At 42.7% G+C, this 72089-nt stretch overlaps 1 protein-coding gene and 1 pseudogene across 1 annotated transcript; both read right to left on the bottom strand.

Moving 5' to 3' along the window:
• The window catches only part of LOC124022217, a 2298-nt pseudogene extending 2029 nt beyond the window's left edge, over positions 1 to 269 (bottom strand).
• Positions 270 to 29466: 29197 nt separating this feature from the next.
• Positions 29467 to 69307, bottom strand: LOC124032009 (ephrin type-A receptor 2-like). The gene is made up of 17 exons (XM_046343944.1): positions 69147 to 69307; positions 67784 to 67863; positions 64984 to 65635; positions 40190 to 40345; positions 39449 to 39808; positions 38152 to 38279; positions 37695 to 37863; positions 37413 to 37506; positions 36796 to 36851; positions 36579 to 36704; positions 34701 to 34886; positions 34477 to 34538; positions 34134 to 34343; positions 33793 to 33942; positions 32532 to 32725; positions 31917 to 32072; positions 29467 to 30530 (listed from the first exon to the last, which is right to left on the bottom strand). Exons 1-17 carry the CDS (start codon positions 69226 to 69228, stop codon positions 30422 to 30424), a joined length of 2970 nt encoding a protein of 989 aa, XP_046199900.1. The 5' UTR covers positions 69229 to 69307; the 3' UTR covers positions 29467 to 30421.
• Between the last annotated feature and the right edge of the window lie 2782 nt (positions 69308 to 72089).

Raw genomic sequence — 72089 nt, 5'->3', positions numbered from 1 at the left:
CCTATCCATTTTTTTTTATCTCTGTACGCATCAGTTTTCCTTTTTTGTCATGACATTTGATAATCTTGTGGATCAGTGGTTACTTAACATATATTCTTTAATTTCTTAGGGAACAGCCATAAAACATCTGTTGCCTGGTGTTTACTTACATATTACATGGTAACAATTGTTACATTTGGTATTAGGATACTTATTTAAATCAAATCAAATCAAATGTATTTATATATCCCTTCGTACATCAGCTGATATCTCAAAGTGCTGTACAGAAACCCAGCCTAAAACCCCAAACAGCAAGCAATGCAGGTGTAGAAGCACGGTGGCTAGGAAAAACTCCCAAGAAAGGCCAAAACCTAGGAAGAAACCTAGAGAGGAACCAGGCTATGTGTGGTGGCCAGTCCTCTTCTGGCTGTGCCGGGTGGAGATTATAACAGAACATGGCCAAGATGTTCAAATGTTCATAAATGACTAGCATGGTCCAATAATAATAAGGCAGAACAGTTGAAACTGGAGCAGCAGCACGGCCAGGTGGACTGGGGACAGCAAGGAGAGCAAGGAGTCATCATAATAATAATAATAATAATAATAATAATAATATGCCATTTAGCAGACGCTTTTATCCAAAGCGACTTACAGTCATGTGTGCATACATTCTACGTATGGGTGGTCCCGGGAATCGAACCCACTACCCTGGCGTTACAAGCGCCATGCTCTACCAACTGAGCTACAGAATGTCAGGCATGGTCCTAGGGCTCAGGTCCTCCGAGAGAGAGAAAGAAAGAGAGAAAGAGAGAATTAGAGAGAGAGCACTTAAATTCACACAGGACACCGAATAGCACAGGAGAAGTACTCCAGATATAACAAACTGACCCTAGCCCCGACACAAACTACTGCACCATAAATACTGGAGGCTGAGACAGGAGGAGTCAGGAGACACTGTGGCCCCATCCGAGGACACCCCCGGACAGGGCCAAACAGGAAGGATATAACCCCACCCACTTTGCCAAAGCACAGCCCCCACACCACTAGAGGGATATCTTCATCCACCAACGTACTATCCTGAGACAAGGCTGAGTATAGCCCACAAAGATCTCCGCCACGGCACAACCCAAGTGGGGGCGCCAACCCAGACAGGATGACCACATCAGTGACTCAACCCACTCAGGTGACGCCCCCCCTTGGGTTGTGCCGTGGCGGAGATCTTTGTGGGCTATACTCAGCCTTCTTTCTAAACCAGGCCAGAACTTGTCCGTGTAGACCAATTTGGGTTTCCAATCCCTCCAAAAGAATGTGGTGATCGATGGTATCAAAAGCAGCACTAAGGTCTAGGAGCACGAGGACACGAGGACATTTAAACTAATTACAAAACTGGAGGTAACTAATTTTAACCGATACTGCTTAGAGGCTCATATCTAAATTATGTAACTAGTAACTTAGTATGCAGGCTACACTTTTTATCTACCCATTTCAATATCATATCTTACAATAATGACTTGCTGTTGTCACATTGGATCAATAATCAACAAGGACAATGGGGAACAGAGGGCACATACTAATCAGGGGGAATGGGAACCAGGTGTGCGTAATGAGACAAGACAGTCCGGGGTTGGTGGTAATGATCCAGTTCAGCGATGCCTAGAAGGCCAGTGACATAGACCTCTGGAGCTGGTGATGTTTTCTTTACTTCCAATATGGTGAGAAGAGGGAAGGTGGAAAGAATGCGTCTGGAAACAAAGCCGTCGGCGGAGGGCTGGCGGAGGGCTGACCTTTGCACTGGAGATTAGTTGGCATTTGTTGGGAGGGCAGGGTAGCTATTAATATATAAATGGGATATAGGACATCAATGGGAATGTTCTTGATTTGAGTCTCTTTGAGCCGCTGTTCAATGTTAATGATGCTTTGCCTGATAAATCACATTGTCCTCTGACAGTGTTGCAAACAGTCTGCAATTAATTAACCACTTGACTTGGTGTTCTCAGCTTCAAGGCTCCTTAATTCACAAGGAGAAGCCAAAAATAAATGATGAATCGAGAGTAATAAAAGTGAAGCTCTGTATGGCCTCTTGCTCTGTCCTTTAACGGCACGGAAAAGTGATTCTAATTATCCGATTTACGGCTCACAGTGATACATCATATTCCATCCTATCTGTGTAAATCCTAAAGTCCACTGATAATTGTCTAAATCCGGCCCAAAAATTCACCACCTCCCCACAAGAGAGTGACCGTGGCACCAGTCAGGAGCCATGTCTGTTTGGGATTCTATTCTAGAGAGATGAGAGAGAGAGAGATATGAGGCAGTGAAAGAGAGTTAGAGAGAGGGGAGAGAGAAAGATATGAGAGAGAGACAGGGATGGGGAGAGAGAGAGGAAATCAAATTTTATTTGATATCTGGAGTACTTCTCCTGTCTTATCAAATCAAATCAAATTTTATTTGACAAATACACATGGTTAGCAGATGTTAATGCGAGTGTTGCGAAAATGCTTGTGCTTCTAGTTCTGACAATGCAGTAATAATCAACAAGTAATCTAACCTAACAATTCCACAACTACTACCTTATACACACAAGTGTAAAGGGATAAAGAATATGTACATAAAGATATATGAATGAGTGATGGTACAGAACGGCATAGGCAAGATGCAGTAGATGGTATCGAGTACAGTGTATACATATGAGATGAGTAATGTAGGGTATGTAAACAAAGTGCCATAGTTTAAAGTGGCTAGTGATACATGTATTACATAAAGATGGCAAGATGCAGTAGATGATATAGAGTACCGCATATACATATACATGTGAGATGAGTAATGTAGGGTATGTAAACATTATATTACGTGGCATTGTTTAAAGTGGCAAGTAATAAATCTTTTACATCAATTTCCATTATTGAAGTGGCTGGAGTTGAGTCAGTATGTTGGCAGCAGCCACTCAATGTTAGTGGTGGCTGTTTAACAGTCTGATGGCCTTGAGATATAATATGTTTTTCAGTCTCTCGGTCCTTGCTTTGAGGCACCTGTACTGACCTCGCCTTCTGGATGATAGCGGGGTGAACAGGCAGTGACTCAGGTGGTTGTTGTCCTTGATAATCTTTATGGCCTTCCTGTGACATCGGGTGGTGTAGGTGTCCTGGAGGGCAGGTAGTTTGCCCCCGGTGATGCGTTGTGCAGACCTCGCTACCCTCTGGAGAGACTTACGGTTGTGGGCGGAGCAGTTGCCGTACCAGTGCGGGGTCGAGACCCAGGGTCTCGAGCTTGATGAGGAGTTTGTAGGGTACTATGGGGTTAAATGCTGAGCTGTAGTCAATGAACAGCATTCTCACATAGGTATTCCTCTTGTCCAGATGGGTTAGGGAGGTGTGCAGTGTGGTTGCGATTGCGTCGTCTGTGGACCTATTGGGGCGGTAAGCAAATTGGAGTGGGTCTAGGGTGCCAGATAGGGTGGAGGTGATATGGTCCTTGACTAGTCTCTCAAAGCACTTCATGATGACGGAAGTGAGTGCTACGGGGCGGTAGTCGTTTAGCTCAGTTACCTTAGCTTTCTTGGGAACAGGAACAATGGTGGCATCTCAAAACCATCACACTACCACCACCATGCTTGACTGTTGGGATGAGCTTCTTACTGTGGAAGGCAGTGTTTGGTTTTCGCCAGGCATAATGGGACCCATGTTGTCTAATGCCATGATTAAGAATGTCTCCCACCATTACCAATAACAGGGGAGGTTAGAATTTGTTCGGGGATATGATCTTGGTGTAACCTTCTGTAACCTTCTTACACATCATTATTCACAATTCATTCACGATTATCCATAATCATGGTAGCATCCACATGAGTGGTTTAGTGTTCAGTAACATGTTCTATATATCCTCCAAATAAAGGTGACTCCAAAATGGCACAATACATTGTTTTGCCCAATAGAAACTGAATGGTGAACAATCTAAAACACAAACAAAACAAAGCACAAATGCATCCAATAAGTTTGTAAAGTCACAAGTTCGATGTAGTCATTGCATGCAAGCAATATGGGACCAAATACTACACTTTAAAGACATCATCCAGTGATTTTTCCCCCCTAAATAAGCTCAGGAGTCAAGACTAAATAAGCTCAGGAGTAAAAATGTGTTTATCAAGTCACATATTATGTTCCATGGACTTTCTGTATGCAATAATTGTGTTTAACATTATTTTTGAATGACTACCTCATCTCTGTACTCCACACATACAATTATCTGTAAGGTTCCACAGTCGAGCAGTGAATTTCAAACATAGATTCAACCAGAGACCAGGGAGGTTTTCCAATGCCTCACAAAGAAGGGTAGGCGGGTATTGGTAGGCGGGTAAAAAAAAGATCAGACATTGAATATCTCTTTGAGCATGGTGAAGTTATTAATTACACATTGGATGGTGTATCAATACACTCAGTCACTATAAAGATACAGACGTCCTTCCTAACTCGGTTGCTGGAGAGGAAGGAAACTGCTCAGGGATTTCACCATGCCAATGGTGACTCTTAAAACAGTTGCAGAGTTTAATGGCCGTCATAGAAGAACTGAGGTTGGATCAACAACATTGTAGTTCATCCACAATACTAACCTAAATGATAGAGTGAAAAGAAGGAAACCTGTACAGAATTAAATATTCCAAATCATGCATCCTGTTTGCAATAAGTACTGCAACAATCACTAAAGTAAAACTGGAAAAAAACATAGCAAATAAATAATCTTTATGTCCTCAGTACAAAGCGTTTTGTTTGGGGCAAATACAACACAACACATCACCGAGTACCACTCTTCATATTTTCAAGCACAGTGGTGGCTGCTTCATGTTATGGGTATACTTGTCATTGGCAAGGTCTAGGGAGTTTTTTAGGATAAAAAGAAATGGAATAGAGCTAAGCCCAGGCAAAATCCTAGAAGAAAACCTGATTCAGTCTGCTTTCCAACAGACAGTGGAAGACAAACTTTCAGCAGAACAATAACCTAAAACACAAGGCAAAAAAATACACTGGAGTTGCTTACAAAGACAACATTTAATGTTCCTGAGTGGCGTAGTTACAGTTTTGACTTAAATAGTCTTGAAAGTCTATGGCATGACTTGAACATGGCAATGATCAACAACCAACTGGCAGAGCATGAAAAAAAAATTACGTGCAAAGATTGTACTATCGAGGTGTGCAAAGCTTTTAGAGACTTACCAAGAAAGACTCACAGCTGTGCTTCTACAAACTAATGAGTCAGGGGTGGGAATACTTATGTAAATGAGATCTGAATTTAATTTTCAATAGATTTGCCAGAAAAATCTAAAAACATTTTTTCACTTTGTCATAATGGGATGTTGTGGGTAGATAGGTGAGAAAAATAAATATTGGTTCAATTTTGAATTCAGATTGTAAAAATGTGGAATAAGACAATGGGTATATAGCCTCCTTATAGTTTTAAAAAGCAATTGCCCCTGAAAAGCAGCTTCTCGTTTTGAAAACAACCGATGTGGCATTGATATGAGTCAGAAACTTTTATTCTAGTGTAAAAATGTATTTATTTCAATCCTGCCCACAGCTCGCAGCACCCAATTAATCATCAATTTGGAGCGCAGCTACATATGACCTGATCATAATGCCCATGGTCAATTTGGTTTGACATTTGATATCCCTATCGGGCAATTTAGGGACCATCAGTAAATCAAACAATATTTAAAAATGACAATAGCTCCAAATGTCAATGTCTTAAAAACCTCAAACTAAAATTGAACTAAAAGATTGAATAATATTGTCCCATTTACATTGTGTAAATTATTGACGTTCCCTAAGTAGCCCTAGAGATTGGCTAGCCTATGTCAAACCAATTTTGCCACGGTCGCACACGAGCCGGCTGAAGTTAATAGGCGAAAGTAGTTGGCAAGTTATCTAGAATGGTGAGTGACTAACTGTGTACTGTTTTGGCAGAGTGAATGTACAAATTCTTGCCATGTACAAACACACACACACACACACACACACACACAACACACACACACACACACACACACACACACACACACACACACACACACACACACACACACACACACACACACACACACACACACACACACACACACACACACACACACACACACACACACACATTAAACGCCCCCCCTCGAAGTCAACTCTCATTTGGCTTCAGTCATGGCCGCTGCACATCTTAATGACCAAATCCCCCCCCGCCTTTTAAAGGGTGCTCTTACTGGAAAAGTTCAGAAAGCCTGAACACAGCCACAATTATTAATTTACAGGTGAGAGAGAGAGACTCGAGTGGTGAAGCATTTAGAAACAGGTGGAAAGGTAAAGAGGTGGCCATCAGAGTTTTCTGCACAGTCTGAGATTCCAGTGTAAGTAAGGATTATGCATTATTTTGTCATAATTGAAGGTCTTGAATGTTGTCTAAATCTGTTTCAGTGTTTCCTGACCGTTTGCTTGGGGACTAGCAACTGTTTCACATGTTGTAGCCATACACTATCATTGATCCATTTAGTCAACCAGCCATTGAAATACTGTTGTTTAATCAGGTGAAATGATTAGTGGTCCCCTTTGTATAGGGTTAGGAAACACAGTATTATTATATACAGTTGAAGTCGGAAGTTTACGGACACTTAGGTTGGAGTTATTAAAACTTGTTTTTCAAACACTCCACAAATTTCTTGTTAACAAACTATAGTTTTGGCAAGTTAGTTAGGACATCTACTTTGTGCATGACACAAGACATTTTTCCAACAATTGTTTACAGACAGATTATTTCATTTATAATTCACTGCATCACAATTCCAGTGTGTCAGAAGTTTACATACACTAAGTTGACTGTGCCTTTAAAAGAACATGGAAAATTCCAGAAAATTATATCATAGCTTTAGAAGCTTCTGATAGGCTAATTGACATCATTTGAGTCAATTGGAGGCGTACCTGTGGATGTATTTCAAGGCCTAACTTCAGACTCAGTGCCTCTTTGCTTGACATCATGTGAAAATCAAAAGAAATCAGCCAAGACCTCAGAAAAAAATTGTAGACCTCCACAAGTCTGGTTCATCCTTGGATGCAATTTCCAAAGGTACCACGTTCACCTGTACAAACAATAGTATGTAAGTATAAACACCATGGGACCACGCAGCCATCATACCGCTCAGGAAGGATTCTGTCTCCAAGAGATGAACGTACTTTGGTGCGAAAAGTGCATATCAATGCCAGAACAACAGCAAAGGAGCTTGTGAAGATGCTGGAGGAAACCGGTACAAAAGTGTCTATATCCACAGTAAAATGAGTCCTATATCGACATAACCTGAAAGGCCGCTCAGTAAGGAAGAAGCCACTGCTCCAAAACCTCCATAAAAAAGCCAGACTATGGTTTGCAACTGCACATGGGGACAAAGATCTTACTTTTTGGAGAAATGTCCTCTGGTCTGATGAAATAAAAATGGAACTGTTTGGCCATAATGACCATCGTTATGTTTGGAGGAAAAGGGGGGAGGCTTTCAAGCCGACAAACACCATCCCAACCGTGAAGCACGGGGGCGGCAGCATCATGTTGTGGGGGTGCTTTGCTGCAGGAGGGACTGGTGCACTTCACAAAATAGATGGCATCATGAGGTAGGAAAATTTTGTGGATATATTGAAGCAACATCTCAAGACCTCAGTCAGGAAGTTAAAGCTTGGTTGCAAATGGGTCTTCCAAATGGACAAAGCCCTGACCTAAATCCTATAGAATTTGTGGGCAGAACTGAAAAAGCGTGCGTGAGCAAGGAGGCCTACAAATCCTACTCAGTTACACCAGCTCTGTCAGGGGGAATGGGCCAAAATACACCCAACTTATTGTGGGAAGCTTGTGGAAGGCTACATGAAATGTTTGACCCACGTTAAACAATTTTAAAGGCAATGCTACCAAATACTAATTGAGTGTATGTAAACCTCTGACCCACTGGGAATGTAATGAAAGAAATAAAAGCTGAAATAAATCATTCTCTCTATTATTCGGACATTTCACATTCTTAAAATAAAGTGGTGATGCTGACTTAAAGCAGGGAATTTTTACTAGGATTAAATGTCAGGAATTGTGAACTTAAATTTAAATATATTTGGCTAAGGTGTATGTAAACTTCTGACTTCTACTGTTTTTATTTTGTTCATAGGTTCAATCCAGCTGAACACGCCTTCGCCTTCTTGCTTGGTTTGTATAGATTGGGGATGGATTAATGTAGGCTCACAACTGCATGATTTCTATTGTCATCTCCCTTGTATTCCAGGAATGGACTACATCTAGGTGATGGCACCAGTTCATCAGATGAGGACTTCTTCTCTGCCATGGATACATCTCAAACACAAGAAAGCGCCAAACAGCTGGACGGATACCTAACCTGTTCAGCTGATCATATGGCGTTGCGCAAGTCCTTCCCGCCAGTCTATAAACTGTCTCTGAGGTTAAACACACCTTTACCTGCATCAGCTGCCTGTGAAAGGCTGTTCAACATTGCAGGATTTTGTTTTCAGCCCCAGGAGAGCAAGGCTGGACTCCAGAAACTTTGAAAACCAGCTTTTACTGAAGATGAACCGTAAATTCCTCAACTTCAAGTAATGACAGCTTAATGCGAACAAGCCCAAGGACACGGATGCCTTATGCATTTTGTTAATTTGTTTAAAATTCACAAGTTATAGGTGTCCTTGTTACAATGGCATGACCTGACACACTGATTTCTAATAGAGTTCCATTAGTGATGATGTCGTCATATTCCTGCAGTGAGGTATGTACTTTTGATCTCAAATTATACTTTTTTTATGTATAGGGTTCTATTATAGGATGTTTTTTCTAAAGCAAAGTGATTAAGTGTGTATGTTTACTGGCTATATTCCTTCATTATTAAGGCATAATTATATTTTGTCTGTAAGATGTATTTTGAAATGTTGCCTATTTGAGAATCCACTTTTTTAATCTTCTTGCATCCGTAGGTCTGGCTGTTTTGCTTTTTGGATTTATGGCTCTCACGTTTCTTACTTTTGATACTGAAGTACACCCACCACTGCCTAATATAAGGAATTTAATGTAACTTTTACTCAAGTATGATTGAGTACTTTACACCACTGTACCTAAGTACATTTAAAACCAGATACTTTTACTTAAGTAGTATTTTACTTGGTGACTTTCACTTTAGTAATTTTCTATTAAGGTATCTTTACTTTTCCTCAAGTATGATTGAGTACTTTACACCACTGTGCCTAAGTACATTTAAAACCAGATACTTTTACTTAAGTAGTATTTTACTTGGTGACTTTCACTTTAGTAATTTTCTATTAAGGTATCTTTACTTTTCCTCAAGTATGATTGAGTACTTTACACCACTGTACCTAAGTACATTTAAAACCAGATACTTTTACTTAAGTAGTATTTTACTTGGTGACTTTCACTTTAGTAATTTTCTATTAAGGTATCTTTACTTTTCCTCAAGTATGACAATTGAGTATTTTTTCCACCACTGGCTATCATACACATCCAACCATGACGGTAGCCTTGACTGCCAGATGAGTCTTTAGTTAAATGGTGTCTCTAAACAAGGCTAATCTTGTAGATCCTGACAAGTCTGCCTCTAAATATTGCATAGCTGTAAAATGTAGTGAGCAAAATTAACACAAGACCAACATGACGCACATGCCATACATTATGTATACATTACTTTCTGGGGATAAAATGGCTGGCAACTGTTAACTATGTTAAACACTCTCCTATGAACATGACATAGCAGCCATCTATAAATACATTCATTTTGACACAGTGTAAGCTGCTGAATGGAAATGTAGTGTCATTGGGTTTGCCAACTCGGACTGTCACAACTCAGGTGTGCGCACACACAGCAAGCATTTGTATGTATCGGTCGACATTACTTTTGTCTCTCAACACATCAAAATGACCCCCAACACTAGTAATGTTTTAACTAGAGCTCCATGCTGGAGCTCTCTCCCCTGAAACAGTCGAATCCTCATCATTGGGAAAATCCTGTTCCCATGACAATCCCTTACTCTGTGTTGCTGTGTGCTAATCCGGTAAGGAGGTGAATGTGTGATGACATGTATTTGAAGATGGAGGATTAGATTAGTTGTGATGAATTGAGTAATTACTCAATCTCCTGCAATCCTAGGATCAGCTACCTGAAAAGATCCTGAAAATATATCCTTTAAAGTAGCAGGATTAAAGCAGTGACGCTTTGAAGGAGATTTGGAACACACTAAACAAACAAAACAAATAGCTGTCTATCCAAAATGGAGATGTATGGATAAACCACTTCTCCAATATTTTTGGCCCTATAACAAATAAACATCAAAAACATATGCATGAACAACTACAAATCTTAAACCCACTGGATTCTCCAATTACATTGAATAAACTACAGGACAAAATATAAAAGCCTCCCATCTAAAAAGACCTGTGGTGTTGATAGTATCTTTACATTAAATTATAAAATATTCGGACCACAAATTCCAATTGGCTATACTTTATCATCCTCAGCTCTGGCATCTTCCCCAATATGTGGAACCAATCAACAGAAGTGGAGACACATTTGACCCCAATAACTATTGTGGGATCTGTGTCAATAGCAACCTTTGTAAAAAATCCTCTGTATTATCATAAACAGCACACTTCTACATTTCCTCAGTGAAAACAACATCCTGGGCAAATGTCAAATTGGCTTTTTACCAAATTGCCGTAAGACAGACCACATATTCACTCTGCACACCCTAATTGACAAACAAAACAAAAGCATACAGCATAATATTCATGTACACTGATTTCCTTCCTCAGGGCTATGGGGTGAGACATGGCTGCCGCTTAAGCCCCCACCCTCTTCAACATATACAGTATATCAATGAATTGGCGAGGGCACTAGAACAGTTTTCAGCACCTGGCCTCACCCTGCTAGTATTCTAAGTCAAATGTCAAACCTTCCATAACAAAGCCATCACCTACAGAGAAATGAACCTAGAGAAGAGTACCTTCAGCAAGTTGGTCCTGGAGCTCTTTTCACAAACACAAACAGACCCCACAGAGTCCCAGGACAGCAACACAATTAGACCCTACCAAATCATGAGAAAACAAAAATGAAATTACTTGACACATTGGAAAGAACTAACCAAAAAACAAAGCAAACTGGAATGGTATTTGGCCCTAAACAGAGAGCAGACAGTGGCAGAATTCCTGACCACTGTGACTGGCCTAAAAGTAAGGAATGCTTGGCCTTGTAATTGAGAGTCCACCATAGGCAGACCTGGCTCCTGAGAGAAGACTGCCCACTGACCACAAAATGAGGTGAAAACTGAGCTGCACTTCCTAACGGAGACATATTTCAGTCAGATTAGACAGACCCACAAAGAATTTGAAACCAAATCCAATTAAGATAAACTCCCATATTTATGCCATCACAGGAGCAAGATTTGCGACCTGTTGCCACAAGAAAAGGGCAACCAGTGAAGCAGAAATACAAGCTATACAGTGCCTTGCGAAAGTATTCGGCCCCCTTGAACTTTGCCACCTTTTGCCACATTTCAGGCTTCAAACATAAAGATATAAAACTGTATTTTTTTGTGAAGAATCAACAACAAGTGGGACACAATCATGAAGTGGAACGGCATTTATTGGATATTTCAAACTTTTTTAACAAATCCAAAAACTGAAAAATTGGGCGTGCAAAATTATTCAGCCCCCCTTAAGTTAATAATTTGTAGCGCCACCTTTTGCTGCGATTACAGCTGTAAGTCGCTTGGGGTATGTCTCTATCAGTTTTGCACATCGAGAGACTGAAATGTTTTCCCATTCCTCCTTGCAAAACAGCTTGAGCTCAGTGAGGTTGGATGGAGAGCATTTGTGAACAGCAGTTTTCAGTTCTTTCCACAGATTCTCGATTGGATTCAGGTCTGGACTTTGACTTGGCCATTCTAACACCTGGATATGTTTATTTTTGAACCATTACATTGTAGATTTTGCTTTATGTTTTGGATCATTGTCTTGTTGGAAGACAAATCTCCGTCCCAGTCTCAGGTCTTTTGCAGACTCCATCAGGTTTTCTTCCAGAATGGTCCTGTATTTGGCTCCATCCATCTTCCCATCAATTTTAACCATCTTTCCTGTCCCTGCTGAAGTAGAGCAGGCCCAAACCATGATGCTGCCACCACCATGTTTGACAGTGGGGATGGTGTGTTCAGGGTGATGAGCTGTGTTGCTTTTACGCCAAACATAACGTTTTGCATTGTTGCCAAAAAGTTCAATTTTGGTTTCATCTGACCAGAGCACCTTCTTCCACATGTTTGGTGTGTCTCCCAGGTGGCTTGTGGCAAACTTTAAACAACACTTTTTATTGATATCTTTAAGAAATGGCTTTCTTCTTGCCACTCTTCCATAAGGCCAGATTTGTGCAATATACGACTGAATGTTGTCCTATAGACAGAGTCTCCCACCTCAGTTGTAGATCTCTGCAGTTCATCCAGAGTGATCATGGGCCTCTTGGCTTCATCTCTGATCAGTCTTCTCCTTGTATGAGCTGAATGTTTAGAGGGACAGGCAGGTTTTGGTAGATTTGCAGTGGTCTGATACTCCTTCCATTTCAATATCACCGCTTGCACAGTGCTCCTTGGGATGTTTAAAGCTTGGGGAATCTTTTTGTATCCAAATCCGGCTTTAAACTTCTTCACGACAGTATCTCGGACCTGCCTGGTGTGTTCCTTGTTCTTCATGATGCTCTCTGCGCTTTTAACAGACCTGTGAGACTATCACAGTGCAGGTGCATTTATACGGAGACTTGATTTTTTGTGTGTTTTTTTTTTTTTTTTTACCTTTATTTAACCTGGCAAGTCAGTTAAGAACACATTCTTATTTTCAATGACGGCCTGGGAACAGTGGGTTAACTACCTGTACAGGGGCAGAACGACAGATTTGTACCTTGTCAGCTCGGGGGTTTGAACTCGCAACCTTCCGGTTACTAGTCCAACGCTCTAACCACTAGGATACGCTGCCGCCCCACACAGGTGGATTGTATTTATCATCATTAGTCATTTAGGTCAACATTGGATCATTCAGAGATCCTCACTGAACTTCTGGAGAGAGTTTGCTGCACTGAAAGTAAAGGGGCTGAATAATTTTGCACGCCCAATTTTTCAGTTTTTAGATTTGTTAAAAAAGTTTGAAATATCCAATAAATGTCGTTCCACTTCATGATTGTGTCCCACTTGTTGTTGATTCTTCATTAAAAACTACAGTTTTATATCTTTATGTTTGAAGCCTGAAATGTGGCAAAAGGTTGCAAAGTTCAAGGGGGCCGAATACCTTCACAAGGCACTGTATTTATCAGTCTATTCATTTTCCCTTTTGTACTTCAACGAAACTCAGCAAAAAAGGACATGTCCCTTTTTCCAGACCCTGTCTTTCAAAGATAATTTGTAAAAATCAAAATAACTTCACAGATCTTCTTTGTAAAGGGTTTAAACACTGTGTCCCATGCTTGTTCAATTAAACATAAACAATTAATGAACATGCACCTGTGGAATGGTCGTTAAGACACTAACAGCTTACAGACAGTAGGCAATTAAGGTCACACTTATGAAAAGTTAGGACACAAAAGAGGCCATTCTACTGACTCTGAAAAACACCAAAAGAAAGATGCTCAGGGTCCCTGCTCATCTGCGTGAATGTGCTTTAGGCATGCTGCAAGGAGGCATGAGGACTGCAGATGTGGCCAGGGCAATAAATTGCAATGTCCGTACTGTGAGACACCTAAGACAGCGCTACAGGAAGACAGGACGGACAGCTGATTGTCCTCACAGTGACAGACCACATGTAACAACACCTGCACAGGATCCGTATATCAGAACATCACACCTGCGGGACAGGTACAGGATGGCAACAACAACTGCCCGAGTTACACCAGGAACGCACAATCCATCAGTGCTCAGACTCTCCGCAATAGGCTGAGAGAGGCTGGACTGAGGGCTTGTAGGCCTGTTGTAAGGCAGGTCCTCACAAGACATCACCGGCAACAACTTCGCCTATGGGCACAAACCTACCTTCGCTGGATCAGACATGACTGGCAAAAAGTGCTCTTCACTGACGAGTCATGGTTTTGTCTCACCAGGGGTGATGGTCGGATTTGCATTTATCGTCGAAGGAATGAGCGTTACACCGAGGCCTGTACTCGGGAGCGGGATCGATTTGGAGGTGGAGGGTCCGTCATGGTCTGGGGCAATGTGTCACAGCATCATCAGACTGAGATTGTTGTCGTTGCAGGCAATCTCAATGCAGTGCATTACAGGGAAGACATCCTCCTCCCTCATGCAGGCTCATCCTGACATGACCTTCCAGCATGACAATGCCACCAGCCATACTGCTCAGTCTGTGCGTGATTTCCTGCAAGACAGGAATGTCAGTGTTCTGCCATGGCCAGCAAAGATCCCGGATCTCAATCCCATTGAGCACATCTGGGACCTGTTGGATCGGAGGGTGAGGGCTAGGGCCATTCCCCCCGAAATGTCAGTGAACTTGCAGGTGCCTTGGTGGAAGAGTGGAGTAACATCTCACAGCAAGAACTGGCAAATCTGGTGCAGTCCATGAGGAGGAGATGCACTGCAGTACTTAATGCACCTGGTGGCCACACCAGATACTGACTGTTACTTTGGATTTGGACCACCCTTTCTTCAGGGACACAATATTCTATTTCTTTCTGTTAGTCACATGTCTGTGGAAATTGTTCAGTTTATGTCTCAGTTGTTGAATCTTATGTTCATACAAATATTTACATGATAAGTTTGCTGAAAATAAACGCAGTTGACAGTGAGAGGACGTTTCTTTTTTTCTGAGTTTATTTGGACATTGTTACAAGACAATACATAGCCAATAATAACATTTGAAATGTCTGTTTTGAAACTTGTGAGTGTAATGTTTACAGTTAATTTCTGATTGTTTATTATCTATGTTTCCCATGCCAATAAAGCACTTTGAATTTAATTGATATGGCTAAGTTGAAATCAGAGTATGGGAGCATGTATGATCTGAATGTAAGAGAAAGAAGAGAATGTAGGAGGAGGCTGACCTCTACTGGTGTTCAGTTACAAGTGCAGCATTTCCATAATTAAAATGAAATAACCACACACAATCACATGTACACACGCCCCCAAACTTTATGTCAAGGTTTTTGGATGAAACATACGCTGGGAAAATGTGTCTTCTGGAGTATTCCCAGAAGTGTCCATCATTGCCTTCCCTGGAGTGAACCAGCTTGGCCCTAAACTCGCCTCATGTCCCCTCCCCTCTCTCCCATAACCTGTCTTGACCCCCCTCCTTCTGTAAACCTCTTTCTAGGGAGTGTAGATAAACAGCTATTCTCAAATCCAGGGTCTAAATCAACAACTTTCTATTGTCAGTGTTATTACTGAGGCTTGTATTGACTCTCCACTTTCCTCTCCTCTGTCTCCAGCATGTTGACATGTTTGATGGAAAGAACACAAATTAAATCAGTAATCTAGGAGACTGTCGTTTTAACTCAGGAAAGTCAGATAAACAGACATCTGCAGAGTAGCACCATGTGAAAGATTCAATAGAATGTCTTTGTAGAATACTGATGTTTATAGCAGGCTTTTTGTTTCATTTGGTGTCTGATGTGGAGCTTGTTCCAACACTTCACAATACTATAAAAACTACCACAAAGAGGTGGTTCCACGCCTTCTGATTATACTGTAAACAAGGGACTCATGCTATGAGACCATTATGAGACAGTGTACTGTTTTTAGAGACTTTATTGGCGATAATAACTTCATTAGAGCATAGATTCTGAATGTTTCACAGGTATTGGCAAGGTTTGTAATTGTTTGTGTAAGGGCATTGTTACTTTCCTTGGAGAAAAAATAGATCACGAATGACAATCAATTAAACCTACGAACCTGATTACAAGAGCAATCAGTGGAGAATGACATTGGAATTTGCTTGATCAGACTGGGGACTAATTTGCAGAGTAATAACGACCAACAATTGCATTGATGGATTTGACCCGCTTTCAGATTTGGAAGTGAAAGCTCTGGAGAAAATGGGATTTCTTGTAAATAAGCTATTTATTTCAATTGAGTCAATGTTTGAGTTAAAGATGAACTATTTAGTTGTAATAAAAAGTGCCATAAGTTGTTTCTAAATGATGAAAGTCCATCATTCAAAGCTGTCCATTAAGACCTGAGTTTCTAACATTTGCTAAAATCCCAACTGCGCTCTTTTCAGAGTTCACCTACATAGGCCAAGCACAACAATATGACTACTGGGAAACATTTGTCTAAAAGAACAAAGTGTACAAATACGTGTCCACCACAGTAACCATATGATACTTCACAGGGAGGTGTCTGTAGCTTTCCCAACATGGATTGTTACGGGAGAGTTTTATCCCATCTGACTCGATGCTGCCGAAACATGCACAATGCCTTGTGTCTCGCAGTTCCAGGCCTCCTACTGTTCCCAACACAATGAAACCAAAACATTGACTCAAGGATTGCAGGATGGACAGAAAATGTTGAAAACCAATGTCTGCAGAATTCACTACTCTTTTTTCCCCTGCCACTCCCAATCTCGTTCTCTCCTCTTTCTCTCCAAAACCACAGGTAGCACTTTAAGCTCCACACGTCACGATGACAAACCTAAAATGGCCACCTTGTTCTCAAAAACGTGGCTTTTGGACTATGGTGCCTTGCCTGCAGCTAAATTGGCAAGGTCTTTCCAAGGCCACACTGACAGGAAATTGTATCAATCCAGAACTGGGATGAAGTAATGTCACTTGGTTCTTAAAACGATGCCAGAGCTGGGGGAGACCACCTCGGCCAAGGCCTAATCCTGAGCTGGATAACAGGGCCAGGCCTCAGGGCAAGACAAAGCCTCCTCCATTTGCCTCCTAATTGGTTTAAGGACTAATTATCTGCTGGGGTTCACGTTGTGCACCAATGATTACTGGCCCACAAAACATGTAGACACAAGGAAACATAGCAGTGGATGAATAGCAGATTGGCTAAAAGGACAATAAAGTTGGGAAAGACATGTCTTGCTGTGTGGGCCAAGAGCAATTGAATGATGAGCTTCTCGGTTTTGTTTTCTGTGAAATGTGTTTAACCCTGAGGGTTCGTATATCCAGAGGAGGGAGCAGCACTGGAGTGAATATTATTGTGGCTTAACGCATCATCTAAATTTAGAATTATTTATACCAAACCTGGGGCCCACATGTACAACTATACCACCCAGACTGTGTGTAGTTAAACTCAAAGCTTTTGCAGAGCAAATTCTTACTGTTAAGAACCACCCATGAGAATCCACACAGACAAAATATTCATACCCCTTGACTTACTACACTTTGTGTTACAGCCCAAATTTAAAATGTATTAAATAAATACACATTCTCACCCATTGTTTGACATTTTTGATATTTTATTGAAAATAGTACAGAAATATCTAATTTACTTAACTATTCTCTCCTGAGTCAATACTTTGTAGAAGCACTTTTGGCGGGAATTACAGCTTTGAGTCATCTTGGGTATGTCTTTATCAGCTTTGCACATCTGGATTTGGGCATTGTTCTGTTGGAACGTAAATATTTGCCCCCCAGTCTAAGGTTGGTTGCACTCTGAAGCAGGTTCTCATCAAGGATTTGCATGTATTTGACTCCATTCATTGTTCCATCTATCCTTACCAGCATCCCGGTAGCATGATGCTACCATCACAATTCTATTTCGGAGATCTACGGACAGTTCCTTAATTTCTGCTGTAACATGCACTGTCAAGTGTGGGACCTTATATAGACAGGTGTGTTTAATTCCAAATCAAGTCCAAACAATTGAATTGACCACAGGTGGGCTCCAATCAAGTTGTAGTGAATATCTCAAGGATAATCAAAGATTATTGGATGCACCCGAGTTCAATTTGGAGTGTCATAGCAAAGGGGTGTGAATACTTAATGTATATACAGTTGAAGTCGGAAGTTTACATACACTTAGGTTGGAGTCATTAAACTTGTTTTTCAACCACTCCACAAATTTCTTATTAACCAACTATAGTTTTGGCAAATCGGTTAGGACATCTACTTTGTGCATGACATAGGTAATTTTTCCAACATTTGTTTCCAGACAGAGTATTTCACTTAATCACAATTCCAGTGGGTCAGAAGTTTACATACAGTAAGTTGACTGTGCCTTTAAACAGCTTGGAAAATACCAGAAAATTATGCCATGACTTTAGAAGCTTCTGATCATCATTTGAGTCAATTGGAGGTGTACCTGTGGATTTATTCCAAGGCCTACCTTCAAACTCAGTGCCTTGACATCATGGGAAAATCAAAAGAAATCAGCCAAAAAAATTGTAGACCTCCACAAGTCTGGTTCATCTTTGGGAGCAATTTCCAAATGTCTGAAGGTACCACGTTCATCTGTACAAACAATAGTAAGCAAGTATAAACACCATGGCACCACGCAGCCGTCATACCGCTCAGGAAGGACACGCGGTCTGTCTCCTAGAGATGAACGTACTTTGGTGCAAAAAGTGCAAATCAATCCCAGAACAACAGCAAAGGACTTTGTGAAGATGCTGGAGGAAACCGGTACAAAAGTATCTATATCCACAGTAAAACGAGTCCTATATCAACATAACCTGAAAGGCCGCTCAGCAAGGAAGAAGAAACTGCTCCAAAACCGCCATAAAAAAGCCAAACTACAGTTTGCAACTGCACATGGGGACAAAGATCATACTTTTTGGAGAATTGTCCTCTGGTCTGATGAAACAAAAATACAACTGTTTGGCCGTAATGACCATCGTTATGTTTGGAGGAAAAATGGGGAGGCTTTCAAGCCGAAGAACACCATCCCATCTGTGAAGCACGGGGGTGGCAGCATCATGTTGTGGGGGTGCTTTGCTGCAGGAGGGACTGGTGCACTTCACTAAATAGATGGCATCATGAGGGATGAAAATTATATGGATATATTGAAGCAACGTCTCAAGACATCAGTCAGGAAGTTAAAGCTTGGTTGCAAATGGGTCTTCCAAATGGACAATGACCCCAAGCATACTTCAACAGTTGTGGCAAAATGGCTTAAGGACAACAAAGTCAAGGTATTGGAGTGGCTATCACAAAGCCCTGACCTAAATCATCTAGAAAATTTGTGGGCAGAACTGAAAAAGTGTGTGCGAGCAAGGAGGCCTACAAACCTGACTCAGTTACACCAGCTCTGCCTTGAGGAATGGGACAAAATTCACACAACTTATTCTGGGAAGTTTGTGGAAGGCTACGCGAAATGTTTGACCCAAGTTAAACAATTTAAAGGCAATACTAACAAATATTAATTGAGTGTATGTAAACTTCTGACCCACTGGAATGTGATGAAAGAAATAAAAGCTGAAATAAATCACTCTCTATTATTATTCTGACATTTCACATTGTTAAAATAAAGTGGTGATCCTAACTGACCGAAGACCGGGAATTTTTACTAGGATTAAATGTCAGGAATTGTGAAACTGGGTTTAAATGTATTTTGCTAAGGTATGTGTAAACTTCTGGCTTCAGCTGTACATTTTCAAAAATGTCTTAAATATTTTCCCTTTGTCTTTACAGGGTATTGTGTGTAGATTTATTTTGTTTTAATCAATTTTTAATTCAGGCTGTAATAACACAATGTGGAATTGGAATAAGTAAATCGGTATGAATTCTTTCTGGAGGCATTATATAAACGGTAATCAAACAGTATTCAATAAAATAGGTAAAAGTAATTCTGTAGTTCAGATTATTGCGGAAGCTGAGAATCTCGCGAGACTTTGTGCAATATCCTTCCCAGGTTCAACCAGCCAAGAGCTTTTGAAATGCTTCCACTGCAATATGTGTGAGAGTATTTCGTGATTATACCAAATAAAACCTTGTCAACATCATTACACTGCAATATTTTAAATCTGAGAGGACTTTATAGATGACAACGCAATGAAAGCAGGAAAATGGGGAAACGACTTAGGAAGAGAATCATTTTTAAAAGCCTGAGAGTAAGGGGAAAAAAAGAGAACTGAAAGACGAAGGAAGACCAATATAGACCAAATTGGAGGATGTGTTTTTTGGTCAGGAACCCATCTCTAAAATTAGCATGAATGTAAATTCCACAGTGTTGCCGGTTTTAAATCCACACATAAAAATGAGAGCTACCCAGAACTAGGTTTGCAAAACTACCGAGAATTCTGTAATTTTGGTAATTAACAGGTAATCTATGGCAATCTATGTTAACTTTTGTCATTTTTACTTGAAACATGAACATGAAATATGAACATGAAATAAAAACATATTCATATATCGTATTAATTGTTTGTATGTGTCAATATTGTCCATGGGTTTCTAGTGGATAGACCCTATGATTCAAGAGAAAATGGCCTAATTAATGAAAAAAGCATATCATCAACAATGGCATTATTTTTAATAAACTAATTCCAACTATTGACTTATTTCACAACTGCCACCAGTTTGGCACAAAAACATTGACATCAAAGACATATTGATATAGTAAAATATAAAGGATATTTCATGCTGAAACCCTCATATTAAACACAAATGGTATTAACTAAGTTGATGGTTTAAATTCAGGATAATGTTTTATTGCTTTGTTGTTCAATGTTATTTAAGACATTGTACATATGATAAGGCCACACAGAAAGCCATAGATAATGACAGACACAGTACCAAAAAGGCCACTACATGTCATGTGATAAAACTCCCCAAAAGACTTGAAAATTATACACATTCTGGTATTTTACTGGTAAACTTCAAAAGTTAATATACCCTGCCTTTGCAAGCCTACCTAGAACAAAAAAAGGAATGGACGAGAGAAGTCATATGTGAACAGTGGCATGATCGTTTCTTTCCCCCTCTCTTTTATAGAAGAACAGAGACATCTTCAAAGCCACAAAAAGGAGGAGTAAAAGCCACAGCCAGCCCACAAACAGAAGAATCCACAGGGCAGACTTTATTTTTACCATGTGTCCCAGACACAGGCATTGACTCACAGCCTTCAACACAATCACTGCATGTGCTATTGTGGACTGCAGCTAAGCCACGTATGACGTGTGAGTGCACAACTGCATGCATGTGTAGCACATGGGAATGTGTGAAACTTACTCCTCAGCCTGAAGTGTCTCCACTTGCGCTGCCAAATTGCTAACTATTCAGTGGCACCGACTGGTAAGATGCTTTGTGACGGTGGTCATGTGTGCTAGTAAAGCAGAGGTCCTGAGTTTGATTCTTGGTGTGAGACGAATTAAGAGGAAGTGGTACTCAGTAAGCAAGCAGTGTTACAAATAGTGCTAGGGACCTTGGATCTGCATATGCGCTCAACGCTAAGGTTGCTGTGGAGTAAGTTTGGTGGGTAAATTAAGCACATGGGCGCAACTTTGGCTTTAGAAGTGGGGGGACATATATATTTTTATCCAGTCGGATAAACACTCCAAACAGTCTACGCGGCCGCTCAGAGGCGCTGCATGATCCTAAAGCACACTGTTGCCATGTTTTGTATCTCATTCCAATGATAAAACTGGGGTGGGGTGGGGGGCAAAAATGCCATTTCGGTCCCCAGTGAAAGTTGCACCCCTGTGGGAATGTGTGAAACTCACTTCTCAGCTTGAAGCTGCTGAACCACTTGCGCTGCTGAATTGTTAACTTTTCGGTGGCGCTGGAAGTGGTACTCACTAAGCAAGCAGTGTGACGTCTGTTACATAAGCACACACCAGCTCGAACACACACCAAAGGTGTGCAAAATTAAATGACTGTATATACAAATAAACTGACAAGACATACAACAACTGTTGGCTTACATATGTTCTGACATGGATTACCACACAAACATGAATACAAACATTTAGCAAAGAAATAGCTTGTTATGGTTCTGCTCTTGCTTTTCCCTCTGGGAACATAGACAAAAGGTTCCACTTCATATGAGACACACTGGAAGGGTGGAAGACTTTCTTTCTTTTCTGTTCACACAAAGCCGTGACTATTTCTAGGTGTCACATTCGTAGATTACACACTGCAGGCCGAGACTAAGTCAAGGACAGTCATGCTTACATGACTATCACTGTGCCCACTCTGTCTACCTGTACTATTTCCTTGTTAGTTCTTTGTTTGCCCATTTTCCCAGCTAGACTAAAGTCTATCTAAATATTTACATTCCCTTTCTTGTATGTTCGTCTTATCTATAGAATGCATTACATGCTTTGTTACCTGCATCAATCAATCCCAGCTGATACATTTAAAATATATAGTGTCAGACCCAAGTGACTTTCAATACAAGGTCAACCTGAATGAGATTAGGAGAGGCTTGGTCAACACCAAGTGCAATTTAAAGGAAAGGGCAGGTCTGGGCTTGCTAGAATACATTGTATAGCAGTTTTCATTGTCATCTGCATGTTGACCATGACTCATTACAGATTTTAAATCTCGAAAAGCCAGTGTTACCAGTTGAGTAAATGGATGATGACTGGTCTTATTATATTAAATTTAACATAAGCTTAAAGTTCATGGGAGAAGTTCTGATACTACACGTTGGTGACTTCCCAAGGGAAAAGTCAATTCATTGCAGATCAAGATATCATCTCTTTTGAAACAAACAAAATCATAAAGTCTAACTTTTTATATCATTGTTTTTATATATACGTATATATATATTTAAATGTATTTTATTTAACTTTTATTTATCTAGGCATGTCAGTTAAGAAGAAATTATTATTTACAATGATGCCAAACCTGGACGACACTGACCCAAATTGTGAGCCACCCAATCACAGCCAGTTACAGCCTGTATTCGAACCAGGTACTGTAGTGATGCCTCTTGACATTGAGATGCAGTGCCTTAGACCGCTGTGCCACACAGGAGCACAATTTCAGGGGTTGTTAGTTTTTTTGCTATGAGAATCTAATGCCCTTTCCAACTCAAATTATTTAAATTACTGTATGTTGACACAGGAACTGCATTCATATCTATCAAAACTGGAATTAAGTTTATTACATTTACATTTAAGTCATTTAGCAGACGCTCTTATCCAGAGCGACTTACAAATTGGTGCATTCACCTTATGACATCCAGTGGAACAACCACTTTACAATAGTGCATCTAAATATTTTAAGGGGGGGTGAGAAGGATTACTTTATCCTATCCTAGGTATTCCTTGAAGAGGTGGGGTTTCAGGTGTCTCCGGAAGGTGGTGATTGACTCCGCTGTCCTGGCGTCGTGAGGGAGTTTGTTCCACCATTGGGGAGCCAGAGCAGCGAACAGTTTTGACTGGGCTGAGCGGGAACTGTACTTCCTCAGTGGTAGGGAGGCGAGCAGGCCAGAGGTGGATGAACGCAGTGCCCTTATTTGGGTGTAGGGCCTGATCAGAGCCTGGAGGTACTGAGGTGCCGTTCCCCTCACAGCTCCGTAGGCAAGCACCATGATCTTGTAGCGGATGCGAGCTTCAACTGGAAGCCAGTGGAGAGAGCGGAGGAGCGGGGTGACGTGAGAGAACTTGGGAAGGTTGAACACTAGACGGGCTGCGGCGTTCTGGATGAGTTGTAGGGGTTTAATGGCACAGGCAGGGAGCCCAGCCAACAGCGAGTTGCAGTAATCCAGACGGGAGATGACAAGTGCCTGGATTAGGACCTGCGCCGCTTCCTGTGTGAGGCAGGGTCATACTCTGCGGATGTTGTAGAGCATGAACCTACAGGAACGGGCCACCACCTTGATGTTAGTTGAGAACGACAGGGTGTTGTCCAGGATCACGCCAAGGTTCTTAGTGCTCTGGGAGGAGGACACAATGGAGTTGTCAACCGTGATGGCGAGATCATGGAACGGGCAGTCCTTCCCCGGGAGGAAGAGCAGCTCCGTCTTGCCGAAGTTCAGCTTGAGGTGGTGATCAGTCATCCACACTGATATGTCTGCCAGACATGCAGAGATGCAATTCGCCACCTGGTCATCAGAAGGGGGAAAGGAGAAGATTAATTGTATGTCGTCTGCATAGCAATGATAGGAGAGACCATGTGAGGTTATGACAGAGCCAAGTGACTTGGTGTATAGCGAGAATAGGAGAGGGCCTAGAACAGAGCCCTGGGGGACACCAGTGGTGAGAGCGCGTGGTGAGGAGACAGATTCTCGCCACGCCACCTGGTAGGAGCGACCTGTCAGGTAGGACGCAATCCAAGCGTGGGCCACGCCGGAGATGCCCAACTCGGAGAGGAGGATCTGATGGTTCACAGTATCGAAGGCAGCCGATAGGTCTAGAAGGATGAGAGCAGAGGAGAGAGAGTTAGCTTTAGCGGTGCAGAGCGCCTCCGTGATACAGAGAAGAGCAGTCTCAGTTGAATGACTAGTCTTGAAACCTGACTGATTTGGATCAAGAAGGTCATTCTGAGAGAGATAGCGGGAGAGCTGACCAAGGACGGCACGTTCAAGAGTTTGGAGAGAAAAGAAAGAAGGGATACTGGTCTGTAGTTGTTGACATCGGAGGGATCGAGTGTAGGTTTTTTCAGAAGGGGTGCAACTCTCGCTCTCTTGAAGACGGAAGGGACGTAGCCAGCGGTCAGGGATAAGTTGATGAGCGAGGTGAGGTAAGGGAGAAGGTCTCTGGAAATGGTCTGGAGAAGAGAGGAGGGGATAGGGTCGAGCGGGCAGGTTGTTGGGCGGCCGGCCGTCACAAGACGCGAGATTTCATCTGGAGAGAGAGGGGAGAAAGAGGTCAGAGCACAGGGTAGGGCAGTGTGAGCAGAACCAGCGGTGTCGTTAGACTTAGCAAACGAGGATCGGATGTCGTCGACCTTCTTTTCAAAATGGTTGACGAAGTCATCTGCAGAGAGGGAGGAGGTGGGGTTTATGTTATACACAACTCTTTAATATAAGGAAACACATGTTTGTGACTCAAAATGTGTGTAAATATAATATGAACAGCCATATTAAATTTACATCCAGGTTTAATTTAAAAATCCCTTCCGCTGTAGCCTATAAAACATAAATATAAACTTTGATACAGAAAAACAAAATTCTCAGTACTGTGTGTAAACTACATCACCAAGTGGACAATGCAAAATTAAAATCAAATTTCAGGCTTAAGTTAAGGTAAGTGGTGTTTTGGAGTGTCAATCAGTCAACAGAAATTAATTACATTATATATTGTATTGTAATTTTCACTGTACTATGTATTAGGTCTAGATAGTGTGTACTGTGCATTCAGGAGGTATTCAGACCCCTTGACTTTTTCCACATTTTGTTACGTTACAGCCTTATTTTAAAATGGATCAAGTTTTTTTTAAATCCTCATCAACCTACACACAATAACCCATAACAACAAAGCAAAAACAGATTTTTATAAAATGTTGCAAAATGTATTAGAAATGAAAAACAGAAATACCTTATTTACATAAAAGTATTGAGAACCTTTTGCTATGAGACACCAAATTAAGCTCAGGTGCATCCTGTTTCCATTGATCATCCTTAAGATGTTTCTACAACTTGGAGTCCACCTGTGGTAAATTCAATTGATTGGATATGATTTGTAAAGGCACACACCTGTCTATGTAAGGTCCCACAGTTGACAGTGCATGTTAGAGCTAAAACCAAGCCATGAGGTGGAAGAAATTGTCCATAGAGCACAGGATTGTGTCGAGGCACAGATCTGGGGAAGGGTATATAAAAAAAAAGACTGCAGCATTGAAGATCCCCAAGAACACAGTGGCCTCCATCATCCTTAAATGGAAGAAGTTTGGAACCACCTAGACTCTTGCTAGAACTGGCCGCCACGCCAAACTGAGCAATTGGGGGAGAAGGGCCTTGGTCAGGGAGGTGACCAAGAACCCGATGGTCACTGACAGAACTCCAGAGTTCCTCTGTGGACATGGAATAACCTAACCGAAGGACAACCATCTCTGCAGCACTCCACCAATCAGGCCTTTATGGTAGTGGCCAGACGGAAGCCACTCCTCAGTAAAAAAAAAATCACATGACAGCCCGCTTGGAGTTTTCCAAAAAGCACCTAAAGGACTCTCAGAACTATGAGAAATTAAATTCTCTGGTCTGATGAAACCAATATTGAACACTTTGGCCTGAAACCCAAGTGTCATGTCTGGAGGAAACCAGGCACCGCTCATTACCTGGCCAATACCATCCCTTCAGTAAAGCATGGTGGCAGCATCATGCTGGGATGATGTTTTCCAGCGGCAGGGACTGAGACACTAGTCAGGATCGAGGGAAAGATGAGCGAAGCAAAGTACAGATGGAGAGATCCTTTATGAAAACCTACTCTAGAGAGCTCAGGACCTCTAACTGGGGCGAAAGTTTACCTTCCAACAGGACGACCTTAAGCAAACAGCCAAGACAACGAGGGAATGGCTTAGGTCTCAATGTCCTTGAGTGGCCCAGCCAGAGCCTAGACTTGAACCCGATAGAACATCTCTGGAGAGACCTGAAAATAGCTGTGCAGCGATACACCCCATTCAACCTGACAAAGCTTGAAAGGATCTGCAGAAAATAATGAGAAACTAAGAATTCCAAATCTCTCTGCAATTAACAGCTAGTTTTCCCCTCACCACTCCCAGACATTCTTAACAAAACTCTTGGTTGAGATATTGCTCTTTGTTAAGAATACATTTTTTTCTTCTTTAAAAAAACAACAAAACATTTACTTGAAAACCACAGTTAATGATTTGATATTGAGATAAAACAGCTGTATTGGGGGCTTTAAAAAGGCAAATTATACAAAAGACAAAAATGTAAATCAATAAACCAGGAAAAAAATCCCTTTTACAAATGGAAATTTAGTAATCTAATAATGTTCACAAGACATATGAAACAAGGACCATCATATTTTCGTGAAATTAGACAGTCCAAAATGTTACATAAAAAAATTCAAGTCGTGAAGAGAGAGTAAACTGATTTTCAGTCTTCTTTTAAGAGCATTGGGGTACATTATGAACACTGTCTTTTGGATATAGACTAGTCCCAGACCTGTTTGTGCTCTTGCCAACTCCATTGATGTCATTGTTTGGTGTGAGTTGACGAGCACAAGCAGATCTGGGGGACAAAATGTGGATATGCATGAGCTGGTCAATAAAGACGGAAGGAAATGTATACTTTCTTGGCATTACCAGAAACAGCCACTATCAATGGAATGCAATCAGAGGAAAAATAATACACCAAGCTTACTAGTATATCTGCATTGTCAAAGCAAATAGTTTCATCCCACAAAAATGTTGTTACTGAACACCATATAAGAAATCTGGATAATGCAATTGGAATAAGAATAGTTTCCAAGTTCTGATTTTTTTATTTTATTTATTTTTTATTTTTTTAAAATACTTTTTTACTGTCACTTTGAAATTGCATATCAAACTACACATTACACTGTCACAAAGCATTTCTAACCCTCCGAAATTCTACTTTTTTAGGCATTTGTATTTTCAACTAACTTTGAAAAAAAGGCACACACTCAATGTATTCCTGGCTTGAAGCTTGACAATACATTACATTACATTTAAGTCATTTAGCAGACGCTCTTATCCAGAGCGACTTACAAATTGGTGCATTCACCTTATGACATCCAGTGGGACAGTCACTTAACAACCTTTCCAAATGAAATTCATCATTATTAATAATTCTTTCTGCATCATTTTATTTCAAATGTGATCTTCCTATGGCATAATGACAATAAAAATGGCAAGTTAGATCTTTTAGATGAGACAACTTAACCCAATTGTTACTCATTTAAGTGCTACACAATATACAGTGCATTCGGACAGTATTCAAACCCCTTGACTTTTTCCCCTTTTTGTTACGTAACAAACTTTTTCTAAAATTGATTAAATCATTTTTTTCATCATTAATCTAAGCACAATACCCCATAATGACAAAGCAAATATAATTTATTTCAAATGTATAAAAAAAATGTTTTTAAATACATTTATTTTGTTGAAGCACCTTTGGCAGCGAATACAGCCTTGAGTCTTCTTAGGTTTGACTCTACAAGCTTGGCACACCTGTATTTGGAGAGTTTCTCTCATTCCTCTCTGCAGATCCTCTCAAGATCTGTCAGGTTGGATGGGGAGCGATGCTGCACAGCTATTTTCAGGTCTCTCCAGAGATGTTTTGATCGGTTTCAAGTTCTAGCTCTGGCTGGGCCACTCATAGCCATTCAGAGACTTGCCCCGAAGCCACTCCTGCGTTGACTTGGCAGTGTACTTAGGGTTGTTGTCCTGCTGGAAGGTGAACCTTCAGCCCAGTCTGAGGTCCTGAGTGCTCTGGAGCAGGTTTTCATCAAGAATCTCTGTACTCACTGGGTGATTAGTGAGATATACCTGCTGGAGCGCGTGCTAAGGGAGGGTGCTGCTATGGTGACCAGTGAGCGGAGATAATGCAGGGCTTTACCTAGCAGAGATTTGTTGATGACCTGGAGCCAGTGGGTTTGGCAACGAGTATGAAGCGAGGGCCAGCCAACGAGAGCATACAGGTCACAGTGGTGGGTAGTATATGGGGCTTTGGTGACAAAACGGATGGCACTGTGATAGACTGTATCTAATATGTTGAGTAGAGTATTGGAGACTATTTTGTAAATGACATCGCCGAAGTCGAGGATCGGTAGGATGGTCAGTTTTACGAGGGTATGTTTGGCAGCATGAGTGAAGGATGCTTTGTTGCAAAATAGGAAGCCGATTCTAGATTTAATTTTGGATTGGAAATATTTAATGTGAGTCTGGAAGGAGAGTTTACAAACTAACCAGACACCTAGGCATTTGTAGTTGTCCGCATATTCTAATTCAGAACCGTCCAGAGTAGTGATGCTGGACGGGCGGGCAGGTGCGGGCAGCGAACAGTTGAAGAGCATGCATTTAGTTTTACTTGCATTTAAGAGCAGTTGGAGGCCACGGAAGGAGAGTTGTATGGCATCGAAGCTCATCTGGAGTTTAGTTAACGCAGTGTTCAAAAAAGGGCCAGAGGTATACAGAATCGTGCCGTCTGCGTAGAGGTGGATCAAAGAATCACCAGCAGCGAGAGCGACATCATTGATGTTTACAGAGAAGAGAGTCGGCCCGAGAATTGAACCCTGTGGCACTCCCATAGAGACTGCCAGAGGTCCGGACAACAGGCCCTCCAATTTGACACACTGAAATCTGTCTGAGAAGTAGTTGGGGAACCAGGTGAGGCAGTCATTTGACAAACCTTGGCCAGGTTGATGAATACGGCTGCACAGTAATGTCTCTTATCGATGGCGGTTATGATATCATTTAGGACCTTGAGCGTGGCTGAGGTGCACCCATGACCAGCTCTGAAACCAGATTGCATAGCGGAGAAGGTACGGTGAGATTCGAAATGGTCGGTAATCTGTTAACTTGGCTTTCAAAGACCTTAGAAAGGCAGGGGCTTATGAGACTCGAAATTGAACTCCGGTGCATCCTGTTTCCAAAGGGTTTTCGTTTTGTCATTATGGGGTATTGTGTGTAGATTGTTGAGGAAAAATTATATTTGATAAATTTTAGAATAAGGCTGTAAAGTAACAAAATGTGGAAAAAGTCAAGGGGTCTGAATACTTTCCGAAGGCGCTGTAAGTGATGTTCTTTGTTGCAATCTATCAATACAAGCCTTTACAGCATGTTAAACTGAACATGATGAGTACCTCATATCTTTTCACACTGTTTTTATATAAACTCAAATTCATATGATAGTTTAACATCTGAATTAAGCCCACATAAGGCATAACAGTAGCCAACAACAGCCCAACCTGGACTTTAAGACAATAACCTCAAGACTGGCATATACCAGTGCCCCATGTTAACTTATGGCCAGTCCACTCTCTGCTTCGAGTCCATTTTCATTAGTTTAGCAAGAGATTACGCCGACCAGAATGCATTTCACTCAGTGAATTGCAATGGCATCGGCAACACCAGACTCATTCCGAAAAGGGCACAGCAGTCCACGTCACACAAAGAATCATATTAGTTGAACTAAGTATAAGTGGTTGTGTCACTTTTTTCATTTTATCTTCTCAATATTGGGTGCTAGAGATGGAAGCATGCATCGCAAAAATATATAAAACAAAGATTGAGCAATGAACTGTATCTGTACAATGGAGATGGATAATAAAAAATATATACAGTATAATATACACAGTCTAATTAATACATCTATTGCTGTATAAATTCAAAAATATTAGCAATCACTTAACAAGTCTGTTACAAATCTCCAAGAATGTACAATATGTCAGTCTCTTTTGGCTGGACCATGTTCCTACGACGTGTTCAGTTTGGTTCTGCCTGTCCAAAGCCGTTCCCGCAGCTCTGCTCAAGTCCAGTCCAACACAGAGTTCAATATTCAGTCAGAGTGTTGCCCGCTTTAGTGCCGATTCAAATTCCTGTACCACTAGTATTGAGTCACACTGCAAATACACTCAGGGTGCTGGTCTGGTCTTTCAAGCCCAGGATGCTATATGCAATTCTCTTCAGGTGGCCGGGCAGTCTTACGCCAATGTTCTTGATATCCCTTTGAAAAAGAAGACGAGAGAGATTGAGAGAGTCATTGGATAGCAACGGGGGAATTCACGTCTTGACTTGGTTCAGATTCCTTTCATGTCACGTGTCAAACTCATTCCGCGGAGGGCCAAGTGTCTGTGGGTTTTTGCTTCACCCTTGTACTTGATTGATGAATTAAGGCCATTAATTAGTAAGAAACTCCCCTCACTTGGTTGCCTAGGTATTAATTGAAAGGAAAAAACTAAAACCTGCAGACACTAGGCACTAGCAAAGCAAAGATAGCAACCTATTGAGAATAACCTCTAGAGACTAGCTGGGAGGATGGAAGGACAATTTCACATTTTCAAGAAAGGGCAAACCCCTCACATGTCCACACGTGCTAGAATCTGGCAAAGGTGTCCCACATCTAAGTCACTCATTACCAGGTTTAATTACATTTTTAATTAGTTAATGAGGATTTCCCATCTCGCCCATCAATCACTTCTCTGGCGAGCAGAGGGAGTGTCGTAAATAGTTCCTGGCTAGGTCGAGTGCAACCAGATGACAAGAGATCGAGAATGGGACCGAAAATCTCACCAGGGAATATATGACACACACTTCAAAGACGTTTCCCCTGTTTCCACACAGCGCTCATTTTCATGTGTTTTGTCTGAAGACTAATTAACTCCCAGATACTGTAATTATTGAAAGACTGATATGATATTTTGGGATGTGTGTTGCCCTAAAGTCCTCTCCTCATCCACAACTGTTCTACACTACATGTGCCTTAATTTCCCTTATCTCCACATTGCCCCTTCTACTCTAGTGGCTGTTCTCTCTTCTTCTCCTTCTCCTTTCCTTTTATGATACATAAGTCACATTGGCTTTTGCCCTACACAGCCACGATCTGCTGCAGAAGTGCTGCCCTGGGCTGCTGGTGTGGGCAAAGGAGGGAAAGAATTGTAAAAAGGACAGAGGGAGGAAGAGAGGGGGCAAACCACAAGCCACCACCAGGCCACCACAAATGAGCCCTGTCTTTCTTTCGCTCTATAATTTCTTCCATCTCACTTGTTTTCTCGAGTTGTAGAAATGACAGAGCTTATATTGTGCGTAAACTGTTCTCTGGCTTTGAAAGCAACTTTTTCAAGAACAAAACCCAAAATATTCTGCAGAAGTCATATCCATAACATGTTTTGGAAAACTAAGAAAGGGCCCAGCTTGGGAACCAGTTGTTCTCCATTGTGCAGATACTCTATACATATATTTGTACTATTCTATTCCAACACTCTCAACCAATCTTAGATTATTTGCAATCAATAGTTTCTCAGATTAGATATTTTTTATGGTGAACATCTCATCTAGCAGCAAACAATGTCCCCCCAAAATAAAAATAAACGCTTAAAAAAACACGACTCACTCGTTCTTCATCTGCAGCACCTGGTCCATGGTGTACACTCCGGCACAGGTGAAGTTCTCACTGTACTGGCTCATCTTGATGGACTCCAGCCACTCGGACACCGACCTGAAGGGTGAGCCATCCGAACCACTGGTGCTGGGCAGGCGGATGGATACGCTGGAGTAGAGAAAGTAGAGAAGAGCAAGGAATAATCATCAACAGCCGGCCGACAATGAAGACAAGGAAAAGGCTGTAATAACCCTGCGAGGAAACGGTGAGATAAAAAGCATTTGGTGCAGCTATGGAGAAACTGATTAAGGAAGGAACCTGACAGCTCTTTGTTTTTTGTGTGGCGGCAGGTAGCCTAGCAGTTAAGAGCGTTGGGCCAGTAACCGAAAGGTCGCTGGTTCAAAACCCTGAGGTGAAAAATATGTTGACGTTCCCTTAAGCACGGCATTTAACCCTAATTGCTCCTATATTTCTCTAAATGACCAACATGTAAATGTGTTTAAAACATGTTCAGACACACATTATGCTGCCACACTATCCTACCAAGAATTTAACCAAATCTGCATTTTTTTACACTCCACTCTGTTTTGCTGTTTAATTCCCTTCTAGAGATTAAAGAACTCTTACCGGGGGTCGAAATCTGCGATTGCCTTCAGGGACTCAGGGCTCCTGAGCAGCTTGTCCAGCAGGCTGACAATGTCCGGGAAACGGGGCCTTTTGGAGCGTTCCTGCAGCCAGCACTGCAACATGAGCTGGTAGACGGTTGATGGGCAGTCCATGGGCGCCGGCAGCCTGAACGCCTCGTTGATGGCCTTCATTACCTGACAATCAGAGGCTAGAGGTTACTTTGAGATCTCAGACTTGAAACGAGGCTCAATGAGATGTTATGGTAATTAGCACCAAAATTATTTTACAATCATTCGTTCTGAACAGAACCACATTTTTTCCCCCCAACTCTTCCAACCAGCAAAATAAATGTTCTGACTCGGTTCGAACCCCCCCCCAAAAAAATACTGGTTTATATCATTTCTTTCTGTTATTTTTTAACCTGTGAAATCATTTTTTTTTAAACATCTAGCGCATTAAATTACTTCACCAATCAGTGCACATAGAGCAGACAAGCTAGTTGTTTACATGTTTGATCGACAGTGTAGCCTATGGCGCAGGATGCGACAGAAATTTTGCGGGTGAGATGAGCGCAAGAGAGAGTTCAGGAGGTTTAAAGCACTGGGCATCTTGTTATGACACGCATTATCTGAATTAGGTCCACAGAATTATACCTAGGAGGAGCGGCTTCTATGGAGGAATGTTGAATGTCCTTTGAGCTAGCTAGCTAACAAGCTTGAGCTAGCTAGCTAGCTGTGTGTGCAGAGCGGCACCAGAACTAAAAACACGTCTTACCCTTTTGCACTTCTTGTATATTGAAAAAGTTAACTCTCTCCCATCTTCTGAATCACGCTTGTAATGTCAGTACAGTAGCCTATGGTAATGTCAGTACAGTAGCCTATGGTAACGTCAGTACAGTAGCCTATGGTAACGTCAGTACAGTAGCCTATGCTTCAGACGTTGGAGGGCAGGTAGCCTGGTAGCCTAAACACGCACAAGGATTTTCAGCTTGCAGGCAGATCCTGGAATAAGCTGCTGAGTGACAGAGTGAGGGCTTTGCATAGGCACTTTGTTGCATTTTTTTGTGGGACTAGAGCCAAATGCCTGGAACGTTAAAGAACGTTATTAACTGGTTCCCATGCTTTAAAAATAACGGTTCTGTACCGGTACAGTATGGATCACATTCGTTTCCGTTCCTTGAAAATGTTTGTTATTTTACGGTTTTCGGTTCTGTTCCCTGAACTGGTTCCAACTCCTGGTTAGCATTAGAATTGTAGCATACCTCGCAATTGCTCATGTCCCAGTAGGGCCGCTCGCCAAAGGCCATGACCTCCCACATGACAATGCCGAAGCTCCACACGTCGCTGGCCGAGGTGAACTTCCTGTAGGCAATGGCCTCTGGGGCTGTCCAGCGGATGGGGATCTTACCACCCTGTTGGAGGGGAAACAAGTGGACAACACTCAGGTCAAAGCCCAAAAAATACAGTTTTGCTCAATTCAATTACATTTTATTAAATTAAAGTCCTCTGTGAGCAGTTTACACTGAAATACAGTGTTTACAAGGCAAATGCATAAGCAAGGGCTAAGTAAAGCCAACCATTCTAACGTCCAATGATAACTCACACTGGTGGTATAGGTGCCCTCAGGGTCGTCCTCCAGCACTCGGGACAGGCCGAAGTCAGACACCTTACACTCCAAGTTATTGTTGACCAGGATGTTGCGGGCAGCCAGATCCCGATGAACGTAGCTCATGTCGGAAAGATACTTCATGCCTGCGGCGATGCCACGCATCATGCCCACCAGCTGGAAGGAGGGCAACTCGCCATCGTGATCCTGAGGAGGAAACACATATGGTTGCACACACATACTGTTAGAGAGACATCATGTGAAGTTTCTGTGGTAACTCAGTGGCAACGCATTGTCCTTCACTTATATAGGTAACTTGCATACGATGTACTGTACTCACCTTTAGGTACTTGTCCAGTGCTCCGTTCTCCATATACTCAGTCACAATCATGGCATGTTTGACTGGAATCAAAAAAGGGAATAAATAAATGTTAACTACTGCCCAAAACAGGCAGGAAATGTATACAGATGGAATTGATATATAGACCGGGTAAGTGAATGTTTGACAGGAGCATACTGTTCTAGGTACAGGTAGCACCCAGTAGACTAACAGAGCCTTCTTACATTTGGTGACGACTCCCTCCAGGCGAATAATGTTCTGGTGGGAGAACTGTCCCATGATGCTTGCCTCTGAAAGGAAGTCTTGCCTCTGCTTCTCCGAGTATCCCGGCTTCAGCGTCTTAATGGCCACCGCCACTTCCTTCCGCCCTGGCGCTTTCAGAATACCGCGAAACACCTCTCCAAATTCCCCTAGAGGCGCAGAAGAAAACAGTTTTAAAACCCAAAGACAAGATTGAGCAATATTTCAAGCCCTATTCTTTATATGGTTGTGGCTTGTAGTTAGGGCTGGGCGATATCAAAATTCAATTAGTTCAATTGTGCAGAATCCCTTTATTTATTTTTTTGCATTTATGTTCACTTGTTCTCATGTTGTCTTTTTGGTCTCGTCTCCTTTGCTCTTTCTTTGCACCTTCCCATTCTCACACACACACACACACACACACACACACACACACACACACACACACACACACACACACACACACACACACACACACACACACACACACACACACACACACACACACACACACACACACACACACGAGAGATCACTTCATCCTCTCTGACAAGCAGTTTCAACTCACTATTTGCATTTAAGGTTTGGTCCAACTGAATCAATCATATGGACACGGACACATTATTTTACTGTAATAGAGAAGTTAACCTTTCCAACAATACCCTTTTAAGTCTCAACTCCTCAAATTGCATGCAGAACAGACACCACTAAAACAGGAGTCTCAACGAACATTGATTCTGAAAAATTCATGCTCAGTTTGTTGAGCGTGGCATTGCAGTATCGCATACAGCTAGCAACATTTTAGCCAAAGATCTGAACAAAGTGAACAGGCTAGCATCCTCTTCAAACAGTTGGAGACGGAGTGAAGGGATGTGTTCAATACCAATTCAACCGTTCTACCTTGTTAGCTAGCAACAAGGTAGAACGGTTGAATCGGTTGAATTGGTATTGAACACATCCCTTCACTCCGTCTCCAACTGTTTGAAGAGGATGCTAGCCTGTTCACTTTGTTGAAACTTAGAGAAAACATACAACAACAAAAAATGATATTGTGAATCGCCCATAAGTTTGAAAAAAAAGGTCATATCGCCCAGCCCTACCTTTAGTGTCTCTCGAGGGTTATGGAAATTGTGTAAGGAGAAAGTAAACAAGCTGTTTTGCTCCAGGCCTTTCACAGAGGTGTGTTATTGTGGGATTGTGTAAGAAATATGTGTTTCTCTCCATGATTGGGAGTCCCATAGGGCGGCACACAATTGGCCCAGCGTCGTCTGGGTTTGGCTGGGATAGGCCGCCATTGTAAATAAGAATTTGTTCTTAACTGACTTGCCTAGTTAAACAAAGGTTACATTAAACATTTTAATCTCTCATTGGTGGAGGCTTGCGGCCTGTGTGGGAGCATGGGAATCAGCTGTCACAGAGGACAGAGCACGGTTGGGGAGGAGAAGGGGAGGTGGGGGTTGGGGGTTCAAAGAGCAGAATCGCAGATGTTGTCACACTGCAATAAAACTATTATTTGCCGAATAAGATTTTGGGCTCAAGGGATTATAGCCTCTCAAATACTCAGTTTTCTGCTCCAGTTACTTTTGTTTATCTTATTATTATTTAATGTGGATTTGGAGATAAAGCACTGGTCCACAAAGCCAAGCAGAGTTGCCACACTGAATTATGTCTAAACATGCAAGTCGAAGACGCAATCCATCAATACCAATCTGAATGGTCTACCCACTGTAACTCAAGAGCTCAAGTTGTAGCCTTAACACACCAAAAAAAATTATAAACTGGGACTTAGGGGATGGAAAAACCCTTCAACTCCTTCATCCTTAGCCCTTAAGTACATTGTTTTAACTTAGTTCTGAACTCACCAGCTCCAATGACTTTCTGCTTGGTCACGTGGCTGGGATGGATCTCGCTGGCAAACTTGAGGATGGCTGTGTTGGGGTCCTCGTACGTGTGCGGATCCACATAGGTCTTTAGCGGCTTCAGTTGCTCTGGAGAAGAATACGAATAGATGGGCATTTGTGAAAGAAAGATAAAAATACGTAGAGAGAGAGAGAGGGGCACTTATTTTCTTTTGTCTACCTGAGCTAGAGAAGTAAGTATCTTCTGGTTCTTGTCTTGTATGGGAGTTCCTTCTCCTGAATAACAGAAAAGAAATATCATCAGTAATTATCATCCAAAATCGAATGATCTGTTTTTCTTTTTATCCTTCCATGTCCAGCTAGTTTCAAAAGACGCCTCGTCATTGGTGTGTGCCGCCTCAATTCACTGAGGGAAAGCTTTGATAAAGACTGGAGCCTGTCTGTGTTTCCTAAGCCATGTCAAAGACAGATGGACGGATCGATGGACAGATAGCGGTGTGCTGCTGTGCTGAAGTATTTGCTACAGTATGCCACAAGAAGAGCCGACCAGCTCTTATTCCAAAACAATGTGCCACTTGGGCCCGCTTCCATTCAAAGCCACTACTTGTTAGAGTATACTCATTGAGCAATGACAAGCTGCACTCAATGCCAATTCTCCCCTAGTGATTGCTGGAAAACAGATAGAGATAGTAGCAAAAGGAAGGGGAGAGAAGGGCAAAAGTAAAGAAGAATGAGAAAGGAAACCAGTGAAGGGGTGAGTGTTATGGAGGTGCTTAACAAAAGTGGAGAGAAGCAAAGGGCGAGGGGCAGAGGGGGGGAAAGGAGGTTGCTGCTAACCGTTTGCGTACGAGCAGGACGACCACCACAATGAACAACATGGCCGCTCCGCCAACTGCCGCTCCGAAAATGACCGCCGTGTTGCTCTGGGGCACTGTGGCACATCAACAACAAACCCTGAGACACAATGGTAACACACTGACAAAAAAACAAAAAAAAACACACACACACTGGTTCTTTCATTTCGAGGCCCTGTAGTATGGGGCGGTGTCCCAATCATATCAAATAGCATCCTATCATTCTCCCTTCTCCTTATTAGCCTCATATGGCCAACGTCCTTACCATCAGGCAGGGTCTCAAATTCATCCTCCATGGATCCTCCAGGGCTGCCCTCTGGGCTCAGGGCCTTGACCCTGAATAGGTAGGCCGTGGCTGGGGACAATTCACTGATCTGCACAGAGCTCTTCTCCAGAATCAGAACAGTGTACGTGGTCACATCCAGATTGTCATCCTGGAAGAGTTGGAGAGGGGGGAGAGAATTGAAAGATGAGATAAGTCATGATTGATTCACTGGGTTTCAGTAAGGACTCAAAATAATAATAATTTTGTTATGCGATATTGGTCCCTTTATGTGGCATTTATCCTCCATGAAACCCCGCTCATTTTCTTTCTCTTACTCTTTCTTTCCTTTGTGCACTATCACAACATTACATTTTTAAGTCCTTATGTAACAAAAGACATACAATAGAACAGTGCAAAAAATTTGCACCCGCTAGTGGTGGCGAGGGTGGTACTGTACCTTCTTGCGGTAGCTGAGTTCGTAGCGGGTGGGCCGGGGCAGGGGCCTGTGGGGGGCTACAGCCCAGGACAGGGAAAGGCTGGTGGGGCTTCGCTCGACCAGACGCATGGACGTCACCTTGGGGGGGTCTAAGGAGAGGAAGGAAGATGCCAAGGTTCAACACAGGTTCAACCAACCAAGAGCTTTTGAAATGCTTTCATTGCAATATGTGTGAGAGTATTTAGTTATCATGCTTGTATGAAAAGCCATAACTACATTTCAGATCCCTTTTGATCATGCATAATTAAAATGTTTCTACTACTTCTACTACCATTACTCCTAAGTACGGTAGCCAGTGTTGAGGGTAAAGTGTTACAAAAGTAACGTGTTTTGCAATCAGATTACTTTATGAGTAACGGCGTAAAGTAACGGTACGTTTTTACAAATTGGTTAATATTATTACAGTTATTTTTGTCAAAACCCATGATCCGAACTTGTCTCGTTTCCTCATTTAGTTCTCGAGCGAGCATAGAAAGGCTGTTTTGAGTAAAATCATGACAGCTGTTGTCCATACAAATTTATAGAGAACGCACCTCTGATCTTTGCCCATAGAGGGCTTTCCTGTCTTGTGGCAAGTGGGCCCTCTATACATCTCTATGGGTCAGTGTACGTGTGGTCTATAAACAGAGCTGGCGGCTCGAGATAAATATTTTGAATGAAAAGATTGGAAATCTGTACAGATGTTTTGCTTAGAGTATACACCGAGGGTACAAGAATTTGAAACACCTTCCTAATATTGAGTTGCACCCCCCTTTGCCCTCAAAACAGACTTCATTCGTCAGGGCATGAACTTTACAAGGTGTCGAAAGGGTTCCACAGGGATGCTGGCCCATGTTGACTCCAATGCTTCTCACAGTAGTGTCAAGTTGTCTGGATGTCCTTTTGGTGGTAGACCATTCTTGATCGACATGGGAAACTCTTGAGCGTGAAAAACACAGCAACATTGCAGTTCTCAAAATGGTGTGCCTGGCACCTACTACCATAAACTATTCAAAAGGCACTTAAATATTTTGTCTTGCCCATTCACCCTCTGAATGGCACACATACACAATCCATGTGTCAATTGTCTTGTCTCCTGTCTCCTACCCTTCATCTACACTGATTGAAGTGGGTTTAACAGGTGACAACAATAAGGGATCATAGCTTTCACCTGGATTCATAAAAGTAACACAAAGTAATACTGTAAAGTAAATGTAATGAGTAATACGTAATGTATTACTTTTTCAGGTAATAAATCCCAACACTGATGGTGACTCACCTGTGTAGTGCAGGGCAGTGGTCAATGTGCTTGTGGATGGGGGCCTGTTGGAGTGCGGTGCCACCTGGCTGGCAAACAGCGACACTCCGCTGTGGGCCTCCACGGTGAAAGTGTAGTTGAGGTGGGGCTCCAGCTCGCTCACCGCCACCCAGGTGTGCATCAGGCCCAAGCTGGCTGGCTCGAGGCGCACCTTCTCCCCGCACGGCTGGCACGTGGCGCCATCACAGCATCTACACTCCACACTGTAGGTGATGTCACTACGGCCGCCCGTGTCCTCCGGCGGGCTCCATGACAGATGCAGCTTGCCCGCGGCCAGCTGGGTGGTCGTGGCGACCAGTTCTTGTGGCGCTGAGGGCAGGCCTAAGGCAACAGGAGCAGGAATATGGATGCATAGTATGTTAGTTCACGATGTATTTTTTAATATATTTTTTTTATTTCACCTTTGTTTAACCAGGTAGGCTAGTTGAGAACAAGTTCTCATTTGCAACTGCGACCTGGCCAAGATAAAGCATAGCAGTGTGAACAGACAACACAGAGTTACACATGGAGTAATGTCATCATTATGTCAACCACTGTAGCATTCTGTGATTTTCTATTTAGTGTCATTATGCCTTTATTTTGGTTAAGAAGAGAGCACTATGAGCGCAATAAAAACTCATTAGTTGTCAGTGTGGGATCCACCAATGGTGACAGTGCACATTAAAGTCATTTTCCTAAAATGGACACCTTCCTCCTCCTAACCTGAGCAGGGCCCTGTTGCCGGGTCGTCGGGAGCGCGGTAGAAGCCTTCTGCACATGGGCAGAGCAGCGCCCCGGAGACCAGCAGCTGGGTGTTAGCAGGACATAGTTTGCACGTGTCGCTGGGCACGAAGGCTTTGAAGAAGCCTGGCTGACACTCTGAAAACACAAACAGGGGAGACTTTCATTAGGAACTGAAGGAAACTACTTAAGAAACGGGAAATTAAAACATGGCAAGGAAAACATGGTGTGTATCCCAAATTGCACTTTACTCCTTATATGGTGTGTACTGCTTTTGACAAGATCCCTATGAACCCTGATGAAAAGTAATGCACTATAAAGGGAATAGGGTGCCATTTGGATGAAAAAAACAAGTGTTTATGTAGATGATTATTACAGTGTTTTCCTACATCTGAGTGGGTGTTTGGTGCAGAAACAACAGCCATACTACTACTCTTTAAACCTTTAAACCATCCACCTTTTCTCGCTCTCTCTCTAAACCAATACAACCAGTCTTCCCACATTTCCAGGACAGTAAGTCAGCCATCAATACTCCACGAGAAGAGTAGAGAAAACAGAGGAGTGCAAGCGAGAATCAAGTGGGAAAAGAAATCAGAAAGAGAGAAAATGAATAAGTGAAACCATTATGTGCATACTTGAGCCATCTTTTAAAAAGACCCCTGTGCAAATATGAAACTGTATCGCTTAGATAAGATGTCTGCTGATTTCACACATGGGTGAATAGAGTGGGAGAGATACAGGTAAGCTCAAGCTGTGCACCAACAGTAGTTGGAATCAGAGTAAGACGGCGTGAAATCTCTTGAGGTTCTTATGGAGGAAAGTGAAAATGAGAAGGCCGCCCTTAAATGCTCCAAAAACATTCCAATGGCTTCTGGTCATGTCCGTGCTCTATCCCCTTACATGACTACACACACACGGCGAGCAAATCTGACTTCAGAGGAAGGATTACTGTTCTCTTCACCTGTTTCCCCTGCCCTCTCTCACACACACACTGTTTGCTTTGGTTCTTCTATTTCCAGGCCCTGCAATATGGGTCTGTATTCCAATTATCTCAAATAGCATCCTTTCTTCAGCCAGCTCTCTTTTCCTAGGTTGACTTCATTGCTTTATCAGACATTAGGAGGGGGGCGAGAGAAATTGATTACAGGCAATGGAGGAATGACCTGAGAAAGAAGGTGAAATATGTAAAGAATCAATGATATATGGTTCCAGTGTCTCCATCCTAAAGGTAACACCAGGGGCAAGTCAAGAAGGGCACTGATGTCTATTCTCAGAGAAATATCAGCTTTGATCAGTTACCGCCTTCGCTGAAGTTTACTTGGAACACGCAAGTAACCTCACACTCTCCTGAAAGAAAATCACCCACATTTAATTTATTCAAGTAACTATGAGACGTTCCCTTCGCTCCATTCGTCTTTTGCCTCATTGAGGCCTACAAGTTGCAGTTGCCATTTGTCGGCAGTAGGATGACATGGCGAACATGAATGACAGTAGTGCATTCTTAGTTGAGAGAAAAATGAAAGCATGAAAAGATTTTGGATTGTTACTCATTCTTTCACATCCCCTTTCCTCTCTTTCTCTGCCAGCTGATTCTTTAACATTCATGACTACTCATTAACAAGATCTAGAAGGTCGAAAAGACATGGCGGGACAGAGAAACAGAAGGGCAGCAGAGGGATAGAAAGAAAGAAGGGTATTGAATCCTATTGCGAGTGGGCAAACGAAACAGCTGCCATCTCGAATCCCAATCCATAGGCCTCTGTCTTCTCTGACCTCCCCACTGGTAATCAACAAATACCTCTGTCCCTTCCCTTCAAACCTCACCAAAAGGCTCCCAGCTAACTCATTAGCATATTCTTTCACAAGCAACCAGCAGGCCAGAAGAATGTCAAGCCATTCAACATTTTTTTTAATAAACACTTGTTGCAAATAGTAGAAATGTCACATGGCAACAATAGAGGGGACTAGGCTATTTCTGTGCGGCAGCAATGGTGGGGGAATGAGAACGGCTGCGATGCATCTGGTCATGGCTGCGGGAGATTACAGCAATGTACACGAAGAGCTAACAATAATATTCACGTAAATCTCGAATGGCTCAAAGTGGAGGAAAGAATGACTTCATCACTACTTGTTTTTCTAAGAAATGTTGACATGCTGAATGCACTGAGCTGTTGGTTTAAACACATAGCACACAGCTCAGACACCCATAGATGCCCCACAAGATGTGTCACCAAAGGTCTCTTCACAATCCCCAAATCAAGAGCAGACTATGGGAGGCGTACAGTACTAAATAGAGCCATGGCTACATGGAACATCAGGTAACTGATGTGAACAGTAAAATCAGATTAAGACATGTTTTATACAAATACTCCTTATGGAAAAGCGGGGACTGTGAAGAGAGACACACAGGCACAGACACACATAAATTAAATCAAAAATCCAATTTTACTAGGCACATGCGCCGAATACAACAGGTGTAGAACTTAAAGTGAAATGCTTACTTACAAGCCCCTACCAACAGTGCAGTTTCAAGAAATATGGATAAGAATATGCGAAAAGTAACAAGTTATTTAAGAGCAGCAGTAAAAAATAACAATATATACAGGGGGGTGCTGGTAAAGAGTCAATGTGTGGGGGCACCGGTTAGTTGAAGTAGTATGTACATGTAGGTAGAGTTAATTAAAGTTACTATGCATAGATGACAACAGAGAGTGGCAGTGGTGTGGAGACGGGAGGGGGGGAGGCAATGCAAATAGTCTGGGTAGCCATTTGACTAGATGCTCAGGAGTCTTATGGCTTCGGGGTAGAAGCTGTTTAGAAGCCTCTTGGACCTAGACTTGGCGCTCCGGTACTGCTTGCCGTGTGGTAGCAGAGAGAACAGTCTATGACTAGGGTGGCTGGAGTCTTTGACCATTTTTAGGGCCTTCCTCTGACACCGCCTGGTATAGAGGTCCTGGATGGCAGGAGGTTTGGCCCCAGTGATGTACTGGGCCGTACGCACTACCATCTGTAGGGCCTTGCGGTCAAATGCCGAGCAGTTGCCATACCAGGCAGTGATGTAAACAGTCCGGATGCTCTTGATGGTGCAGCTGTAGAACCATTTGAGGATCTGAGGACCCATGCCAAATCTTTTCAGTCTCCTGAGGGAGAATAGATTTTGTCGTGCCCTCTTCACGACTGTCATGGTGTGCTTGGACCATGTTAGTTTGTTGGTGATGTGGACACCAAGGAACTTGAAGCTCTCAACCTGCTCCACTGCAGCCCCGTCAATGAGAATGGGGGAGTGCTCGGTCCTCTTTTTCCTGTAGTCCACAATCATCTCTTTGTTTTGATTATGTTGAGGGAGAGGTTATTGTCCTGGCACTACACGGCCAGGTCTCTGACCTCCTCCCTATAGTCTGTCTTGTTGTTGTCGGTGATCAGGCCTACCACTGTTGTGTCATCGGCAAATTTAATGATGGTGTTGGAGTTGTGCATGGCCGTGCAGTCATGACTGAACAGGGAGTACAGGAGGGGCTGAGCACGCACCCCTGAGGGGCCCCTGTGTTGAGGATCAGCGTGGCAGATGTGTTGTTACCTACCCTTACCACCTGGGGCTGCCTGTCAGGAAGTTCAGGATCCAGTTGCAGAGGGAGGTGTTTAGTCCCAGGGTCCTTAGCTTATTGATGAGCTTTAAGGGCACTATGGTGTTGAACGCTGAGCTGTTGTCAATGAATAGCATTCGCACATAAGTATTCCTTTTTGTCCAGGTGGGAAAGGGCAGTGTGGAGTGCAATAGAGACTGTATCATATGTGGATGTGTTGGGGCAGTATGCAAATTGGAGTGGGTCTAGGGTTTCTGGGATGATGGTGTAAGGCAGACACACAAGGCATGCACTCTACACACACGTACACATGGATTTTGTATTGTAGATATCTGGTAGTAGAGTAGTGGCCTGTGAAAAGTGTTATGAAATGTAACATATGTAACAATGTAACATATTTTAAATTGTATATAACTGTCTTAATGTTGCTGTACCCTAGGAAGAGTAGCTGCTGCCTTGGCAACAGCTAATTGGGATCCTTAATAAATACAAATACATTAACACGGAACCCATACAGGCTGCATGCGTGCGTCATCGTGCATAAATGCATTTTGTACCCCCACACCAAACGCGATCACGTTAGCAGGTTAAAATATCAAAACAAACTCTGAACCAATTATATTAATTTGAGGACAGGTCGAAAAGCATTTATGGCAATTTAGCTAGCTAGTTTGCACTTGCTAGCTAATTTGTCCTATTTAGCTAGCTTGCTGTTGCTAGCTAATTTGTCCTGGGATATAAACATTGAGTTATTTTATCTGAAATGCACAATCTCTACTCTGCCAATTAATCCACACATAAAATGGTTAACCAAATCATTTCTAGTCATCTCTCCCTCCCAGGCTTTTTCTTCTTTTGACTTTATGTTGCGATTGGCAACTTTCATAAATTAGGTGCATTACCGCCACTGACCTCGTTAGTCTTTCAGTCTCCCACGTGGGTATAACCAATGAGGTGATGGCACATGGGTACCTGCTTCTATAAACCAATGAGGAGATGGGAGAGGCAGGACTTGCAGCGCGATCTGCATCAGAAATAGAACAGACTTCAATTTTAGCCCTTGGCAACACAGACAGGGGCAGTGGGTGCAATAATTGAATAACATGTATGTCTAAATTTATTTTGCAACGCTTGCCCACGCGACGTGAGTGGTGTAGTCAGCCTGTAAGAGTCAGAGACTGTAATCAACAGTCATTCCAGAATACACCACCCAACGGTGGACCATAGGGTTCAGGCCCATTTACTGCCTTTCATCACAGGAAATGAATCCAATATACGTGATGACCAGGAATCAGTGACCACCAGTTTCTGAGTTTAAGAAGAATAGAAACTGAAGAAGGGTAAAAGAATGTTCTAAAGGGAGCTAGAGAGAGGGGAGGAGGAGGGGGCTTAATCTTTGCTGGACACAACAGGAAGCATGAGGCTGACGCTGAGCTTCCTTCATCCAGCAGCCAATCAAAGCATGCGAGGGAAGGTGGTCACAGCCACAAATAGAGTCCAGGGAAAGAATATGGGAGAGAGCTACATTGTTGTTTTCAAAGAGAACATAACTGGGAGTAAAAACACAGTGCATTTCTCAACTAAATAAAAGTATGTTAAGCTCTTTAAGAGCCAGACCGCTGAGAAACTTAAGTGAGAATGTCTTTTTTGCCCTTCGGGGTCCCCTGGGAGGTAGGCCCTGTTGTCATTTGAGAGGTCCTGTGTCTAAAGAGCCTGGGCGTTTATTTATAGTGAGTGACTGGCGGGACCTGGTGGATTCTGGAAGTGGAGTTGGCTGGTTTGTCAGCCGGAGTTAAGATGGATGGAGATGGAGACCGTGATGAATGCACGGACCGATGGATGATTGAATGGGTACTCAGTGGTTGGACAACAGAAAATCCCCCAAGGACTTGAGTTAAGTGGAGGTGCTCTAGAGAAGAAGAAAAAAAGCTGAATTCAAGTCCTGGGCTCTTTAGCTTTTAAAGCACATGAGGGTCATGTCTGCCTCAGGGTAGTAGTGAGTTAAACTGTCCTTGACTACCGGGAGTCAATAGCCAACTAAAACAAACACAGGAGTGAGCAAAGGAGAGAGAGAGGGGAAGAAGTGAGAGAGGGGAAATGGCTAAAGGCTACCGCATGCTTTGGGTCGGCTGGCGCCTAACTGAAATCGGCTAGGTGAACAAGCTCGCATACACCCTTAAAAGACTGACAATAGTACGGTTTGTCCATCTTGAGAGCCATAGGAATCACGGACACTCTTACTGACAGTTGCGGCTGCTTCGTGCAAAGGTGGGACAAAGTCATTGTTTTACAAGTCACAAGTAAGTCTCAAGTCCCAAATCAAGACAGGCAATTCCGAGTCAAGTCTCAAGTCCAAAACTTTGAGTTTTGAGTCCTAAACAAGTCATAATGTGCTCTTCACCAAATGTAATACCATTTCATATTTTTAACAAGAGTAATAGTTCAATAGTTCAGCTTCAAACGTCGAACAAAGTTGGAAATGGTTGCGCCTCCGCCTGTAATCTTTTTCCCTGCATGTCTTGCAAGCTGCAATCCGTTTTTTATAGAGCGTCGTCTTTATATCCGAAAATAATCATTTTGGGTATCATCTTTCCAAGAGCTCCATCTGAATTCACCCGCTGACGTTCCTCTGCACTGCCACACACATCTTTTTCTCAGCTGGCACAATTTGATTGGCTGCTGTCCGATTCAAACTGTAATCCGTTAAATGAAGAGTTGATGCGCTGCACACTTTTTTAAATAGCATCATTTTTAATATTTGGGCTTGGGGAGGGTATCAAGTCAGGTCGTGTCAAAAGGCTCAAGTCCAAGTTAAGTCACGAGTCATTGGTATTAAAGTCAAAGTCGAATTGCAAGTCATCATATTTGTGACTCGAGTCCAAGTCATGTGACTCGAGTCCACACCTCTGGCTTCGTGTGATGTATTGTTTTCTCTACCTTCTTTCCCTTTGTGCTGTAGTCTGTGCCCAATAATGTTTGTACCATGTTGTGCTGCTGCCATGTTATGTTGCTACCATGCTGTTTATGTAGTGTTGTGGTGTCTCTTGACGTGATGTGTGTTTTGTCCTACATTTTTATTTTATTTTTAATCCCAGCCCCCATCCCCGGAGGAAGCCTTTTGCCAGGCCGTCATTGTAAATAAGAACTTGTTCTAAACTGACTTAGCTAGTTAAATAAAAGGTTAAATTAAGCCTGCATATACTTCCTCAAAATAGTCTGAATTAATTTTTTTTAAATAAAGAAATCGGGCATACATTTCTTCCAAGATCTTAGTCGCACAATTCTACATCTAACTAAGACATTAAGTGCAGTATTTCAAGTAAAAAATGTGCAATTGAAAATGAGTCGTCTATCGTTGAACACTAACACTTCATTGAAGAATCCCTACTGTTAACCAATCTCCGAAGGGGCGTAGACTTCAGCTTCAGAATTTTTTTATGTGCACAAACAGCTAAAAAACAAACTTGCTGAAAGCCAAAACCAACAAAAACTATACAAAATGTCATCATAATATATGCACGAACTGTTCCGAACTTTTTCAGATGAGAAGCGTGCTTATTGACTAAAATGTATTTTTGGCTCCCATTTTCAGTTGTTTTGCATCTCTGTCATTTCTACGTGTTGCCACTAATGCTGCATGAGCAGGACAACGTCTCATTGGTGTATTAGGGGGTGGTGGAGGAGTAGTTGAGTAGAACAAAGTGTCTCTCTGATGGGGGAGGTATGGTAGTAACATGAAGCCAGGGGGGGTCACAGAGAGAGGAGGGGGGTGGAGAGAGGGGGATGGTGGGGGTCAAGGTGTGGGGTGTGCGGGTTAAGGTGTGGGGAAATAGTAAAAAGGATTAGCTGACCAATGGAGCAGATGTAAGGGAATTACATCTGTTTTACAATTCCACTTAGGCTTGCATCTGGTTTTTAACAAACACAATACATTCCCTAATCCCTTTCTCTTCACACTCCTCCTCCCTCGGGCTGCTCACAGAACAGGGAGTAGTGCAAATGGGAGAGAGAGAGGTACAAATAGGAAGAAAGAAGCCATCAAATCACATTTTATTGGTTACATACACGTGATTAGCAGATGTTACTGCGGGTGTAGCGAAATGCTTGTAAACTAACAATTCCATTCAAATAACCATCACACAAACCAACAGAGGTCTAACACTAAATAGATGTCCCGTGACCCGTCCTTCAACTACACTGCCCAAACAACAGCCACCACGGTCATCTAGGACACACTTCCTTTGTCTTTCCTTAAAGTCCAGGCTAGACATCCAGGTGGCAGTACATGCTGAATTCCAACAACATGTCTACTTCCTGTTAAGAGAGGCCAAATGAACCAATAAACAAAATTACTTGTAATCGGTGGGGTGAAAAAGGAGTGACTGCGGGCAACAATGGAAAACAATGGAGAGTGGCTGCGGATTAGGTGGCGTCCGGTTTCCGCTGGAGCCCGTCCTGTCCGGGAGGGGGGCTGAGCTCACACACCAGCAGCACAATACACAAATCTCCACGGCCCCACCACCACCACGTTGCTCAGGAATGCCATACAGAGGAAATATGCACCCAAAACCTGCCCTGGAAATGGAGCTATGTGGCACCTGGGAGTACTTATATGGCTGGATACTGGTAGAATAATGGGACAAATGTCTTTGACTCATACAAATTCAACACAGACACCAAATGTTTATTGTTCTTTGTTTTGTTTAAAGGACAATTCCACCACTTTATAACCAGTTATTATGCTGTTGGTATATATGCACTACTGTAAGATTTGATAGACATTTAAGTTAGCGTTTTTGTCAGTCATACTGCACGATACTTCATATTTCTTTACTTCTACATTGTCCTCATCTACAGTATAGTCCAATTCCCAGAGTCCAATTCACCTCCCAGGATGCAATGCTTCACCCAGTCTGCAGTTATCTTATGGCTAGCAAGCCTAGACAAAGCTTATGTCATAACTTATGAGTGCATTTCACATTACTTTTGGGTTGTAATAATATAATGCTTGCATGAATATCTTGCCAAATATATCCAAATGTCATTGTCACCAATCCATTGCATTACACTCAAAAATAAATTATAATCTAGATGCTAACGAATGCTAACTATAAGTTAGTCTGATGGTTTGCTAGCACGCTAGTGCTACATCCGAAATAGTGTTTGCAACAATAACAACAGTTTAATCTTAGCGACGATCTTAACATATAGTCCTGTTAGAACTCAACATTTATTATGAAATCACTACAAAATCCTAGTCTTTCATGATTGAAACCCTTATCTTTGGTGCTAACATTAGCAATGCTAGCTAGCTAAGTAGCTAACCCTGCTGCATCTGAAAAATTAAAAAGTGTTAAACAATAACAGCCTTAACAATTGTCCAAGCCAGAACACTGTAGACCTATTGGAACTAATAAAAAGTAATAACTAATATAATATACACAAATCTAGGCTATTTGGAAGGGAGCAATGGCTGCAACTTCCGCGGTGATGGTGGGAGTGGTTTCGAAGAATGGAATCATGGGAGCGTGAGTCTTGAACAGAAAAAAATGTAATAAGCCAACTATAAATATCATTCTATAGGTTGAGTGTCCATTGAAAATATATTTTTTTACAGATGTTAGAGGAAGACAACCAGAGCACCATATACAGCGCATTCTGAAAGTATTCAGACCCCTCCCCTTTTCCACATTTTCTTACAGGCTTCTTCCAAAATGGATTAAATAAAACATTTTCCTCAATCTACACACAATACCCCATAACAACAAAGCGAAAACAAGCAAATTTGAGTTTAAAAGAAAAACAGCGCTAAATGATATGAGGTACTTATCATGTTCAGTTTAATGGGCCGCAAAGGCTTGTGTTGATCGATTGGGACCAAGAACATCACTTACAGTGCCTTCGGAAAGTATTCAGACCCCTTGACCTTTCCCCCACATTTTGTTACTTTACAGCCTGAATCTAACATGGCAAAAATAAAAAATGTAATCAATCTACACAAAATACCCCATAATGACAAAGTGAAAACAGGTTTTTAGAAATGTTTGCAAATGTATTTTTTTTTAAATAACAGAAAAATCTTATTTACAGAAGCTTCAGACCCTTTGATATGAGACTCAAAATTGAGATCAGGTGCATCCTGTTTCCAATGATCATCCTTGAGATGTTGCTACAACTTGGAGTCCACCTGTGGTAAATTCAATTGATTGTACATAATTTGGAAAGGCAAACCCCTGCCTATATAAAAAGGTCCCACAGTTGACAGTGCATATCAGAGCAAAAACCAAGCCATGAGGTCGAAGGAATTGTCCGTAGAGCTCCGAGACAGGACTGTGTTGAGGCACAGATCTGGGGAAGGGTAACAAAACAAGGTCACCAAGAACACAGTGGCTGCCATCATTCCTGAATGAAAGAAGTTTGGAACCACCATTTCCTAGAGCTGTCCGCCCGGCCAAACTGAGCAATCGGGAGAGAAGGGCCTTGTTCAGGGAGCTGAACAAGAACCCAATGGTCACTCTGACAGAGCTCCAGAGTTCCTCTGTGGAGTTGGGAGAACCTTCCAGAAGGACAACCATCTCTGCAGCACTCCACCAAGCAGGCCTTTATGGTAGAGTGGCCAGACGGAAGCCACTCCTCAGCAAAAAAGGCACATGACAGCCCGCTTGGAGATTGCCAAAAGGCATCTAAAGAACTCTCAGACCATGAGAATTCAAGATTCTCTGGTCTGATGAAACCAAGATTGAACTCTTTGGCCTGAATGCCAAGCGTCACGTCTGGAGGAAACCTGGCACCATCCTTACGGTGAAGCACGGTGGTAGAAGCATCATGCTATGGGGATGTTTTTCAGAGGCAGGGACTGGGAGACTAGTCAGGATCGAGGGAAATATGAATGGACCAAAGTAAACAGAGATCCTTGATGAAAACCTTCTCCAGAGCACTCAGAACCTCAGACAGGGGCAAAAATCCACCTTCCAACAAGACAACAACCTTAAGCACACAGCCAAGACAACACAGGAGTGGCTTCGGGACAAGTCTCAATGTCCTTGAGTGGCCCAGCCAGAGCCCGGACTTGAACCCGATCGAACATCTCTGGAGAGACCTGAAAATAGCTGTGCAGCGACGCTCCCCATCCAACCTGACAAAGCTTGAGTGGATCTGCAGAGAAGAATGGAAGAAATTCCCCAAATACAGGTGTGCCAAGCTTGTAGCGTCATACCCAAGAAGACTTGAGGCTGTAATCACTGCCAAAGGTGCTTTAACAAAGTACTGAATAAAGGATCTGAATGTACATTTTATCCGTTAATTTTTTATACATTTGCAAAAAAAACAGTTTTTGCTTTGTCATTATGGGGTATTGTGGGTAGATTAAAGAGAGAAAAAATGATTTAATCCATTTTAGAATAAGGCTGTAACATAAGAAAATATAGAAAAAGTCAAGCGGTCTAAATACTATCCGAATGCACTGTAGCAGTTCAATATGAACCCGAAAACTACAGACGGGTTATATAGATCGCTGAAATAACAGTCAAGATAATAATTTATTTTATTAATCATCTCAGGGATCCTACTTGAAAATGTCAGAAGCAATTTGCGGTTTTGCTCATCACTAAACAAATCAAATCAAATGTTATTTGTCACATACACATGGTTAGCAGATGTTAATGCGAGTGTGGCGAAATGCTTGTGCTTCTAGTTCCGACAATGCAGTAATAACCAACAAGTAATCTAGTTAACAATTCCAAAACTACTACCTTATAGACACAAGTGTAAGGGCATAAGAATATGTACATAAAGATATGAGTGAGTGATGGTACAGAGCGGCATAGGCAAGATACAGTAAGACACAAAATCATAAAATTACACTAAAACTATGTAGGACATCACTAAATACTTCATAATAACAACCCAAATGTTAAGTGGCGGAGCTGCCTTTTAAGTTACTCTACTGTTGTACTGTCAGCAATATGAAAAAGTAGACCTATATCAATCTATGTCCTATATATGCACAGAGAAGAGCCATCTTTACTCATCTTTACTCCGGTTCCGGTTTGGAGCGAGTGGTCGCGTCGGCGCTTCGCTCCCGCAGGTAGTATAACTTTTTACATTTCATTATATTTCATTATAGCACAACGGTTTGATTTGTCTAATCTTAGCAATTTCTTCTCAGCTAGCTACATAGCCGTCTTTGTATCAAAGATAATTGCGTAATTAGGACGGCGTAATTATCGTATTTCGCCGTCCTAACGTAGTCTTCACTAGCCAGCTAGCTAACGTCCACTGATTAGCTGCACTGGGAAAACTATTACACTCAACTGAACGACTTGATTAGTGTAGTGTTAGCTAGCTACATAGCTGTCTTTGCTGTCTTCGTATCCTCGTTCCAAGATAATTGTGTTGTTTAGGTTTAGAGTGTGTAGTCTTAGAGTGATTATCTTAATTTACAGAGGTTAGCTAGCCAGCTATTTGTCGTCCTTAACGTAGGAGATTATGCTAGCTAGCCAACAGCTAGCCAACGCTAGCCAACGTCTTCTGAATAGAACTCAACAACCCGGTCGCATTCACAGGTAGTATCACATTTTCATTTCATTACAGTACTACGGTTTGATTTGTTTGATCGTAGCTAGCTACATAGCTAGCTACATAGCCGTCTTTGTATCAAAGATAATTGTGTAGTCTAGAGCGATTTTCTAGGTTAGCTAGCCAGCTATTGTCGTTCTTTTAACGCAACGTAACGTAAACAACACTGCTAGCTAGCCAGCTAGCCCCCGAATAGCAGCACTGCAGAAACTATTACACTCAACGGAACGACTTGATTAGTGTAGTGTCAACAACGCACCCACTGCCAGCTAGCCTACTTCAGCAGTACTGTATCATTTTAATCATTTTAGTCAATAAGATTCTTGCTACGTAGCTTAACTTTCTGAACTTTCGAGACGTGTAGTCCACTTGTCATTCCAATCTCCTTTGCATTAGCGTAGCCTCTTCTGTAGCCTGTCAACTATGTGTCTGTTTATCCCTGTTCTCTCCTCTCTGCACAGACCATACAAACGCTCCACACCGCGTGGCCGCGGCCACCCTAATCTGGTGGTCCCAGCGCGCACGACCCACGTGGAGTTCCAGGTCTCCGGTAGCCTCTGGAACTGCCGATCTGCGGTCAACAAGGCAGAGTTCATCTCAGCCTATGCCTCCCTCCAGTCCCTCGACTTCTTGGCACTAACGGAAACATGGATCACCACAGACAACACTGCTACTCCTACTGCTCTCTCTTCGTCCGCCCACGTGTTCTCGCACACCCCGAGAGCTTCTGGTCAGCGGGGTGGTGGCACCGGGATCCTCATCTCTCCCAAGTGGTCATTCTCTCTTTCTCCCCTTACCCATCTGTCTATCGCCTCCTTTGAATTCCATGCTGTCACAGTTACCAGCCCTTTCAAGCTTAACATCCTTATCATTTATCGCCCTCCAGGTTCCCTCGGAGAGTTCATCAATGAGCTTGATGCCTTGATAAGCTCCTTTCCTGAGGACGGCTCACCTCTCACAGTTCTGGGCGACTTTAACCTCCCCACGTCTACCTTTGACTCATTCCTCTCTGCCTCCTTCTTTCCACTCCTCTCCTCTTTTGACCTCACCCTCTCACCTTCCCCCCCTACTCACAAGGCAGGCAATACGCTCGACCTCATCTTTACTAGATGCTGTTCTTCCACTAACCTCATTTCAACTCCCCTCCAAGTCTCCGACCACTACCTTGTATCCTTTTCCCTCTCGCTCTCATCCAACACCTCCCACACTGCCCCTACTCGGATGGTATCGCACCGTCCCAACCTTCGCTCTCTCTCCCCCGCTACTCTCTCCTCTTCCATCCTATCATCTCTTCCCTCCGCTCAAACCTTCTCCAATCTATCTCCTGATTCTGTCTCCTCAACCCTCCTCTCCTCCCTCTCTGCATCCTTTGACTCTCTATGTCCCCTATCCTCCAGGCCGGCTCGGTCCTCCCCTCCCGCTCCGTGGCTCGATGACTCATTGCGAGCTCACAGAACAGGCCTCCGGGCAGCCGAGCGGAAATGGAGGAAAACTCGCCTCCCTGCGGACCTGGCATCCTTTCACTCCCTCCTCTCTACATTTTCCTCCTCTGTCTCTGCTGCTAAAGCCACTTTCTACCACGCTAAATTCCAAGCATCTGCCTCTAACCCTAGGAAGCTCTTTGCCACCTTCTCCCTCCTGAATCCTCCTCCCCCCCCTCCTCCCTCTCTGCAGACGACTTCGTCAACCATTTTGAAAAGAAGGTCGACGACATCCGATCCTCGTTTGCTAAGTCAAACGACACCGCTGGTTCTGCTCACACTGCCCTACCCTGTGCTCTGACCTCTTTCTCCCCTCTCTCCAGATGAAATCTCGCGTCTTGTGACGGCCGGCCGCCCAACAACCTGCCCGCTTGACCCTATCCCCTCCCCTCTTCTCCAGACCATTTCCGGAGACCTTCTCCCTTACCTCACCTCGCTCATCAACTCATCACTGACCGCTGGCTACGTCCCTTCCGTCTTCAAGAGAGCGAGAGTTGCACCCCTTCTGAAAAAAACCTACACTCGATCCCTCCGATGTCAACAATTACAGACCAGTATCCCTTCTTTCTTTTCTCTCCAAAACTCTTGAACGTGCCGTCCTTGGCCAGCTCTCCCGCTATCTCTCTCTGAATGACCTTCTTGATCCAAATCAGTCAGGTTTCAAGACTAGTCATTCAATTGAGACTGCTCTCCTCTGTATCACGGAGGCGCTCCGCACTGCTAAACCTAACTCTCTCTCCTCTGCTCTCATCCTTTTAGATCTATCGGCTGCCTTCGATACTGTGAACCATCAGATCCTCCTCTCCACCCTCTCAGAGTTGGGCATCTCCGGCGCGGCCCACGCTTGGATTGCGTCCTACCTGACAGGTCGCTCCTACCAGGTGGCGTGGCGAGAATCTGTCTCCTCACCACGCGCTCTCACCACTGGTGTCCCCCAGGGCTCTGTTCTAGGCCCTCTCCTATTCTCGCTATACACCAAGTCACTTGGCTCTGTCATAACCTCACATGGTCTCTCCTATCATTGCTATGCAGACGACACACAACTAATCTTCTCCTTTCCCCCTTCTGATGACCAGGTGGCGAATCGCATCTCTGCATGTCTGGCAGACATATCAGTGTGGATGACGGATCACCACCTCAAGCTGAACCTCGGCAAGACGGAGCTGCTCTTCCTCCCGGGGAAGGACTGCCCGTTCCATGATCTCGCCATCACGGTTGACAACTCCATTGTGTCCTCCTCCCAGAGCGCTAAGAACCTTGGTGTGATCCTGGACAACACCCTGTCGTTCTCAACCAACATCAAGGCGGTGGCCCGTTCCTGTAGGTTCATGCTCTACAACATCCGCAGAGTACGACCCTGCCTCACACAGGAAGCGGCGCAGGTCCTAATCCAGGCACTTGTCATCTCCCGTCTGGATTACTGCAACTCGCTGTTGGCTGGGCTCCCTGCCTGTGCCATTAAACCCCTTCAACTCATCCAGAACGCCGCAGCCCGTCTGGTGTTCAACCTTCCCAAGTTCTCTCACGTCACCCCGCTCCTCCGTTCTCTCCACTGGCTTCCAGTTGAAGCTCGCATCCGCTACAAGACCATGGTGCTTGCCTACGGAGCTGTGAGGGGAACGGCACCTCAGTACCTCCAGGTTCTGATCAGGCCCTACACCCAAACAAGGGCACTGCGTTCATCCACCTCTGGCCTGCTCGCCTCCCTACCACTGAGGAAGTACAGCTCCCGCTCAGCCCAGTCAAAACTGTTCGCTGCTCTGGCCCCCCAATGGTGGAACAAACTCCCTCACGACGCTAGGACAGCGGAGTCAATCACCACCTTCCGGAGACACCTGAAACCCCACCTCTTTAAGGAATACCTAGGATAGGATAAGTATTCCCCCCCCCCTTAAGATTTAGATGCACTATTGTAAAGTGACTGTTCCACTGGATGTCATAAGGTGAATGCACCAATTTGTAAGTCGCTCTGGATAAGAGCGTCTGCTAAATTACTTAAATGTAAATGTAATTATCATGACTAGCAAATGCTATTATACCATATTATGTACCGCCTATGAGTTTCTAACACTAACCCTTCTCATTTAATTAGGAAAGATTTTTTTTTAAAGGGGCAATCTGCAGTTGCTATATCCATTTTTGGAATTAATGATATGTCCCCATTGAAGACTATAAGCTTATAAATGCCTCATGAGCAAAGTTGACATGTTGCCGATGACATGAATGTCGATTAAGGAAGCCCCCCCCCATCTCTGATTCAGGTGGGTTGGGTTAAACACATTTCAGTTGAATGCATTCTGTTGTTGTAACTGGCTAGGTATTCTTCTTTCCAGCTGTCGTACCCCACCAGGACCCGAAATATGAGCTTGTTTTACACCAATGTTTGTAAACAAAGTACATTTAAAACACTATACATGGTTGGTTAAAACTATAAATTATAAACTATAAAACATCCATAGCTCAGTCTATGAATTTGAGATTAGTTACATCTTTCAAGCCCATCCCTCCGCTTTTACTGAAACAGGGGTTGGGGACTATGCTGTTAGTTTTAACTGCTGATTACCTCTTTAACTGTACCGCTGGATCCTAAAATCAATAGGATTTGACATGTGACATGTAACCACACCTTATAGGCCTATTGAATTCATGTAAAAGCAAAGGCTAAACTTGCGCCATCAATTCAAATGCACTAATTCAACAGCATCAGTGAAACATATTCATACTTAACAATTTAGATAAATATTGGCCACTATGCCGTGAATTTCTTTAGGAATAATGACGGGTCCTATATTTATTCCAAATGGAACTTCACCATGATAGCGCATGACACTGATGAGGCAATTTACTCAGACTCGCTCCATTATCTAGCCCACGCTCTGAACCTCAGTTTGAGAGGTCGATATCAACTTGGCACAAGATCACAGAAACACATTCAATGTAATCACAGTCAATCTCCTGAAACCTCCCCATTTTCAAAGGTTAAGAAAGAAAGACTGATATGAACATCTGCTGAAAGTCCAAAAATAGCCCTTAATGAGGACTATCAACACAATGCAATCATAGGCCAAGTAAATCCACAGTATCCATAATGATGACTCCTCTTAAGCTATGGATTCCATGGAGCGGAAAATAGTATATGTAACACTGTAGGCCTATACACCCCATCTGATAAAGAACAAAACGTCACAAACCAGTCCCAGAGATGTTTCTTTCTGATTACAATAAACAAGTTGGTTCCAGCACCAGACTGCACTGCTGATATGTTGCACCAAAATAACAATTGTTCCGCTCTTCATAATGACTCTCTAGGGAGTAAACTGGGGTGAATCCTCTCTTTTTGTCAAGTATTCACTATCACCTGTGTCATATCAATGCTGTGATCCCAGTAGATATATTCAGAAAATTAAAAAGTTTTTACATTTCAGTTGACATTTTATCTGGACAAAATGTGGACGTTTCTTGTCCAATATGTGAAGAACGCCAACTGTTTTTGCTGCATGTACAGCACAGGAGGTTGGTGGCACCTTAATTGGGGAGAATGGGCTTGTGTTAATGACTGCAGCGGAATAGTATGAAATACATGGTTTCCAGGTGTTTGATGCCATTACATTTGCTCTATTCCGGCCATTATTATGACCCAATATGAGACGGTGCCAACAGATATGGCAGCTCTGATTCTAGCTCCTATGCAGCAATATTTCTTACATTATTAGGCCAGAAAGATTGTGTTATTACATACAACTGGAAATTACTTTTGGATATCCACAGCATTACTACTAAGAATATAACTTTCATGAAGTGCTTTGAGAGGCTAGTTAAGGATCATATCACCTCTACCTTCCTTGATACCTTAGATCCACTTCACTTACCTCCCCAATAGATCCACAAACGATGCAATCGCAATCACACTGCACACTGCCCTATTCCATTTGGACAAGAGGAATACGTAAACTAGGCAAAAAAAGAAACAGCCCTTTTTCAGGACCCTGTCTTTCAAAGATAATTTGTAAAAATCCAAATAAGTCATAGATCTTAATTATAAAAGGGATTAAACACTGTCCCATGCTTATTCAATAACCCATAAACAATTAAAGAACATTCACCTGTGGAACAGTTGTTAAGACCCTAACAGCTTACAGATGGTAGGCAATTAAGGTCACACTTATGAAAACTTAGGACACCAAAGAGGCCTTTCTACTGACTCTGAAAAACACCATAAGAAAAATGCCCAGGGTCCGTGCTCATCTGCGTGAACGTGACTTAGGCATGCTGCAAGGAGGCATGAGGACTGCAGATGTGGCCAGGGCAATAAATTGCAATGTCCGTACTGTGAGACACCTAAGGCAGCGCTACAGGGAGACAGGACGGACAGCTGATGGTCCTCGCAGTGGCAGACCACGTGTAACAACACCTGCACAGGATTGGTACATCCGAACATCACACCTGCGGGACAGGTACAGGATGGTAACAACAACTGCCCGAATTACACCAGGAACGCACAATCCCTCCATCAGTGCTCAGACTGTCCGCTATAGGCTGAGAGAAGCTGGACTGAGGACTTGTAGGCTTGTTGTAATGGTCCACCCACTAACAAACTATTACAGATGCACAATTGAGAGCATAATCTCGGGCTGTATCACTGCCTGGTAAGGCAAACTGCACCGCCCGCAACCGCAGGTCTCTCCTCTGCGGTCTGCTCAATGCATCACCGGGGGCAAACTACCTGCCCTCCAGGACGCCGACAGCACCCGATGTCACAGGTAGGTCAAAGAGATCATCAAGGACATCAACTACCCAAGCCACGGCCTGTTCACACCAACTATCATCCAGAAGGCGAGGTCAGTACAGGTGCATCAAAGCTGGGACCGAGAGACTGAAAAACAGCTTCCGTCTTAGGGCCATCAGACTGTTAAATAGCCATCACTAGCCGGCTTCCACAACCCTGCTGCCCTATATACATAGACCTGGAATCACTGGCCACTTTAATATTGTTTAAATAATGTTTTCACATCTTATATGTATATACTGTATTTTAGTCAAAGCCACTCCAACATTGCGCAATCTAATATTCATATATTTCTTAATTCTGTTCTTTTACATGTGTGTATTGTTGTGAATCGTTTTTCAATACTACTGCACTGTTGGAGCTAGGAACACAAGCATTTCGCTACACCTGCAATAACATCTGCTAAATGTGTATGTGACCAATAAAAATGTGATTTGATTCTGCCCTCAGCAGCCTCCTGTGATGTACAGTATGTGTATCCCTACCAAACTACGGTACACAGATCAGGGATACTTTTCAAATGTAGCGTCTGTTTATTATTTTTGGAGAGAGTCGTCAAATAAGCAAAAAAAGACTTGTTTTATTTACTGGCATACACAGAACAGCACAAAGTCTAAATAGTAACATCTGGGTCATGGGTCGTGAAACGGGATGTTGCGATTCAAATGGTGTCACATTCAGTAGATGCACACAGACCAACCATAATAATATCTTCATCATCCAGAGAGCAATAGAAAATGTTGTCTTGTAGCTGGTTCCATGAGGGAATAGTCAGTAATAATGTTACTTTTGATCATAAAACTTACAGGAGAGTTGGAAAATGAAGATTAGAAGGGGGGGGGGGGGTAGAACCTGGGAGCAATAAAGAGAAAAAAGAAAATAGAACGAGCAAAAGAAATGAGGGCAGGAAGACAAAGACGCAGGCAGAACCAGTAGTTACTGCACATAAAGCACACACACCCAAGTCAATTACTACCCATAAAGTCATTCACCACACGGCAGGCACAGTCATGCAGCTTCAACTTAGTCACCGACATCAGTTTAGGGGAGAGGAAAACTAGGCCTAGATTACTGGAAAAGGGAAATCCTCCTTTGGGAGAAAATAACCTTAACATAACTAATTTACTGGTTCCCTCAGGATTTTTCCCACAGACAAAAAAAAAAGAGCTCAACAACATTCAGACTGTGTGTAAACAAGAGCATTTAGATACTGGGTGTGCGTCTCAAATGTCCCTGGTCAAAAGTAGTTCATAGGGAATAGGATGCCATTTGGAACACAGGTCAAGTTGGCCTTAAGACATATTTGCCCAGCTCTGGGATGAGTGTGCATATGGCTTTCATGTGGGTGACAGGGTGTGGGCACTGTCAGCTCGACACAATCCAAGGAGCAGCCAGGTCAAATGTGTGTCTTTGTGTGGTAACACAAAGTTTGTGTTCCTTTCTGCCAGCAAAGATTATGTGTAAAGAAAGGCATTCTTAGAGGGTAAGAAGCATGTGTTTTTACTCAACACAGTGTGGTCAAAGACTTAGTTGTAGTCACGATCTGGTAACCTATAACTATACTGAACAAAAATATAAACGTATCACGTAAAGTGTTGGTCTCATGGTTCATGAGCTGAAATTAAAAGATCCCAGAAATATTCCATATCCACAAAAAGCGGATTTCTTAATTTTGTGCACAAATGTATTTACATCCCTGTTAGTGAGCTAATTGAACTGCATTACCATTACATGGGTGCACCTTGTACCGGGGACAATAAAAGGCAACTCGAAAATGTGCAGTTTTGTCACACAACACAATGCCACAGATTTCTCAAGTTGAGGGAGTTTGCAATTGGCATGCTGACTGCAGGAATGTCCATCAGAGCTGTTGCCAGATAAATTAACATTCAATTATCTACTATAAGCCACTGTCATTTTAAAGAATTTGGCAGTATGTCCAACTGGCCTCACAACCACTGACCAGGTTTAACCATGCCAGACCAGGACCTCCACATCTGGCTTCTTCACCTGCGGGATCATCTGAGACCAGCCACACGGACAGCTGATGAAACTGTGGGTTTGCACAACCGAAGAATTTCTGCAAAAACTGTCAGAAACCATCACAGGGAAACTCATCTGCGTGCTCGTCATCCTGACCAGGGTGTTGACCTGACTGCAGTTTATCATCGTAACTGACTTCAGTGGGCAAATGCTCACCTTCGATGGCCACTGGTATGCCAGAAAAGTGTGCTCTTCACGGATGAATCCCAGTTTTAACTGTACAGGGCCAATGGCTTTGTGGGGGAAAGCGGTTTGCTGATGTCAACGTGAACAGAGTGCCCCATAGTGGCGGTGGGTTATGGTATAGGCAGGCATAAGCTATGGACAACAAACACAATTGCATTTTATTGAAGGCCATTTGATTGCACAGAGATACCGTGAAGTGATCCAGAGGCCCATTGTTGTGCCATACATCCGCCACCATCACCATATGTTTCAGTACGATAATGCACAGCCCCATGTCGCAAAGACCTGTACACAATTCCTGGAAGCTGAAAACGTCCCAGTTCTTCTATAGCCTCCATACTCAGCAGACATGTCACCCACTGAGCTTGTTGGGGATGCTCGGGATCGACGTGTACGACAGCGTGTTCTAGTTCCTGCCAATACCAAACAACTTCACAAATCCATTGAAGAGGAGTGGGACAACATTCAACAGGGCACAATCAACAGCCTGATCAACTTTATGCGAAGAAGATGTGTCAGGCTGCATGACGCAAATGATGGCCACACCAGATAAACTGTTTTTATTTTAAGGTATTCCCTGTCATGTGAAATCCATATATTAGGGCCTAATTAATTAATTTCAATTGACAAATGTCCTTATATGAATTGTAACTCAGTAAAATATTTGAAATTGTTGCATGTTGCGTTTATATTTTTGTTTAGTGTACACACAGTGGGTTGAGAATTTTTACATATTTCTTAACTTATTTCCGGATAGCTTCAGAACTACCCACAATGCACTATTTCTCAACATCATATGGAGAACCGGTGCTACCTAGCTAGTTCCAGCTGGCTAACGTTAGCTACTCGCTATGCTAGCATGTAATTACATTCCAAACCAAGTGTTGGTGCTGGTGAAAATCTACAAAAACCATATAACTTCATGCGAAAGATCTCTTCTCCTGTGCGTTTAGTAGTGGTAGTCAAGCGAGCATTGTAGTAGTTTTTCGTCATTCGTAGCTAGTGCAGTAATACCCACATATTGCCATAATATCCACAAGGACGGACTTACAACTGAGAAATGAGAAGCTAGCTTTGAAGCGGGACCGGTTTATTCGGTTTTGGAATGAGACTGACTAAAACCAGGTGCTGTGCCGAGCGTGAAGCCTGCAACCTCTATTTCCTACCGACCTACTGGTACATCGCGAGAGTCTGTGTAACAGTATGACTTTACGTCCGTCCCCTCGCCCATACCCGGGCGAGGGGATTGAAACGCTATTTAGCGCACACCGCTAACTAAGCTAGCCGTTTCACATCCGTTACACTTTTGACCTTCCTCCTTTTTTTCCCGCAGCAACCAGTAATCCGGGTCAACAGCATCAATGTAACAGTATAATTTTAAACCGTCCACTCGCCCATACCCGGGCGCGAACCAGGGACCTTCTGCACACATCAACAACAGTCACCCTCGAAGCATCGTTACCCATCGCTCCACAAAAGCCGCGGCCCTTGCAGAGCAAGGGGAACTACTACTTCAAGGTCTCAGAGCAAGTGACGTAGCCGATTGAAACGCTATTTAGCGCGCACCGCTAACTAAGCTAGCCGTTTCACATCCGTTACATCTGCAGTGATGGAGATAAACCGGTTAAATTCAATGTGGATTAGCTGACTCTCCCTCGGCTGGTGAAATGGCCTCTCCCTCTGAAGGCCCCTCATTGGCTCTTTAACTTAGGTAGCTAATTTAGCGTCAATTGGTAAGTCTGCTCTCTCTACTTTATATCTGATGGCAATTTTTGTTGTTGTGTTCTGTGGGTTCCAGCCTGTGCTAGACTAGTTGTTGTCTGGCTTACTACTCAGCTATGTTGAATGTGGTGGTTGGCTAGCTAGCAGGCTAAAATAAACTTTAGCAGGATGGCTTGCTTGCTAGCTAAGATAACGGCATGTACTGGTAACATCATTTGATAATTGGTTAGATGGCGTTATGCATTTAGGACACCTTGATTTACTTTAATATAGCTGTAAGCTAGGTGTCGATAGCAACTGGCCGACAGACGCAGTGCTAACGTAATGTTAGCAGGCTCGTAGGCCTAACGTAAGTAGGCTAGTTGGCTAGCAACCCTGCAAGCTGATATGTAACAATACATTCATAAAGTAGTAGCTTGCAAATAGGCAGAAAATGTGAGTGCAAACGATTTGTTTAATTATAAATTATTTCTGCTGGAGTTTATATTATAGGGAATAGTCTGGCTTGCCAGGTTATCCATATTACGTCACACCACGCAAATGTTTTTCCAGCATAACTTCAGCATTCTGATCAGTTTTATGTAATAACTCGAAAAATAGAAAAGTGAAGTGTAACTTTGCATTGGGACTTTTGATGCGCATTCTAATGCTAATCCATATGTTACATGTGATTACATTTATGCTACCTACCCTTTAAGGAAGAAAACTGTCAATGTCAACAGTGAGTCAACTGGAGCACACTGCATGGGGGGGAAGAGGGTGTGTGTGTGTGTGTGTGTGTGTGTGTGTGTGTGTGTGTGTGTGTGTGTGTGTGTATGTCTTTGTGTGTGCATTTGATGTACTGTATGCACAGTTTTATCTGTGTATGTTTCCACTCCTAATGCCAAGCTCATGTACTTTCACCTTACACGGTAGCTTTCTGTATTCAACCTGTATTCAGCCTCAATCCATTTTTTATGTAAGGTGGGAGCAGGAGTGCGTCCCAAAATGCATCCTATTCCATATGTATAGGGCTGTGGTCAAAAGTAGTGCATTATATAGGGAATAGGGTTCTATTTCGAACACAGGCCAGGAGTTTTCCATAGGGAATTCCTCAGACCTGCAGTAATCTGGGAGTAAATGGAAGAGGAATGCAGTGGAGAATGGGAAGGGGAGGGTGAGAGGAGCCAGTGCCTACAGCTCAACACTGCACCTCATTGTTCTCCTACCTTTACATTCCATTCCTCACTTTAAAAAAAATATCTCTCTCACACACACACACATACTACAAATGGAGGGGAAACAGATTGTGTGTGTGTGTGTGTCTCCCAAAATCAGTGGTGTAGCAACATGCTTAATGTTCCAGTGATGGGAGTTTGCCACATCGCAGAACAGCTCCTAACAGGCCTGAGCATGCCAACATGCTTTCTCTCTCTCTCTCTCTCACCCTGCTGCAGTCACACACAAAAACACTCACACGGTGAAACCTAGTCTCTTACAGCAGATATGAGAGAGAGGGAGAGAAGGAATGCCCAATGACTTAAGGAATGACAATTTCTCTGATGCATGTAACGAAGAAAGCCAGAGAACTGAAATTGAATCGAAATTGAATTGATAACCAGAGTGGCTTTCTCTCCTCCACCTCTCTACCCTCCTCTTACCTTGCAGAAGTCAATACACCACCAGTAGTTTCAGTGACTTCTGCCTCTCCAGTCTTTGAGCAACATTTGTCATTTTGGCAGGACTGAGGAGATGTAGACTAGAGTGCCTCTGATGAGGACTTGAATACAACATGGTGGCAACATGACTACAAAGCCCAGGTAAGGCTATGTATGAGTATTTAAGATAAGAGAATGAATGAATGACAATAAATTAGCAGGATACTAGCTTACAAGGGCCAAAGGTCCTGATACAAATGGCTACTAACAAGAGTAGGTGACCTCAAACACTTTTCAGTTATGGAATGATGCCGAGAATCAGATTTGATTGCAAAGTTAAACAAACCAGCTAACTATGCACAATGATGACATTTAACAATTTCCACTAAAAATGTAGCATAAATGCATTTACATGAAGAACAGTGCAGATGCAAAGTTTGGGAACAGAATGACTGTTTGTGCTGTTTGTTCCGTCATTCTGTTACCAAACTTTGCATCTGCACTGTTCTTTAAGTAAATGTGTTTTGTAAAATTCTGTGGAAATTGTTTTAAAAAATGTTAAAGTGAAAAATGGGAGTCTCAGCATCATTGTGTTACTGTGGAATTGCCTCTTAAATATTTGCATTTTTTATAGCCAACACAAATTAAAGAACATAACTCACACTCACAAGCCCCCACACACATACACAGCATTAGAATCCATGATGCGAAAGGGGAAAGATTCTCAGACCACCAGCCAACAAAGGAACATACACCTTACCTCGGCATGTGCCATTGACGGCCTCGTAGCCGGGCCTGCATTGGCACTGTCCGACGGGCACCACCCACTCTCCATCCACCGTGCAGTAGATGCGGGGCGTCTCCTCGCTCACCGCATTCTCTATGCAGGCCCCCGCCACCTCCCTCAGGGCCTGGTTCTCCCCCCCCCCTGCCACTGTTTCGGGGAAGGCTGCCAGGCTTTTGACAGTGGCCGGGCAGGTCTTGTAGTAGACCCTGACAGAGAGCAGCGCCACACAGGCTCCGATGTCTTGGAAGGCAAGGTAGAACCCTTTCCTGCTGAGGCTCTCCACCACCCGCGTCTCTGTGTTGATGTGCAGCTCATTGCGGCTGGTGATCTCGTCGGGTGCGATGGTTGCCACCTTCTTGAACTGGCCCTTGCGGAAGTTGGTGCCGATGTCAGCGTCCGACTCAGAGGAGAACAGGTTGAAGGTCTCCTTGCAGGTAAGCGATGAGCCGTCGAACGAGTTGCAGTCACGCACGATGAACTGCAGCTCCACGAAGACTCTAGAGGCTGACGGGCGGCGCTGGATGAAGGTGGTGCGCAGCCAGTTGTCCTGCTCACGCTCGCCCACGTTACACACTGAGTAGGTATAGAACTGTGAGCCGTTGAGACTCCTCTGGACCACCTCCCACTGAAACAACCACACAGACAGACTATCAGGGATTCAGTTAAACACTTACTCTGGGGGATACATTTTGAGCAAAGTTAAAATGTTCAATGCTTATTGGGGGTTCCCTACTGCCCATGTTGACATCTTAAATCCTAATGGGGGTGCCTTGATTTGTTATAGGAGTGACTAGCACCCCTGTAATTTTAACCCTGGAGGCAAAGGGAAAGTGAGTGAGGGAGACCCCGAGAAAAGTCCAGAGGTCTTAGCGAAGGAATGAAGCCCACTGATTTTTACAATACTATTGAAATACCCCTGAGGCCTGTCAACAATGAGGCATCTTAAGCAAGATGTTGATCCATGTATCCAACTCTTGCTGCCACAGCAGTTAGACATTTTAGTGAGAAGTCTTCCAACTAGGGCTGTGGCGGTCACAAAATTTCATCAGCCGGGGATTGTCAAGCAAATACCTGTCGGTCTCACGGTAATTGACGGTTAATTAGCAAACACATTTAGCATCTCCTGGCTTCCACACAAAAAAGTTGAATAAATCCATGTAATCTAGCATACACCTTCACAATAAATCCTTTATTTATTTTTAGTTAATTTCAGAAGAAAAGAATAGCATACTCCGAGTTGTCCTTATGTTAGGTCCTGATGTGGTTATGCCAAATGGCTCTGGGCTAGACTACTTCATTTAGCAGACTAGATTTGTTTGTAATTCCGTGGCATTATTTTATAGTATGTATACAATTGAACAAACCTGTATAAAAAAATATATATTTTCTCCAAGCGATTTGAGGGAGTGCGCACTATTCTGTGTTGAGCGGTTAACAAAGAAATAGGTACTCCTATATGCTTAATTTAGAGAAGCCTAATTACCATGACTAAATGGTCATGTGGAATTTGACTGCCTTCATGACTCATGACCGCCGGTGTGGCGGTAATACGGTCACCGCAACAGCCCTACTTTTAACATGCTTCAGCGTAATAGTGGATGCTCAAATACATTTGGCCCCACGGGTGGCTGAGCCTGTGGTTTGTTCTCTGCATGTTACCACTATGCTATTTATTAAAAGAATGTGCTTTGTTGGCTGACTGTGTGGCATCACATATAAACGGAGGCATGCAACACGAGAGCAAGCAGCTCCATAAAACTATTGCAAAATGTTTTGGGTGATTCAAACGTGGTAGAAACATTTTGAATTATAATACATGATATCATAATCATCTTGATACGTGTCAATTTGGTCTACAATTAAGTGCTATAAAAACATAAAATACAACTATTCAGGCTTTCAATTAACTTTATCTTCCTGGTCTATACAGTAGTTGAACTTCAGCAAGATTGTGCCAGGTGAAATTCAACATAACTGTTAGTACACAATTGAAGACACTATTTTGAGGAATTTTAAGATAGGATTATGTATGTTCAGCATGCCCAAATGTGCCTTTGAGTCATCAATCCATCAAATAGACCAACTTGTAATTATTTGCATGCAACTGAATGACCACTCAAACGTTAATGACACAAAATTGGGCCCAAGCACGCATGACACAAAAGCAAACGATAAGAAAAAAAAACAACAATCAGTTTTACTGTGATGAAAGACAACCCATTTTCTACTTATGAGAAACGACAGATAATTTGATGTAGCGAGTTATGTTTTCCCCAAAAGGTACCATATGCTCCAAACTTAAGTTAATTGCACCCTTACATACAATTCTGAAACGAGGGACTTAAAACCACAAGTATTCTCTACCACGCTTGCTATAACTGCCATTCTCTCTAGTCTGTCTCTCCCTTGGAGAGTCCAGACATGATACGCACTAAAACCCAACCCCCATTAGAATAATATGACCCTTTCAAATCAAATCAAATCAAATTTATTTATATAGCCCTTCGTACATCAGCTGATATCTCAAAGTGCTGTACAGAAACCCAGCCTAAAACCCCAAACAGCAAACAATGCAGGTGTAACTTGACATTACAATGACTAACATTTGTACTTGAGCACCAAGTTGTAAAGGCAGATACTGGCTAATAAGAGTTGTGAAAGTAGTGTGAAGGTGAGACATTCAGACATGGCATTTTATGTGCTACTCCAGCCCTACTTCCCCAAAGAGAAGAGTACAGGAAGAGGGCATAGGAAAGAGTGGATGGATACTTACCCCTTGCTTGTCTCCTTGTTCATATGGCCCGGTCAGCCAGCCTAGCTCACTCCCTGATGCCCTCATATCCAACAGCACCTCTGCACAAGGGAAAAAGTCCAAATTAAGTCTAATTCAACCACTTTACTTAGTGAAGCGCAGCAATGCGCACATGGTAGTAGGCTATAAGCGCAAATGTTCCATTAGCAGAAAACACCATTATCAAAAGTGACCGCAAATGCAATGTAATACTATTATTATAAAAGGGTGCATTTTTATGGTATCTTCCCCAAACTTGAAACGCGTGCGCTGCTAATATATGCCAGTTAGGCTCTACACCCCATGTAAAGCAGATTAATGTGCTTCATTTTAAGATGGTATTTGGCCACTTTAGTTGTGATACAAAGCTTATTAAAACATATGGGCTAGGCTACATGAGGTGTGCGACTATGATTCGAAAAAGTCGCAAGGGGCATTGTTTCTTATGCTGGACATCATACACAAATGATAATATATAATTCACAAGCGATAAACTAATATTGTCACCCATCAGACTATTCTTGATGTAATCTTGTCTTAATGTGATTGCTGTAACAGAGAGAGCTGGGACAAGTACACTTTGAAGTTTATTTGCCTCCTGGTATTATAATTGCCACTCTAATATTTGCTCCATTTAACTTTGTATTCCCTTACACTTCCTAAATTGAGACTTAAACATAGGCCTATCTCAGTGACTTAAAAATAAAAAGGAAGCTTAGGGTGTAATCATTAACTTGATGAAATAGATGATAAAGTTAGTATATTCTATCATTCAACGTGCACTAAGTAGTAACAGACATGAATGTTCAGCCCAGCCATGCAAATAATTATCCATGTCTCCCATATGTAGATGTTAGGCTACCTTGCACTGACAAGTGTGAAAGCGTTTTTTAATTCCCTTTGAAAAACTATCGAAAGAAATCTCCACTTAATTGTTTTTTTTAAAGTATCTGATCATTTTATTTCAGAGTAGGACAACTATGGCAAAGTAGCATCGTCTTTTTTTTGTCTAATAGTCTGTGCTATATTTAATATGTTCATACAATGTCATACTGCAACCTTATTGATCTAGAGACAATCTGTAAATTCAAAATTCCAACCTCATGTTGATAAAGTAATCAGGGATAGACAGCTGATAATCGAATGTATATATATTTGTTTTAACTTTGTGGTCAAAATGCAACAACAAAAACCAAAAATGTCTACAAGTTGCGTTATTGTATCAGTGTGTTCTTGCGCTGCGCTTTATATGTTCAACTTCCTCGTGGTCCCACAACCTGGGCATAGGAGGATAGACTTGTTGCAAGAGGAGAAATTATATTTGTAAAAGTAGTACTTCGCTTACCTTCTTTAGTTTGCAGTGTAATAAATATAAAGCTAATAAATACATAGGAAAACAACAAGAGCTTAATTCCACGGGGATCCATTTGGGAAAGTGTTCTTCTTATTTCTAGGCTAGGTTGGGATACTTCAACACTCACATTAGTTGCTCAACTGAACGCTGGGCTCGCGGAAGCGTCATTCGCAAATGAGGAGGTCATCAACCCCCGCCTGTTGGAATGTCATCAATTCCTTATAGAGAGGGGGTGTGGCAAACAGGGAAGTGATTTGGCATTACGGTTTGATGGCCTCAATAATTTGCCTGAGCCACAAGCAAAGCAGATATATAACAAAAATGTGGCCTATTTACTTTTTAATGTTTCTTTCTCTGTGTACAAAATAAGAAGAATACTGCGTGAAACTCATGACAAAAGTAAATAAACAAGATTGTTTTCCTATTCATATTCTAGAATCTGAAGCAATGTGACACAAACACAATTACTCCACAAAGTCAAGAGAAATGGCAAATCATTTTACATATGGTCTTTAGAATTTGAAATACCATCCTCTTGATCAATATTGTATGCTCTAGTCGACTGGCCCTCGCTACATATTCGTCGCCAGACCCACTGGCTCCATGTCATCTACAAGGCCATGCTAGGTAAAGCTCCGCCTTATCTCAGTTCACTAGTCACGATGGCAACACCCATCCGTAGCACGCGCTCCAGCAGGTGTATCTCACTGATCATTCGGCCGCCTTTCGTTCCAGTACTCTGCTGCCTGTGACTGGAACGAATTGCAAAAATCGCTGAAGTTGGAGACTTTTATCTCCCTTACCAACTTCAAACATCAGCTATCTGAGCAGCTAACCGATCGCTGCAGCTGTACATAATCTATTGGTAAATAGCCCACCCATTTTCACCTACCTCATCCCCACAGTTTTTATTTATTTACTTTTCAGCTCTTTTGCACACCAATATCTCTACCTGTACATGATCATCTGATCATTTATCACTCCAGTGTTAATCTGCAATATTGTAATTATTCGCCTACCTCCTCATGCCTTTTGCACACATTGTATATAGACTCCCCTTTTTTCTACTGTGTTATTGACTTGTTAATTGTTAACTCCATGTGTAACTCTGTGTTGTCTGTTCACACTGCTATGCTTTATCTTGGCCAGGTCGTAGTTGCAAATGAGAACTTGTTCTCAACTAGCCTACCTGGTTAAATAAAGGTGAAATAAATCAAAAATAATAATAAAAAATATCAGTGAAGTAGAACAGAATGTGTATTCTCAGGGGGAGAGATAGAGAGGTTGGAGTATGGATTATGGGGTGTGGGAGGGTGTGCTGGTATGTATGAATATAGAGGATTAAAGAATCCATCACCTAGCAACTCCTTTGCAAAGGAATTTGAGAGTCAAGCTCTGTCTACCTTCATTATTTATTGTACAGTGTAACTATGAATGTGTGTGATATGTGTGAGAATACTATGCATTTAATATGGATTTCTTTTTACCAGTATCTTGTAGTTTTTTAAACCATGGTTTCACTAAAAAACTCCTGAATACTTTGTCAACCTGTTAGATTTTCTGGGTAGATATGTACCTTTCAATGCTGTCTTCACAATAGATGATTACAATACAGTGTGTCATTGATTTTGCAAGAGTCACACCTGTCTAGGAACATTAAGATTTTATTGACTTTATGTTCCTAGACACCTGTGGGTCCAACTCTGCGGGAAAAGATTGGGCTTCTCCCTCCCTCCCAGCCATGTGTGAATCCACACTCCCCATGCCGCCTCCCCGTACCCTGAGGCTCTGGTTTCACAAAGCCCCTCACACCAGGGAGAATGAATTGAGCCTTATGAAATGCCACATTAGTGAGCTTTGAACCTAAAATCCTTCCTCTCTCTCTCTCTCTTTACATATATATTTAAGACAGAGAGAAAGAGAGAGAGAGAGAGAGAGAAGAGAGGGGGAGGGAGTAAGCAAGGGGTAGAGAGAGATGAAGGGAGGAGAGGGGGAGAGGGGCGAGTGAGAGTCACAGTGTATCCCTCTTAGACGATTGCATTTCTCCATTACAGTTTTTCTCAGTCGCGTACAAGCAACTTTTGGATCTGTATTGAAATGTATCTATAGCAGAACAGTAATGATAAAATCCTCACATACATTTCCAAAACTTCTAATGTACAGCAAAGTGTCAATACAGGATTAAGATTGAATCCTACTACAGCGGCTCTGACGCTCGTCGGATGTGGCAGGGCTTTAAAACTATTACAGACTACAAAGGAAAACCCAGTCGTGAGCTGCCCAGTGACACGAGCCTACCAGATGAGGTCTTCTATGCTCGCTTCGAGGCAAGCAACACTGAAGCATGCATGAGAGCACCAGAGGTTCTGGATGACTGTGTGATAATGCTCTCGGTAGCCAATGTGAGCAAGACCTTTAAACAGGTCAACATTCACAAAGCCGCTGGGCCAGATGGATTACCAGGACGTGTACTCAAAGTATGCGCGGACCAACAGGCAAGAGTCTTCACTGACATTTTCAACCTCTCCCTGACTGTAATACCAATATGTTTCAAGCAGACCACCATAGTCCCTGTTCCCAAGAAAGCGAAGGTAACCTGCCTAAATTATTACCACCCCGTAGCGTCACGTTGTTAGCCATGAAGTGCTTTGAAAGGCTGGTCATGGCTCACATCAACAGCATCCTCCCGGATACCGTAGACCAATTCTAATTCGCATACCACCCCAGCAGATCCACAGATGACGCAATCTCAATCGCACTCCACACTGCCCTTTCCCACCTGGAAAAAGGAACACCTATGTGAGAAAGCTGTTCATTGACTATAGCTCAGCGTTCAACACCATAGTGCCCAGTCACTAAGCTAAGGACCCTGGGACTAAACACCTCCCTCTGCAACTGAATCCTGGACTTCCTGATGGGCCGCCCACAGGTGGC

The sequence above is a fragment of the Oncorhynchus gorbuscha genome, linkage group LG03, assembly GCF_021184085.1.
Source record: "Oncorhynchus gorbuscha isolate QuinsamMale2020 ecotype Even-year linkage group LG03, OgorEven_v1.0, whole genome shotgun sequence".
Taxonomy (NCBI): domain Eukaryota; kingdom Metazoa; phylum Chordata; class Actinopteri; order Salmoniformes; family Salmonidae; genus Oncorhynchus; species Oncorhynchus gorbuscha.
This window is presented reverse-complemented; position numbering and strand designations above follow the sequence as displayed.

Excerpts from the sequence above, each read along its gene's own strand:
- LOC124032009 (XM_046343944.1), bottom strand. The coding sequence starts at position 69,228 with ATGGATCCCCGTGGAATTAAGCTCTTGTTGTTTTCCTATGTATTTATT. Across the intron at positions 65,636-67,783 it reads AACAAGGAGACAAGCAAGGG|TGGGAGGTGGTCCAGAGGAG; the intron begins GTAAGTATCCAT and ends TGGTTGTTTCAG. Across the intron at positions 37,864-38,151 it reads AACTCAGCTACCGCAAGAAG|GATGACAATCTGGATGTGAC; the intron begins GTACAGTACCAC and ends CAACTCTTCCAG.